Consider the following 72,089-nt stretch of genomic DNA (forward strand, 5'->3'; position numbering starts at 1 on the left):
TGCACCCCAGATAGCTGAGGGGTAGGCAGACAGGGATGCTACTTCGGCGTTGCCACCAAGTTCAATTCATACCAAATTTAGGACCAGTCAAAGTTCACAGGTAACAATTAATAAAGTTGTCCATATTCAATCCAGTCACTTGTGTGGTCTCGTTATTTCGGGGGGTTGGCGGACAAACATACTTTTTGATCTACTGTTTAAGCTCTGTTCAACCTCCCATGGAAGAAAACTGTTTTACTTTGATGTGGGAAAAACTGAGATTCATTAGAGAAGATGTAGTGAGGGAAGGTAAAACTTTTGCTGAGGAGTGTATGGAATTTTCAAAAATTGTAAGAAGACAACAAATCTTTTTAAAGGTAGGTTTTCATTGCTCAACTCTGCATGTCTTTGAATAACCATAAAAACTTAATTTTTTCACAGTTGCGAAGGTTTGCATTAAGTTACAAACTTTTTTTCCCCAAAGCAGCATCTATCAGTAGCATGGCTTAGCTTCCCAGTTCTCCTACAGATGTTAGGGGCTATGATGTGTGTCCCTTGACTGTGTCATAAACAGAGTAAACTCAACACTATGGATGCGTTAATGCAGTGTGACACCACTTTAACTGACTTGGCTCACTGCTATTGAATCATAGATGTTGTAGTTTAATGAGGCACTCTCTGGAAGAGAAGTCTGAAGACCTTGTAAAACTATAACTCCAATGATTCTATAGCATTGAGCCATATCAGTTAAAATGGTATCACACTGATTTATTTATTTATTTATTTATTTATTTATTTATTTGCAGTATTTGTATACTGTCCTTCTCAACCCGAAGGGGACTCAGGGAAGCTCCATCAGGAAAGGGGAGAGCAAGTGGTGTATGCTGCTGCGATGGCAATACAGGAGGCTTCCCGTGTTGCCTTCAGGACAATGGGGGGAAACTGGGTGGTGATGCTTTCCCCATGGGATGGGGGACAGGTATTCATTTATCATGTCAGGAGTGAACCAAAAGAGTTGTATTGCATTACAAAAACAGACAAAGAAACAAACAAAACACAAAATTTGCAGACTTGGTATTCTATTAAATGTCCTTTGACCAGTATCTGGCCACTTGGATTGCCTCTGGTGTTGCTGCAAGGAGGTCCTCCATTGTGTATGTGGCCGGGCTCAGGTAGCATTGCAGTAGGTGGTCTGTGGTTTGCTCTTCTCCACACTCGCATGTTGTGGATTCCACTTGGTAGCCCCATTTCTTAAGGTTGGCTCTGCATCTCGTAGTGCCAGAGAGCAGTCTTTTCAGCGCCTTCCAAGTCACCCAATTTTCTGTGTGCCCAGGAGGGAGTCCTGGGATAAAGGGTGGCAAGTTAAGTTGTGCAATGCAGGACATGGAGTGGTGGCTTCTTGTAGAGAATCCATGGGTCTTTGTGATGAGGTCCTTAGAAAGAGAAAGAAAATTAAGTTACTTAAGCTTCTGAAACTGCTGGGGAAAATGAGAGAATTTTTGAAAATATTTGAAGGAACTGAAGACCAGTCTGTGGTACAGCAAATCACAGATTGTAATTTCAAGATAGTACAAAGTGGCATTTCCCATCCTTGAAGTGGTATGTCAGCAATAGTTAATACTGCAATGTCATAACCACGAGAAAACATTTGTTCAGTGCAATGGGAATTCTCAAGAGCCTTTTGAAAGGTGTGACCTGGAAGGGAAAGGGGAACTTCAGAAGGCTGGAGACACTGAGACCTTTCAATGAAAACTAAGGGCCTGTCCATCTACCGCAATAAAGGAGGGGCTGTCCAGACAATGTTCTGGACAGTCCTGAATTAATTCTCTACAAACCAGAAAAATCCTGGTTTGCAGCGAATTAATTCGATAGTGGTTTTATTCTGCGCCTTCTTGGAAGGCGCGGGATAAATCCCCTATTTCCAGTGTCTGGACTACAGTCCAGACACCATTCCCCCAGTTTACTGGGCTAAATAAGTGTGGTAAACTGTGGGAATGCCCGCCTCCTCCCCCCAAGCCCCCAGACCCCTTAGAAAAGTAATAAAAACTTACTCATCCTACATTACAAGCCTTGGCTGGATCTCCTGGCGCATAAAAATGATGCACCAGGAGAGCGGGGGGGGGGGGGGATTGCTACCCTCCCTGCTCTCGTGGTGCATCATTTCTATGTGCTGAGAGATCTGGTTGAAGCTTGTAATGGAGGATGGGTAAGTTTTTATTATTTTTCTAAGGGGTGTGGGGGCTTGGGGGGAGGGGGATAGGGCCTCCAGACATTCTCTTGGGCTAGTCCCAAGAGAATGTCTGGACACCCATCCCAGAAAATGCGTGTGTGATGAATCTAACCTTTTGCCAGGAACGCCGAAGCCTGGAAAGTCAGTAGCTGACATGTTGAGAGATAGGCAGGAGAGCTAAGAGGCAAGAGGGAGGAGTCAGCCGACTCCTGATTGGCTAGAGCAATCAGGGGAGGAGTTAGCTTTTAGAGGGAAAAAAGGCTGTGTCTTTTGACAAGGGGAGAGAAGAGCTTTAAACATCGAAGAGTGTAGAAGGATAGTTAGGAAGAGGGAGTTATGAAGAATTTAGACAGGGAGAGAGAACTTTTGAAGTGAGCCTTGAGGGTTAGAGCATAGGAAAGGCAAAGGTTCCTGGTTCACTGTACAACGAAGGGTCAGTGAAGGAAAGCCTATTTTGCTCTGTGAGGCAGTCAGTGGACTGTTCTCAGGGACACACTGTGTCAGAGTTAGTGAACAGTGTGAAGCAAGGAACTCACAGGAAACAAAAGTTAAAGTCTTAAGATAAGACTGCTTGTCTAATCAGCTAAACCTCAGTAACCGCATTATGCTTTTGTACCACTCTTATTAAGAGTTGATTTGTTCACCAAGTTTAAATAAACATGTTTCTAGTTTCATCTTAAACCGGTGTCTGCCTCGGTCTGTTACAATCATTAGATCTCAGCTAGCCTAAAGACAACTCAATTTTGGTCCAGTCAGCAAGAGAAACAGACGTTACAGAAGAACCTAGGGCTTGAACACTCTTTACCTATTTCACATTCACACTTATGTTTTCCTCAGACATTAATTGCGGTGGTGGCGGCGAATCTACCTATTACATCGGTCATTAACATCGTTAGCACAGTTGGTCACTCAACAATATTACTGAGGTGGGATAAGAAAGTCTTTCCCCCTTGTCATAGTTGTTTATTGTCGTTAAAGTAGTGTCCAGCTGAACGTTGACCCTTTTCACAGGTGGGCAGTGGTGGGATTGCTTGTCCCCCCTGTCCAGTGTGTCCTTGATCTTTGTTACAGCGTGCTTTCTGGGGTGGATGTGGACAGGCCCCCAGAAAAAACACAGATGCTTCTGAGATAAAGGCCTGTCAGGATCCGGACTAAGGCAATCAAACAGGGGACATTATAAGGGATGGAGTGTCTAAGAGAATGTACCTTCACTTTCTCATGCAAGTACACTATAAGATAGGCATAGTACTATCATTAAGTGGATGGGAATTGGTGTATTTTCTATACAGCCTGGGATAGAGAGGAAATGTAATGGAAGAAGATCAACATGCTGTTGTTATTTCCTCATATGCTTTTGATGCTGTGATAGCATTCATTGGGTACTTTCCGTAGGTGAATGTCTTTAAACGTATTTATGTGCATATATTCTGGATTCCTGGCTAGTTTCATAGCTTTGTACTGCTTTGGACAGTCTTGCCATCCCATATAGTGCCAAGATCCACAGAAGCCTGATGGAGAATACTCTTCAAGTTTATTCTTTAATGGAGCACAACAGTGTTGCTAAGGGTACTGAAAGAGCTCTGGAGTGAGTCATCTTTCAGAGGTGAAAGTGCCCCTGATCTTACCATCTTGACTAAACTCGATGGAAGGATTCAGAGATGTTTGTAACAAAATCATTTACTTCAAGTGGGGATGCATCAGTATTCATTTTCTTTGCTTCTGGATTTATCCATTCTGCTGAATACATGACTTTATAACCAACCTGAGAGCTCCCAAGTTATGGTATTTTCTTTTTAAATCAATTATTGCCCTCCACAAGTTTTAAAAAACAAGCTGGAACCATTTTTCAGTCACTTTTTGCATAATTTCAGCCATGAGTTCATAAAATTCCAATTGGCTTTGGTGGTAAATCTGTGTGAAATAGGTATAGATAACATAAAAATGTTATCTATACCTATTTCACACAGATTTGGCACCAGTGAAATAAATGGAATATGATGCTTAAGCCTGTGTAGAATACTAAATATAATGTCTGAATGACATTAGGGAAATTCAGAGTATATCAACACTGTTGATTTAATGACATTTCATATCACTTTAACTGCCATGGCTGAATGCTATGGGATCCTTGGGATTATAGTTTGATGAGGCACCAGCACTCCTTAGCAGAGAAGTCCAAAGGCCTTGTAAAACTGCAGTTCCCATGATTCCATAATGTTGAGCTGTGGTAATTAAAGTGGTGTTAAACTGAATTCTACTGTGTAGATGTACTCCTAGAGTCAATCAATCAAATCATTTATTTCGGTCATTGACCAACACAGGAAATAGAGTCACATTTTCATACAAACTTGGTATGTTTGATACATTAAAAATATAAATATAACTACTGAAGCACAATATGGGTGAGGGAGCGGAAGGGAAGGGGAAACAGGGTAAAAACATACAATGCACAGACCCATCACCAAACTGTAGATTCAGGGAAGATGATTACTGGACACACAGTTAACTTTTGGGACTAGTCATTCCCTGACGGATTTTGTATGCTGCTGCACAGAACTTTGCAACATTGTAGGTTGTAACTGAATTAATATCTGCAAGTAGCATGGAGGTATAAAATTGTCCTGAATGGCCTGGGTGCTTGTATATCAGAAGTAAGATAAACCTGGCACGGATATCCCTGTAGAACGGGCACTGAAGGAGCACATGTTCTATTGTTTCTACATGACCCGAGTCACAGGGGCAGAGTCTCCCTGGGAAAGGGATCTTCCGGTAGCGGCCTTCGAGTACAGCTGATGGGAGAGTGTGGCATCGAGCCAGGGTGAAAGCCCTTCCATGAAGAGGAACCTCTAAGTTTGTTAAATATGCCATAGGTGAGACAAGATATCTGCTGTCTTCTACTCCTAGAGTCTAATCCCGTGATGGTGAACCTATGACATGCGTGTCAGCACTGACATGCATGGCTATTTTTGATGACATGCGGCCACATGTGGCCGTATACAGAGAAGTACACCTTGTAAGAGCCAATGTAATTCCATCCTTAAATTTGTAAAACACTCTACAAATTTAATATCTGCACATTTGAGCATTGTTCACTCCATAACTCAGCATGGAATATACATTTTTTTTCTTATTTAAACTATAAATATTGCAAAATTATGTTTTTTTTTCTCAAAGTTGACATCCCACCCAAGTTATGCTCAGGTTTTTGGCAAATTTTGACCCACCAAGCTCATCACTGGTCTAATCCCCACTCAGTTCAGAACTTGAAAAATATGAGGGGTTTTTTTTTGTTGGAATAAAACTCCTAAAATCCTCCAGCCCCTGTATAATGTTGAACCAGTCTGTCGCGTTGGTCTCTTGGAAGACATTTATTCCTTTTATAAATTTTGGGTTAAACTAGACATTAAAAGGAATATGCATTCTCAATAAACCTGTTTCCACTAGTCAGAGAACTTTCATATCTCAGCAGAGTTTCAATTAAAGTTAGCATGTCAAGTGCAAGATATTAGGCCTAGGTAACAACGGAAAAAATTGTTTCTAAAATCGATTTGTATTTGGGGGGTTTTTTTGTTTCGATATTTAAAATAATTACAAAATTTTCCCTTAAAAAAGTTCGATATTTACGAAACTTCGTAAATGTGAAAAAATTACAAAACAATAACGAATCGATTCGTTAATGGCGGACTCGACCGCGAAATACGCTAAAAAACCTCCAAAAACTTCTGAAGCTTCCCTCTCCCTCTGTTGTTGACTGTTGGTGTGATATTATAATTTTTTTTCACTAATTAAACAAAAAACTTGCCCCAGACATGCGGAAATAATAACGAAACGACCTCAGAACAATAACGAAACGAATACAATAACGAAATACGAAGCATTTACAAAACGTGTTTAAAAATTAGTTTTTTTAATGATTGCTCCAGAATGGTTCGTTATCGTTTTGTAATTGAAAAAATTAACAAATTATTAACGAATTACGAATTAACGAAACGAAACCGCCCAGCCCTACAAGATATGTTGTGTGCTTCAAGTCATTTCTGATTTATGAAGACCCTAAGGCATCTCAAGCATGGTGTTTCTTTTCAAGATTTGTTCAGAAGGGGTTTATTTTTTTAGTTCTCTGAAAATGAATGACTTGCCTATGGCCACACAATTGCCCATAGGAGTCCAGTAGAACTGAACATGGAACAAGGGTGGACTCTGAACTTCTGATGGCTGTTCATCTTTGTTCTATATATACCACATAGCCTCCACCATTTCACAGATGGAAAAACATGGCAAGGCAACATCAGAGTATAGCTAAGATGGTGACCATTATGGATGAGAAATAACACTTCCCTGAGTCTACTGAGAAGGACATTTTTTGTCCCCTCCCATCCTCCTCCCCACTTATTTTTTCATGTCAGGAGCAACTTGAAAAACTGCAAGACACTTCTGGTGTGGAAGAATTGGCCGTCTACAAGGACGTTACCCAGGGAACGCATGGATATTTTGATGTTTTACCATCCTTGTGGGAGGCTTCTCTCATGTTTCTTCATGGGGAGCTGGAACTGACAGAGGGAGCTCATCCGCGCTCTCCCCAGATTCGAACCTCCGACCTGTCGGTCTTCAGTCCTGCTAGCACAAGGGGTTTAACCCATTTCTCCACCCGGGGCTCCTCCCCACTGAGTTAAGTGAAGATACACTATTTTTCCACTTTCATCTCAGATTGCAGCAATTTAGTTATTTACAGCATTTTACCCCATCTTTCTCTACACTGGAGGGGATTCGAGGCAGCTTAATTAAGGTAAAATGAAGCTGAAGAGGGGAAATGAGAATAAGCAACTGAAAAAGTGACAGAGGACTAGTTGGGACTTCTCTGCCAAATCAGGACAGTTAGAGGGTATCATATTTACATTCAAATTCCATATATCTTGCTTTGAGCTGTTCCATATTACTCAGTTTTTTCATTATGATTCAACCTTAACTTCCATGCTAACATTCTAACATTCTATGGAATAAGACCCCCCCCCCCCGGGGGGGCACAATGGCTTAAACCCTTGTGCAGGCAGGACTGAAGACCGATAGGTCAGAGGTTTGAATGCAGGACGAGCAAGGATGAGCTCCCTCTGTCAGCTCCAGCTCCCCATGCAAGCACATGAGAGAAACCTCCCACAAGGATGGTAAAAAATCAAAATATCCAGGTGTCCCCTGGACAATGTCCTTGCAGATTGCAAATTCTCTCATACCAAAAGTGACTTGCCATTTCTCAAGTTGTTCCTGTCATGAAAAAAAAATCCTATGGTATTCTAGGATTTGTCGTTTATGCAAGAGTGCTTAGAGCTTGCCAAACTACTAAGCCCATGATGTTGCCATGGCAATTAAGGTTGTAGTATCACAGTTATGTAGTGGAGGGGGGGGGGACGGGACGTACCCGTTATTCCTTGCTTTCCAAACCTTTCCACATAAAACCTTTACATTTGGTTAAACACCCCTCCCATTTGTCTCTTGGCTTTGTTGTATTCTTAGATTTTAGGTGATCCAGTTCAGGCAGTGGCTCTTGAACTGGACCCAAGTGGAATAATAAAAAATGAGTCAAGTATATATTTAGAAACTGGAAGTCCCCAATAACCCATGAATTCAAAGAGAAAATGCAGATAACAAAACCAAGCTTCTTATCTGAGTCGCAGCAAGATCGGGATCAGCCACTGCCTTCATTATTATTATTATTTAAATATCTTTAATGAATTTTTTTTGGTATACATAAAAAAGAAAGGGGGTGGTTGGGTTAGGGTGAGGGGTAGGATGGGATGGTGGTAAGGAGAGGTATGGTGGGAAAGGGGAGTAAAGAGAGGTATAGGGTAAGATAAAAAGGGAAGATTATAGGGTAGAAGGAAAAGGGGTAAGTTGTTGGCTTCCCGTCTTCTCATTACTGGGTCCACTCACTTCGTTTTGTCTCTTCTTTTTATATTTAGTCTTCTTTTCCTTCTTAATTTGAAGGATTAGTAGCCCCTTATCTTCTTAGAACTTCTGTCCATATTGCCATTTCTTCTTTTTCCATAAACCTTGCTAATCTGCTCCAATCTGCTTTTGTTTTAGATTGTTTGTTTCTTAATTCTTGGCTGGTTAAGAGCTGCCTGGAAGGATTATTCGATCCTTTGAGCAATATAATCAATGGCTCACTTGAACAAGGGGTTTTCCCGGATAACCTAAAAGAGGCAAGGGTCCATCCCTTGTTGAAGAAGCCCAACCTGGACCCTATGATCCTTGCCAATCATCGTCCTGTCTCTAATCTTCCATTCTTAGGTTAGGTGATAGAGCGGGCTGTATTGGGACAATTGCAGCAATTTTTGTATGACACAGCCGGCCTGGACCCTTTCCAGTCAGGTTTTCGCCCAGGTCATGGGACGGAGATGATCCTGGTTGCTATTACAGATGAACTTTATCGTCAGTCTGATAGCGATGGATCGGCTCTTCTGGTACTTCTCGATCTTACCGCAGCGTTTTACACCATTGACTATGATTTAATGATCCACTGTCTTGCCATGTCCGGAGTTCGCGGTCAGGTTCTCAATTGGTTCAATTCATTCCTCCGAAATTGGAGTCAGTGCGTGGAATATATGGACCAAGTCTCCGAAAGGTCCCCCCTCCTATGCAGGGTACCCCAAGGCGCAATTTTCTCCCCTCTTCTTTTCAACATCTACGTTAGACGCCTTGCCAGTTTGGCTCAGAGATTCGGCTTGGACTGCTATCAATATGCGGACGACACCCAACTCCTGTTGCACTTGGAGCCTGGAGTAACGTGAATACCTGACAATTTCACTTTATGCCTGGAGGCTTTGTCGAGCTGGCTACGTGCTAGCAGACTGAAGGCGAATCCGGCGAGATCCTGTGGCATGGCTTCCCGATAGGTCCGACCCATCCGTTACCTACCTTTGATGGCGCTGCTCTATCTCCATCGCCTACCGTTAAGAGCCTAGGTGTCGTTTTGGATTCACAGCTGACAATGGAAGCTCAGGTTGCTGCTGCCAGCAAACAGGCCTTTTTCCATCTACGACAAGCGAGGCAACTGGCACCTTACCTGTCAGATGAGGCTCTGGCAACGGTCATCCATGCCACGGTCACATCTAGGCAGGACTATTGTAATGCCTTGTATGTTGGCCTTCCTATTTCTACGACCCGAAAGCTCCGTATTGTCCAGAATGCTGCAGCCAGGTTACTCACAAAAACGCCCATGAAATGCCATATAACACCAATGCTGTGGCATCTACACTGGCTCCCAATTGAGTATCATGGTTTGTATAAGATGCTGGTCCTGACCTTTAAAACTTTATATGGCCAGGGTCCATTGTATCTTAGAGATGGTCTGTCCTTCTACCATCATCGGAGGTCGCCACGACCACCCCAACGTGATTTGCTCTATATACCGGCTCCTAGGGAAGTGCACTTGGAAAGCACCAGACGCAGGGCCTTCTCTATTTCTGCCCCTGCCTTATGGAATTCCTTGCCTCCCTATTTGAGAGCCATGCGTGACTTAGGGCATTTCATCCTAGCACTTAAGACCTGGCTTTGTACTAGAGCATTTGATCCATGTTAATTTTAATATTTGTATGTATGTGTTTTATCCTGTATAATTTCTGCTATGTAAATCACCTGGAGCATCTCGGATGGAGGGCGATTAATAAGTAATTAAAAATGATGATGATGATGATGATGATGATGATGATGATGAATTGGTGGGTCATATTATCTATGTTTCTAATTTCCAACAATTTGACTAACCATTGTTTAATACTTGGGATTTCTTTCCCTCTCCAAAAGTGGGCATAGACTATTCTGGCTGCTGATATTATATAGTTGAGTAAGACATCTTCATTATTATTTATGCTCATCATAAAAGTCTACATTTTAGCACTACAGCTAATGTAATAAACTGTGTATGTTTCCAAGTGTCTCCAGGGGCGGTTTTACATTGTATTTTGACACTATCCATCACAGCAGCTATTGTTGTGTCCCACTTTGGCAGAGGTCCAGAATAAAACAAATCTGAACTTGATGTTTGAAAAGGAAATGTAAACTGGCCTTTCATGCTAATGTTGCAATTGTAAATTACACTTCACTTTTCTACGAAAAATTCTACCAGGGCAGTGCTGGTCAATTTCACCAGTTACTGTCACGCTAGATAAATAAGGCCTGCCATGTGTCTGGAGAACTTTACAACTGAGCACCATGAAATGCAGAGTGTGACAATGCATTTCAACTTAGCCTTTCAATTTGTCACTTCTGAATATTTTGCTGAGGGTTTCAACACATCCAGAAAGTCTTTGCAACTTGTAAATTACCAAACTGGACACCATCCGCCACCACTATGGTGTTCTTTCTGCCTACTGCTTGACAACACTATTGTATTTGTGGTAGGGGATCAAGGAAGACTTTGCTGTTGTAGTTTTTTAAAAAACACACAAGTATTAATTAGGCCTGGGCGGTTTCGTTTCGTTAATTCGTAATTCGTTAATAATTCGTTAATTTTTCCAATTACAAAATGATAACGAACCATTCTGGAGCAATTATTTAAAAAAACGAATTTTTAAACACGTTTTGTAAATGCTTCGTATTTCGTTATTGTATTCGTTTTGTTATTGTTCTGAGGTCGTTTCGTTATTATTTCCGCATGTCTGGGCCAGTTTTATGGTTTAATTAGTGAAAAAAAATTATAATATCACACCAACAGTCAACAACAGAGGGAGAGGGAAGCTTCAGAAGTTTTTGGAGGTTTTTTAGCGTATTTCGCGGTCGCGTCCGCCATTAACGAATCGATTCGTTATTGTTTCGGAAATCGATTCGGTAATTTTTTACCATTTACGAAATTTCGTAAATATCGAACTTTTTAAAAGGAAAATTTTGTAATTATTTTAAATATCGAAACAAAAAAAACCCCCAAATACAAATCGATTTTAGAAACAAATTTTTGCGTTGTTACCCAGGCCTAGTATTAATCCATTTACCCTGTTAAATATTTGAGGCCCCTTCTACACTGCCATATAATCCAGATTATCAAAGTAGATCATGCACATTATCTGCTTTGAACTTGATTATATTAATCTGCACTGTCATATAATCCAGTTCAAAGCAGATAATCTGGATTTTTTATGGCAGTGTAGAAGGGGCCTGAGGAAAAAACATAAATCATGTGTGTTTTTATGCATATGCTCCTCTATAATTGTTAGTTCAGGGACAAACCTTATCACATTGGGGCTTTTTGCCCCTTTGCAGCACTTTGGAGACAGTCCCTGCGACACACCATCACATGATGCTCTGCAGGCCCCATCCTATTTACCCTCCAAGTGTCAAGAAAGAGTTGCAAGACCCTTCCTCAGCAACTATGGAAAGATAAGTGTGTTTTGGGTAGCTCCAAGGGAGCTACGCACATGTTTTGCCTTTCCTCCATCTGATGGGGGAAAGGGCAACATGGCAAATGGAAATGATGGGAAATGGAGCAGGGCACCAATGGATCTTGTCCTGTCCTCACCATATGATAGGGGAAAGAAGGAGGATGCTTGGGGTGCCACAAGCCCTGAGACACTATTTATACAACTGCTATTATTTTTACAACCAACTAATCAGTTAGAGGTGGTGTATCCAGTGAAACACACTGTATGGATACCAATTGCAACAAACCAGTCTAGAATAGTAACATGCTTGGTGATCATGGAGAGGTTCAGGAGAAAGTGCTTAGAATCATAGAATTATAGAATCAAAGAGTTGGAAGAGACCTCATGGGCCATCCAGTCCAACCCCCTGCCAAGAAGCATTCGAATCACCCCTGACAGATGGCCATCCAGCCTCTGTTTAAAAGCTTCCAAAGAAGGAGCCTCCACTACACTCCGGGGCAGAGAGTTCCACTGCTGAACGTCTCTCACAGTCAGGAAGTTCTTCCTCATGTTCAGATGGAATCTCCTCTCTTGAAGTTTGAAGCCATTGTTCCGTGTCCTAATCTCCAAGGAAGCAGAAAACAAGCTTGCTCCCTCCTCCCTGTGGCTTCCTCTCACATATTTATACATGGCTATCATATCTCCTCTCAGCCTTCTCTTCTTCAGGCTAAACATGCCCAGCTCTTTAAGCTGCTCCTCATAGAGCTTGTTCTCCAGACCCTTGATCATATTAGTCACCCTCCTCTGCTTGTTGATATCTTTATCCTTTTCTAGCATAGGCTATCCAAGAAAGTAAGAAGACCATTTCCTTGTCAAACTAAGCTGATGAAAAGTGCATTGAATGCATAAGATTGTGATCTCAGTGTATCTAGAACTGCACATTAGACAGCGCGTGGGGCAGTGACGTCAAGGGCACCAGCGGAAGGAAGGGAGAGAGAGAGGAGAGTGAGGCCGGCCTCCCTTCAGGGCCTTCCCCACCACAGCATCCCCCGCGAGGTGCGGATGGCGTCGGCTGTGCCTCCCACCCAGACCCTATGCCTGGAGAATGCGGCCATTTTGTCCGAAGGGGCCTTGCAGGATGGGCACCGCCTCTGGATTGGAAACCTGGACCCCAAGATTACAGAAAGGAAATTAAAAACATGGATATGGGACCAGGCCTTTGGGTAATCTGGCAGACTGACAATGGACAATGACTACTACAGCTTTGGAAATGGACTATGATAAGCGGAATGAATTCATTAATTACGGACTTGGCAAAACGTTGGCCGCCAGGCTGGCTTTTTATTGTATTAATGTAATGTTTTAACTGTTATAATTATTGTTACTATGTATTTTATTGTGTGAATTGTAGGCATCAATGTATGCCAGTTGGAAGCCACCCTGAGTCCCCTTTCAGGGGTTGAGAAGGGCGGGGTAGAAGTACCCAAAACAAACAAACAAACAAACACATTAGGCACTTGCCTTTCCCATCTCCAAACACCCGATCCCATAAATTCAATACTAGTTCATTGCTGAGCTTCATGAAAAGCAGTTCCCCAACAGGAACAGAACTACAACCTTTTTCCTAGGATGCAAAATTAATGCAGTTTGACACCATTTTAACATAGCTCAGTGCTATGGAATTCTGCAAGTTGTAGTTTAACACTCTTTAGCCTGAGTTGATGCCTCAACACACTACATAGCTTTGAGCAAAACTGCATTAATTCTACAGTGTAGATACACCCTTAGAAAGAAAGAGGACCTATGCATTTGTATAGAAGCAAGTTAAAGGATCCCACCCTTTGGTAACTGTGATTGTAAAACTCTAGCTTGAATGTTCACCCATAAATTAGTCCAGAAAAAACACAAATCCTGTTTAGCTGTTACTTTAGAAAGCAAGTGAGCAGTTTCCAGCTGTCTAAAATATTTAAATAACTAGATTGATAATAGAATTTTGTTTTGTAAGAGCTGCAAATGAATGTGCTGGTGATGGGACAGTATTCTTGACTGCTGCAGCAAAGCTAGAAATGTGCACAGATATCATGTTGCACATCATTTCCTACATCTGCCACTTGAGATGATTAACCTAATATCATTTATCAAATGGAACTTCCGTTTACATAATGGAAGACCTGGCCATGAGCATTATTTGGAATTTGCATCAGAGAACAAAGACCTATGAGCATTTCTCATAACCTTATGACTGAGGTTTAATATAACAAAGTACAAAAGATGTGTAGCCAGGATGCTGGAAAGAGAGAATAACCCTAGAAGTTTGGTTACAACATGATGCTTAGTATCTTAGACAGAAATTAGGAAAGTGTTGTTGGACTGCAACTCCTGAAAAGCCCCGCTAGTATGGCTACAAATGGACTAAGAGGTTTTGTCAGCTGTAGTACATAATACTATTTTCCCCAAGCTCCGAGTCTGTACAATCTGTCATTCAAGAAGCCCCACACTGCTCACTTGCCATGTATCAAGTAAATGCTTGATGTCTTTTCTCAAGGTTGTTGCTATTAAAAGAGAGAAAGTAGTCACCAAAACACATTAAATTTGTGAAATAGTTGTAATTTTGTTGTCTTTTGCAATTAATTTACAATTTGCAATAAATTAAATATTACTGTATGACATATCAACGGCGAAAATTATATCATTCACACACTAGCTTACATCTATAGGATACCAATCTATTGGAATTCAAAGAAACATACAGCACTGAGTATTCTGAAGTCACACATTCCTGAATGCATCATAAATCAGATGGATTTACAATTGGTGCCATAATGGCTGTTTTGGTCATTAGTTTTAATTCCTAAATATATTATGTTGGATACTAAGATAAGGTAGATTAAGAAGTTTTACAAGTAATGAAAGTGAACAGGAAAACCTTTCTTCTGTGACTAGCTTCACTTAGGAACAAAACCATGATCAGTTTGAAGGATTGGTTATGTCTCTTGTTATGGAGTAAATTTACCAACTAGAAACTTAAGGGATCCATCCAATTCTCTTGTAAGCACACTAGCACATGGACAAGTTGAACCTGGTAAAGGTGAAATTTTACCATCCGTCAAGGAAACTTGTCCACATTGAGAGCCAATGAGCTTCTCATCAGGCACCAAAAATCAAAGAGTTATACCAGATAGAAGAACCTGATATGTCACAATTTGACTTCCTCTAATTTGACTTTCCTCTAATTTCTTTCAAAAAGCAGCAGGGCCCAGTGGAAATGAGAAAAACCTCATGAGCAAAACCACAATTTGCTTCTCCAGAAGATGGAAAGTGGAAATATGAATGTATCATGTCTGCAGTTCAGGGTCAAACCATACACTCTTGTCTTTCTAGAGAAGCAAATTGTCTTCAATGTCAGCGCACAAAAAAACAGGCAAAGGTCACATATCTTGTGGTCAGACTGAACAAACGGAAGTGCTGTGAGGTGATGCTATCTTCCCATGCTTTGCAGTTGGGATTTGCACATAGCCTCTTAAACAAAAACAGATTTCATCAGCAATGCTTTCCAAGGGAGTCAGCTTGTACACTTAGCTATAAGCTATAAAGTAATAAGGAACTAATGACTGACATAACTGTGACATGAACAACATGGCTCAAAAGCAAGAATATGGGTAGATGCACCATGCCCCCCCCCCTCCATTAGACTGGAGAAATGATACAATAACATAAGAAACAGTCTTTAGCTTAATGGTGCTAAGGGAATAGAGTCTTTCTTCCATGTACTACTTCTTGGAAGAAATTTCCCTGGGCACCCTTGACTTGTCCGCAGAGCTCATGTGGATGAGCCCTGACATTGCCAGTTCCAACTTCTCCTTTTATTCCCAGCTTCAACTGTCCCATTTTGTGTATTATTCTCGCTATACACAAACTGCTTTCAGTGTAAAAAAATCGTCATAGCCCAGCCATGGCTTTCTCCAGGGTCTTCACTTGAGACTGTTGTATTCAACCTTACTGAGCAGGTTACGGTAGAATCTGGATTTGAGGAATCTTGGATATGAATCTCTCTCCATCAATACGAAAACAAGTCTTTGGGCCTCATTGAAGCTTGAAGGTGTTGGATCTTGAGCCTCCTTAGCTATGTCCTTCCTTGTGTGAAAGTCAATGTTGACCTAGGGAGAGTAAATTTAACTTTAGCAAAATACATCCTGTTAACATTCTTCTGCTTTAAAAACTGGATTAGTAATGTAAGGACACAGCCCTTTTCAACACTGATAAGCCATTGCTATGTAGTAAAAATCCTACTGTTTGCTCTCATTCATCTTAAGAATCTCAAACAAACATCTGTCTTCTAAGTATATAATGACTCCACGCTTCATGTGGCAGGTGCACCTGCCACATCCCAGAGGTCCCTGCAGGGTTTTGCTTTGTGTTATGATACATAAAAATTATCAAACATTCTTTAGAATGTACAGTCACCATCCACATTTGTGGTTTTTTTGTTTTTTTATTTTTGTGGATATTAGGCTTGGGCGGTTTCGTTCGTTAATTTCGTAATTCGTTATTAATTCGTATTTAAATTAGCTTACGATCCAATATTGAACCATGCAGGACTACTGTGAGGAGTAATTAAAAATCGAAACAATTTTTCCAATTTATTTTGTATTGTTTCGTAATTGTTTCGTAATTGGTTCAAAATTGTTTCGAAATTGTTTTGTAATTGTTTCGTAATTATTTCCGTATTTCTGGTGCAAGTTGTTGTTTGTTTTATCAGTGATAAAAAAAAATAAATTATCACACCAACAGTCAACAACAGAGGGAGAGGGAAGCTTCAGAAGTTCCCCCTGTCCCATTTGGAGCGTTTTTTAGCATATTGCGCAATTGCGTCCACCATTAACGAATCGATTCATAATTTTGCGAAATTTCGTATATTTCGAACTTTTTTAAAGGAAAATTTCAGAATTCTTTTAAAAAACGAAATGCAAGCCCCCCCCTAAAAACAAAACGAGTTTAGAACAAAATTTTTCCGTGGTTACCCAAGCCTAGTGGATATGCTTTTTCACACATTTAATTAAAATGTACTTTTGAGGAATCTTTTTTTCCTCCTGAATGGATCTATGGTCAACCTCTGCTAGAAATCCTTCAGCCATGCTGGAGAACCTACAGAGTTCTAGAGAGAACATCTTTTTAGGAATCTCCATATCCGTCAATGCAGTTCTTGTGGTCAACATGCACCAGAAATTCACAACAGAGTCATGTTGCAGGACCAAGAGAGGTGCTCTCTAAGGTAAACTCAGTCCTGTATTTTTTTTAATTCACACTTTCCCACTTTTTCTGGGATCTTGCATCTCTAACTCCAGAAAATGTGAAAGCCTGACTGTATTGCACTCAATACTATATAATCTGGACAAAATATTTTTATAGTATTCTTTGGTCATTAGGACTCAAGCTATCTTATTTGGTCATTAGGACTCAAGCTCTCTATCCCATTAGAGATCAGAACTGCCCCCTCCCTCATGACGTTCAAGAAATTAACAAAGACCTGGTTGTGGAATGTGGCATTTGACAACTGATTTAATTATTTGCCCACATGAAAGGAGGATGATGAATGGGATTGTGATGGTGTTGGGCGATTTGGCTCTTTTAACTGTGATGATAATGTTTTAATGTGTATGGTGCTGATATTTTAATCGTGTAATGAAGTGGCATTGTGTTGTTATTGTATATTTTTTGTATGTTGACACATGTTGTGAACCGGTCCGAATCCCTCTTTGAAGGTGAGAGGGTCGGTATATAAAATCTCGAAATAAATAAATAAAAAATAATTATATTATGACAGGAAAAATAAAATGGTACCCTGCTATTGAATAAAGGTGAATGCTTCCAGGTAAATGGCTCCCCATGCAGAGATTAACTGTACTGGATTGTCAAATGTTGTATCACTCCAATTATATACATTGGTCTAGAGCAGCAGTTCTCAAACAATGCTCCGGGGAGCCCTTGGGCCTCTGCAAGAGGTGCTTAGGGGCCCCACAGGCGCCCCACCTCCTCTGAGGTTACTGTTGTTGCTTTTGTTGTTGTCGTCATTATTATTACAAAGGCTGGATGGTCATCTGTTGGAGGTACTTTGATTTGTATTTTTCCTGTATAGCAAAAGGGGATTGTACTGGATGGCCCTGAGGGTCTTCTACTGAAATACTGTTAAGTTTACGGTGGTTAAAATTGTTCTTTTTAAATATTGCATTTTTTAAACTTTGTGAATTAGTTCACACAGACACTCTCCATCCGTCACTGACCCAGCCCATGCCTGATATATATACATTAGGCTTGTTTGATCAAGAAAAAATTTGGTTCTAAACTCGCTTCGTTTCCAGGGGGCGCCAGCGTTTCGAATTTCTGAGGACTTCCGAAATTTAAGATTTCAAAATTTCAAAATTTACGAAATTTCGTTAATTACGAATCGATTTGTTAATGGCGGACGCGATTGCGCAATGCGCTAAAAACACCTCCAAACGGGACAGGGGGAACTTCTGAAGCATCCCTCTCCCTCTGTTGCTGACTGTTGGTGATAAAACTTACAACTAACAGAAACCAAATTAAAATAAATTCAGGATGAAATTTAAATACATTAAGTTACTAAAAATACAAATTAAAATCACTTAAAATGGATTAAATAATAAAATAATAAAATAAATAATAAAATAATAAAATAAAATAATAAAATAAGTAATATGATAATAAAATATCTCCAGGAGAAGGAGGAGGAGGAGGAGGAGGAGGAAGAGGAGGAGGAGGAGGAGGAGGAGGAGGAGGAGGAGGAGGAGGATGGGGAGGAAAGGCAATGCTGGCACCTTTTCTCTCCTTCTTTCCCGTCTTAATAATTACGAAATAATTACGAAAATTTGGAAAAATTGTTTCAATTCTTAATTACTCTTCACACTATTCCTGCATGGCTCAATATTGGATTGTAAGCTAATTTAAATACGAATTAATAACGACTTTAGAAACTAATGAACACGATCAAACAAGCCTAATATACATTATATAAAATATATAATATAATATAATAATATTTTTTGGGTCTCCATGAGAAACTTTTGCTTCAAAAAGAGCTCCACAGCATAAAATGTTTGAGAATCCAGGATCTAGAGAAATTTGAACTTACTTGTTTGATGGCATTAGTTTGAACAAATTCCTTGTAAATCTTCTCTGCTTTGCTATGTAAGTGATCAGCTTGGGTTTTCTTATAGTCCTCACAAGCCAGCCAGAATTCAATGTTTTCATCACTGAACTCAGACTTTAGAAACTCCCTGAATGCATCTTGACCATCTGGGATAAACAGAAAAAGGACAAAAAAAGTTTTAGTCATAATCATAGCCACTGAATGACAAGAGTTTCAGTCTAGCATCTACTGGACGATGAATATATTTCCCATCTCTGCTTTAAAGAAGATGTATGCCCGTGACATCTGATTTAGAAAATGGCCTTTGACATCTGAAGATCTAAATATTCCAAAGGCAAAATAGAGTCAGCTCAAGTTAATATTGGAATGGGAAGCTGCCAATGAATCGCAGGTGCTGAAACCTATATTTCAGAGAAATGAACTGGCAAAACTAATTCTGAAGCCCTTCTACACAGCCTTGTAAAATCCAGATTATCTGCTTCAAAGTGGATTATCTGGCTGTGTAGACTCGGATAATTCAGTTGAAAGCAGGTAATGTGGATTATTAGACTTGATATCCTGGATTATATGACAGTGTAGAAAGGCCCTCAGTATTCTTTGCCTACACAAACCACATAAGTCAACAGGAGACCTCAAGGCACACACACCTTTTGAACTTTGAATCATGGCATGACCACCACAGGAATGTTACTTAACCAAGTTTTGTTGTTTTGTTCAAGACTATCATTTCACAATTACACTGTTCAAGTCGTAACTGTTATAATAAAACTTACATGGAGTTGCTAGAAGCTTTTCCAGAGACTGGGACCACTGTATAACTTCTTCGGCAGGGAATCTGAAACAACATTTGGTATAATTAAACAACATGAAATGCAAACTTGACTGTTGAAAATGTATTGGTCTATTCTGGAAAAGACACAGTAGTTAATTTAACACTAGCATTGAAAAGACAGGGTCATTAATTTGTCCTTTTTATTTCTCCATTAGGCATATTTTTTAAAAAGTGTGTTTTTATGTGTGCATGGCTATTCTTGAAAGGGGAGTCTATATACATTTAGCACAATGTCAGATTAAAGAAATTATCTTTCTGTCTGTCTATCTATCTATCTATTAGGGCTGGGTGGTTTCGTTTCGTTAATTCGTAATTCGTTAAAAATTCGTTATTTTTTTTATAACGAAGCTATAACGAACCATTCTGGAGCAACCTAAAAACGAAACGAATTTTAAAATTCGTTTCGTAAATGCTTCGGATTTATTATGTATTCGTTTCGTTATCGGATTGAGGTCGTTTCGTTATTATTTCCGCATGTCTGGGGCAAGTTTTATAGTTGTTTTTTGTTTAATTAGTGAAAAAAAATTATAATATCACACCAACAGTCAACAACAGAGGGAGAGGGAAGCTTCAGAAGTTCCTCCTGTCCCATTTGGAGGTTTTTTAGCATATTGCGCGGTTGCGTCCGCCATTAACGAATCGATTCGTTATTGTTTCGTATTTGTCTCGTTAATGTTTTGTATTTTTTTTAACATTTACGAAATTTCGTAAATATCGAACTTTTTAAAAGAAAAAATTTCGGAATTCTTTTAAATATCGAAACGCAAAAACCCCCAAAAAACGAATCGATTTTAGAAACAAATTTTTCCATTGTTACCCAGGCCTACTATCTATCTATTTATCTATCTATCTATCTATCTATCTATCTCTATCTATCATCTATCATCTATCAATACATTACATCTGTTCAGTGTGTATGTCACCTTTTTGGGTGGAATTGAACCTATAAAGCTGTCTGATATAATCCAATATAATATATAATATAATATAATAGTGGTTTTATCTAGCCCAGTATTGACTGTGGTATCAAGGAATAGTCCCAACCATTCCAGGAGAATTCTTTCCCACCCCTTCTAATGTATAAGTCAACACATTAGTGTATGCAAGACAAAAAACAAAACCCCATCAACGGTGGGAGGGTGATTTTGCACCAGAGAAATAATGGTGTTGTCAGAAAAGGAAGAAACTCACTTTCCCCAGCACTGGTTCCAATATAATTCACCACTTTAGCAGCCTTTTAGAGATTAAATAATGGATCTCCAGAGAGTTCTCTAATTACATCATAGGATTATATGAAGTGAAGTTGCTCAGGAATTCAGAATATTCTGTATGCAATGCACTGCTCTTTGCTTGCTATCTTGTTGTACCCTACTTTTGACCTTTCTACTTTGTTTTACCCCAGGGTTTCCAATGAATTTCATAGCTGAGTGGGTATCTTACCCCAGGACTCAGGGGAGCTTCAGCCCCCCCCCCCCCCGAAATTCTCAGGGTGGTCTGCGAGAAGTCCTTCCTGGTACATTATTTAAACTGTTATGTTTATTCATATCATGATCTGATCACCATGCTCAATATATCCCATATGCATGAGGGTATTGGGGTAATGATACAAAAGGTTTGCTAGGGCAGACCCTCTTTCACTCAGACTCAGCCCCCCACCCCCCCGAATCAAACTCAGCCCCTCCCGAAACAAAAACCTGGCTACGGGCCTGCCAGGACTCCATAGTCCGAGTTCCATACTTGACTCATTCTTGTGTCATACTGATGACACAAAAGATAATGAATTGAGATGACTCAAATGTGTGTAGGTGTTCGTTAAAAACAAATTAAAAATGTATGTATTGACAAGATGATGAGTCAATATGTGCTACCAGTATATTGGCTGTCTTGTCTTACATCCTTTCAAGCCTGACTCTCCTCTGTGATGATGGAGTAGATTAAGTCTATTTACGAGTCTCAGATAGAGTAAACCCATTGAACCAACTGGATTGAGACAGGTCAATTATCATTCAATATTACTATTTAGCAATTGACTCAAGGAACCTACTCCAGTAATGACTAGCAACTGGATTTATGACTTTATTTACAAAAGCTTATTGCCATTTTCTGTCTCAGCATGAGATACGTGAATGAAACATATAACAACTTGTCAACAGGAGGAATGACTACTGGCCCTTCCAGATAGGCCCTATATCCCAGGATCTGATCCCAAGTTTTCTGTTTTAAACTGGATTATATGAGCCTGCACTACCAGATAACCTGGGATAAACAGAAAACCTGGGATCAGATCCTGGGATATAGGGACTGTCTGGAAGGGCCCTATGCCACCAAACTGAAACTGAAATAAATTTCCAGACAAGTACGTTAAAAGCAGTTGTTAGGGATCTGCTGGGGTTCCTTCACAGTTGCAAGACACACACACACACACACACACACACACACACACACATATAATGGTAGTTTAATTTGTTTTCTCAGCTTGCCAGAAAAAAAGTAACAACAATACAAATATAACTCATATAGCAAAATCTTTTTACATGCACCAAGTCCCAATTTGCCCCCTTGTCTTCTAACTAGAAAGTTTCTTTGCCAGCATCGACATTGAGGAGATGTTGAAGGAAGAGAGAAAAACAGACTTTTTATGATGGGTTGCAGCATTCTGCTTGCAGTAAACAATGTAATAGACCTTGAACTGGGAAAGAATGAGATTCTAGTCTACCAAGGTAGCTGGTAAGGTAAACAATGGCTATACTGACTGAGTATGCATGAAGAGAAAAACAGAAAGAAAAAGAGAAAGCAGATAAGCCTGCCTCACTAATTTCCTAATACATTGAAAAAGCAAATACCTTTTCAATTTTGCCATTAAATGTAGATCATAAGAAAAATGACGTCAAAGAGATGTATTTTTGAAGAAATTTTCAAGTAGAAGGCTCAATAGGTATTTGTTTGCTTATGCAAATTTGGGCCCCTTCTACACTGTTATATAATCCAGATTATCAACATAGATAATACACATTATCTGCTTTGAACAGGACTATATTTCTTTATTTCTTTATTTACTTCACTTGTATACCGCTATTCTCAGCCCTTAGGCGACTCATAGCAGTTAACAACAATAATAGCAAAAATTCAATGCAGCATAACAAGGTATTTAAAAACAATTAACACAATAGCAGACTAAGCAATTAAACAACAATAAGCATTCATTCATTGGCGTCTCACAACTAGAATCATGATCCAAACTCGTCATCTGTAGTTCCATTTCCTAAAATTCATTGCACTGCCTATTCAAACGCCTGTTCAAATAACCAGGTTTTCACTTTTCTCCGAAATACCATCAATGAGGGAGCCGATCTAATGTCCATGGGAAGGGCATTCCACAGCCGAGGGGCTACCACCGAGAAGGCCCTGTCTCTCGTCCCCGCCAGCCATGCCTGTGTTGCAGGCGGGATCGAGAGCAGGGCCTCCCCGGAAGATCTCAAAGTCCTAGTGGGTTCGTAGGCGGAGATGCGATCGGATAGGTAACTTGGGCCAGAACCGTTTAAGGCTTTATAGGCCAAAGCCAGCACTTTGAATTGGGCCCGGTAGCAAATTGGTAGCCAATGGAGTCTACACTGCCATATAATCCAGTCCAAAGCAGATAATCATTTGTTGTGTTTTTAATTGCACTGACATTGTTATGATAATATGTACCTTGTAAACCGCATTGAGTCACCTGTTTGGGCTGAAAAATGCGGTATAGAAGTAAAGCAAATAAATAAATAAATAAATAAATAAATAAATAAATAATCTGGATTTTATATGGCAGTGTAGAAGGGCCTTGGCTATTCCCTTTCATTTGTGCATATTGATAGTTTTGACGAAAAGTATGCTAAGTTGTACTCTTTATTGTGGTATTGGACTCTATTACTATTGTTTCAGAGTTATTTCTAACTTTGGTACCAAAGTTTCTCTTAAATAATAATAATAATAATAATAATAATAATAATAATAATAATAATAATCTTTATTTATATCCCGCCACCATTCCCCAAAGAGGACTTGGGGCATCTAACATGAGGCCAATCCCAAAAATAAGACAGCAAAGTTAGACACAAAATAACAGAAAATTACATCACAACAAAAGACATAAAGTAACAAAACAAAATAAACAGTGCAAAATAACATAATAAAAATCAAACACAAAGGGTGGGCCAAATGTGCATGAGAAAATGTTAAAACGTTAAAACTCTGGGTGAGATAGGAATAGAAAAAAAAGTGTATTTATGAGGAAAAAGCCCAAGAAGGAGTAGTAGTGGGGTTTGGCCCTCATTAAGAACAGGGAAAGTGCATCATGAGGACAATTGTAGATGGAAACAAACAAAATGGTTTAAATGGTCACTCTCTGAAGGCACATTGGAAGAGCCAAGTTTTTAGAGCTTTCTTAAAGGCTGCTAGTGTTGGGGCTTGCCTAATCTCACCAGGTAGTGAGTTCCAAAGCTGGGAGGCCACAGCAGAGAAGGCTCTCTCTCTCGTTCTCACAAGTCGTGCCTGGGATAGAGGAAGGGAAAAAGGAAGGCCTCTCCAGAAGATTGAAGAGATCATGCAGGTTTATGGTAGTCACAAAGGTAGGTGGGTCCCAAACCATTCAGGGCTTTATAGGTGATGACCTGCACTTTGAATTGGGACCGGGAGATGAATGGCAGCCAATGGAGCTCCTTGAACAGGGGGGGTTGACTGCTCCCTGTAATTCGTCCCAGTTAGTAGTCTGGCTGCCAAACGTTGGACCCGTTGGAGTTTCTGGGCCATCTTCAAGGGAAGCCCTACATAGAGTGCATTGCAATAGTCCAGTCTAGAGGTAACTAAGGCGTGGACCACCGTGGTCAAGTCAGACTTCATGAGGTATAGTCGCAGCTGGCGCACAAGTTTTAATTGTGCAAAGGCACTCCCAGCCGCCGCCAACACCTGCGCATCAAGCGTCAAGTAAAGCGCAGAAACATATTTAATTTGTTAATAGAAGTATGCCTGCACTCATTTCTCTGTCACTTTCCCATTTCTCTTTAACTTTGTCTTTCTCTACATATAATGATAAATATTCTACTTCCTGATAAGCTCTCTCTACTAAAGATACATGTGATCAACTGAAAAAGGACTCTTTTATGCATTCACACTGTTTGCCATACCTTGCTACATGTAGACGAGAAGCCAAAATAAATGAAAACAGGACAAATATTCTTAGATTATATGGTATTACTATAACAACATTAATTAGTTCTTACATTAAATCTTTGGAAGTAGAATATTTGATGTCAGTTGATTCTATGTGTGGCACAAGAGACAGCACATAGTTTTTCAGTTCTGCACCCCTGCAACCAAGGATAAAACACAATTAGTAAGTATAGCCATCATAGTTTGGGCTGAAATTTACTATGTTATCTGTTCTATAGCCTTTTGCAAAGCTATGCAAAGAAAGTATATCTTTGCCTGGAAAAATATTGCAAAGTAATGAGAGAGGATTGATGTAGAACTAGGGACTCAGTATAGTATAGTGGTTGAGGTGTTGGACTAGGGACTTTGTTACATGGATGAGGTCCGGCATTGCAATTCAACAGCCTTCATGGCAAATTGGGACAGCAGCGTGGCACACCCGGCACCCTAGCTGGCAGCCGATGCTTCCCCATAACATGTGGTGAAGCATTGCCATGTGGCTTGATGCTGCTGTAGCTCCGTTGTTCCTAATGGAACATGGGGAGGCTACTGTGTTACTGGCACAGTGTCCCACCATGTGGCCTATATCATCTGATGGGCATCATGGACCTCCGTGAGTGAACTGGGGCAGAAGCATCCTAGCACGTTTACTTTTTATCATGTGATGAAGTTCTACGGCACTGGGGGACCAGGATTTGAATTCCTTCTTAGCCATAGACACCCCCTGGATGACTTGTGGTCCTCTCAGCTTGAGAGGAACACAAGAACAAAACTCTTCTAACAAATTCTGCCCCCAAATGCCATGATAGGCTCACTTTAGGGTCACAACAAGTCGGAAATAACTTTTAGGCACACAACAAAAAAGAAAACTATATTGATTTTATGAGCCACATGCTAAAAAATCCCCCCCACATCTTAGAATTTCCTCTTCTGAAGTATGAATCTGACTAAAGTAAATCCTTTGAATCAATTATTGATTAATGAGTCAGTTTGTCAGGAAATCTCACTGCTTTGCCAGATCTATTCTAGTTGGGACCAAGAATAGAATTCAGACCACAGGAATTTTTTTTGTTGTGTCAGGAGCAAGTCGCTTCTGGTGTGAGAGAATTGGCCGTCTGCAAGGATGTTGCCCAGGGGACGCCTGGATGATTTGATGTTTTATAGAATCATAGAATCATAGAATCAAAGAGTTGGAAGAGACCTCATGGGCCATCCAGTCCAACCCCCTGCCAAGAAGCAGGAATATTGCATTCATTTATCATCCTTGTGGGAGGCTTCGCTCATGTCCTCGCATGAAGAGCTGGAGCTGATAGAGGGAGCTCATCCGCCTCTCCCCGGATTCGAACCTGCGACATGTCAGTCTTCAGTCCTGCCGGCACAAGGGTTTAACCCACTGCGCCACCGGGGGCTCCAAGACCATAGGATGCAGACTCCTTAATGGTTATTCTGTAGGGAAAAAGAAGTTTGAACCCATTGCCATATACTACTCTCTGGAGCAAGCTTGCTCCCTTCTCACTTTGACATGCCTAACATTGCCATAGGAATGGATAACACTTACATTGTAACCTTATTGCTGTTTAGTCAAAAAGAAATAGTACTAATGTTGATGGGACACGGGTTCTAGGGTTGCCTGAGCAAAATCCGAAGATAACCTCTATATCTTTAATGTTAAAGGGGGAAAATTTGCAGTTTTGCTTGTCATATAGCCAGGTAAGACACAACTTTTACCAAAATTATTGTTTCTATACAACTAATAGAGGTACAATTTTCATTATGTTAAACCCAATTGGACCACATCCTTAAAATGGAGGATGAATTGCATTATACCAGGTTTTTAATAATAGAATTCTATGATTTCACACTTTTTTCCCCTATTATTTAATACCCTCTGTTTTGTATTCTAGGGTTGCAGTTTGACATTGGTGAACAGGTCTATGTTAAGCTGCTGAGATACATTTTTGTTCCATATCCATTTTAGAGGCCATACTTACAAAACCTTGCTTTTCTTCTTATGATCTTTGCCTTCTGTGACCTCCTGGTTTTTTTCTTTCATTTCCATGGAATGAGGGTGCCACAACAACAGCCAGGATATTTTTTGCATTCTGTCACACTTTGTGTAGCTGTAGCTTCAGCAGGTCTGACCCCAAATTCTCTGCTGATGGGTTTATATATGTCACTTAACTTGTGAAAAAAGATCTGTTTGTCATGTGCCTGTCACCACAAACTGAGGAACTTCCTTTTTTCTTTGTCGCTCTTATGACGTGCACTGATAGTTTTGTTTTTGAAAACAGACAAAACTGTGGTTAAACTGGCTGGGACCAGGTTTCTTTGCAGACAAAAGTACATCGGAAGATCACTTAAAAAAAAAACCCAGTTTCTCCAAGTTTGTCAAACTTAAGTGAACTGAATTGAAACCACCACAAAAATCGAATTAACAGCTCAAGAAAGCAGTTCAAACAAAAATGCAGCTCTATATATTGTGAATCACTCCAAATTTGTGGGTCTCTTTTAATAAAAAGTATAACATCACTATATATTGTATTGTATTATGTATTGTTTGTTTATTGATTTAGGCATCGACTTGTGCCTTCGTTTGAAAGCCGCCCTGAGTCCCCCCTCGGGGGTGAGAGAGGGGCGGGGTAGAAGTAATTGAAATAAATAATAAATAAATCAGATATCACCTCCATGTGGGAGTCTGATAGAATTCTTATAAAGAAGAAGCCATGATAACTTCACTTTAGGATTGGCATGAATCGGAAATAACTTGAAGGCACACTACAACTTCAGTTAATTTTTTTCTATTCATGATTGGCTCTTTTCTTTTTAAATTGTAACTCAGGGTTGCAGATCACATGTTGTTTCAGTGAAGGGTGTCTTATTTACTGTAGAAAAGCAAACATGCATGTTAACATCATCATCATCATCTTCATCATCATCATCATCATCATCATATTTAATTACTTATTAATCGCCCTCCATCTGAGAATGCTCCAGGCGATTTCCAGCTAAATTGTAAAAGATAAAATACATACATACAGAAATTAAAAATTAACAGAGATCGAATGCTCTAGTAAAAAGCCAGGTCTTAAGTGCTAGAGTAAAAGGTCCTAAGTCATGCATGGCTTTCATATAAGGTGGCAAGGAATTCCATAAGGCAGGGGCAGAAATAGAAAAAGCCCTGCGTCTGGTAATTTCCAAGTGTACTTCTCTAGGACCCAGTATATAGAGTAAGTCACGTTGGGCTGGTCGTTGCGACCTCCAATGCTGGAAGAAGGAGAGGTATGATGGACCCTGGCCGTAAAGAATTTTAACATCCAATAGATGCGATGTGGAAATGAGTCAAAATGTAAAGACATTGGGGAAAAAAGATTATTTTATTATTTTAAAAAGCCCAGGATGTTTTGGTTTGGAGTTATTTTCATGGGTTTCCTTGGATGATTGAAACTTTAAAATCAACCTGCAGGGATTGTAGAAAGGTGTCTCCAAAGCTTATGTCAGAGGAACATCATAAAAACATTCCCAGACCAAAACTTCATGGGCTATTTTTAATAATAAAATCAGCATTATTTTTTTGCATGCATAAGACATCTTTGGGGGGGGAAAAGACACACTTAACAGGTCTTGAAATGGTCACTAACCAGTTGAAGCAACAAGGTCCTCTGGTGGATTTTTAGGTTTCAAAATGGTAATGCTCTGTTGTTGTTCATTCGTTCAGTTGTCTCCGACTCTTCGTGACCTCATGGACCATCCCACGCCAGAGCTCCCTGTCGGCTGTCACCACCCCCAGCTCCTTCATGGTCAGTCCAGTCACTTCCAGGATGCCATCCATCCATCTTGCCCTTGGTCGGCCCCTCTTCCTTTTGCCTTCCACTTTCCCCAGCATAATTGTCTTCTCTAGGTTTTGCTATCTCCTCATGATGTGGCCAAAGTACTTCAACTTTGTCTCTAGTATCCTTCCCTCCAATGAGCACTGAAAAATCAGCAAAACAGGAACTCCCTTCCATTTTATTTCACAAGAAAAAAGTAAGACTACTAAATGGAAGAGTGGAAATATTAAAGCTAAGTGCTATGATATGCAGTAGTATTACTATTTGTCTGCTTTTAGAAAACTAAGAACACAGCAAATGCTAATAATTGGACACTCATCATCATTTTGTCACACTAAACACAATGTACTGTCAGCCACCGAGTACAGGCATATTATTGAAACTGCCATTACTGCTATTTGTAGAAGTAGGAAAATGAGCCTATCATTCTATCGAAGAGATTTGTGGATGACAAATTATGACTTTTACTTTATATGTCACATTTGCATCTATGATTTTCTTCACATCATCAGTCTCCAGTTTAGGGACCTGAATGTTTCTGTCAGCAGCAATAATGATGACTACAGTAGTAATTTCAGGGAAAAACCCAGAAAAGTATTAATTGTAGATAAAAAAAAAAACCAGGGAAGGTTAAGGAGAAAGAAAAGAGTGAAAGGAAAATCACAGTGGGTGGTTCTGGACACCACCAACACTTTCCAGGCAACATAGAAATTTCAAATAATTTAAGGACCCATTGAAAAGAAATAAAAAGGTGGAAATGGCCATTAGCCTGCCATGTCAAGCATCTAATCCAAAATGATTTTCTTTGTTAAAGATTTGGAAAACTTTAAAGGGCTTTGAATGCAAAAGTGTCCCCAGGAAGATTGATTAGGATTACATGAAAGGGTACACAACATTGTCTGACATCCATTTCAATGCAAATAACAACCACAGGCCCTGACTTTTGCTACATAATCAGTTTCCATGGTTTTGTAGAGTGATTAAAAAGGAAGTATATTTTGTGCAATTGGCAGGAAGGATCATAGGCTGAATATAGTGCTCTTTGAGTAAAAGGACAATCACAACACTTGGTCACTACATGAACCTTTCCAGCCTATTTTTAGTTTTGTGGTTGCCTGGCAGATATGACCAACCCTAGTGATCCATTCTTTTCTAGTCTATGACAAAGAAAGCAAAATTAGAATATAGCAATAAAAGACTGGTAGTGTTGCTTTGTCTCAGTAGCCATGTTGTTGCTAAGGAGCCAAGAAAGGGAGGAAAGCGGAAACAAATTCCAGTCCACTTTTAGGATATACATTTGCAGAAGGTTGCTCATATTGTAAATTATAATTAATACATGTGGCTGAACAGAGAATAATTTGGGCATGAAGTGTGGTTGCGAATGGAGTGTGCAGTGTTTGTGATTCACTGAAGAGACAAACCGACAACTTAATGCTTTATGAAGACCACATGTTCTGTGTTGGTTGCACATTGCTAAATGCTTGGATTTTGTCATTCTAAACATTCTTACAAAGGTCTGCGGAATTTTGTTTTGGCTATTTGAATGTATTACATGGGGCTTGTTTGGGTAAGTTTGATTAGGTTGGAGGGCTTTCCAACACATACCTAACGGTTGTATCTGCAGTTTGTTTTATTACATGAATGAATCAATGTAAGAATAAACAAAGGAACTTGGGCTGTGATTTGAATTGTTCACAGAATTTTAGTCTCTCTCTTTCTCCCATACACTCATATTCACTTATGTGGAAATCCATAGGATTTTAGATTACAGTTCTTAGTTCATAATATTACCCTCATATCCTCCATATGAGCTCTTCATAGACAACCAATAAGTTGCTTTGGAAAAAGAATGCTAGACTAAAATGAGCCTTTGGTCTTATAGGGCAAGGCTCTTGTTCTGCTACTATAATATGAGTCAGAACATGAACTATGTGAGAATTTCTATAGCTTCATATTCCTGAATTTATATAAAAATTCTTGCAGCTGCAGAGGACATTCTCTGTCTTGTTAATCCTTTCATATCTGTAGAGAGAATGTGCTTGATGTAAATCCTTGCAACATTTGTCTGGTGCTTGAACATAGGGTTATTTCATAGTCCCACACTGAGACCTAGGGATAACCATTCATGATGTGATAACGTAATGCTTCAGGGATCATGCTGCAAAAGGTAGTATCTGGTAGTGCCATTAGGTATGATACATTTAGTGTTGACCTCTGCTGCACAGAATATGCTGCTCATTTTTAAACTAATAAAAATGTTTATCTACTAGGCCAGTGCGATCAAAGAAAAAAAGTTTCAATACTCATTATGAAATTAGGGGGTAGAGTAGGGAAAAAATATTTCTAAAGTGCTTACGAAATTGGACGGGGGTCTGTATCATAACTATAATGAGTTGACTACTTTTCTGTTACTTTTAAAAAGTTATTGTGTCAATGGGGAATGTTCAAGGGCTCCTATCTCCCTCATTGTTAGAGCTATTGGTGGAAAACTTGCTATGATTGCAGAATACATTTACCACTGTTAGACCATCAAGTTTCAGAATATTTCACTCATCCATGGATTTTGGGGAAATTTTCAAACTTTTTGCAAACAACATTTTCTTTTACAAAAACTACAAGAGCTAACTACTTGAATTTTCTATATAATGACACAAGATAACATGGGATCATTCCCCTGCAATTTTCAGAAATATTTATACATCTACTGGTTTTTGGAAAAAATTGACAAAAACGTTTTTTTAAGCCACAATACCTATCTCATTGAATATCTTTATTTATTTACCATATTTATACTTCACCTTTCACACCCCGCACGGGACTCAAGGTGGCTTACATATATAGGTAGCAATTTGATGTCATGCAAACATACATTACAAAATAAACATATACATGAGGAAGAACTTCCTGACTGTGAGAGCCGTTCAGCAGTGAAACTCTCTGACCCGGAGTGTGGTGGAGGCTCCTTCTTTGGAAGCTTTTAACAGAGACTGGATGGCCATCTGTCAGGGGTGATTTGAATGCAATATTCCTGCTTCTTGGCAGGGGGTTGGACTGGATGGCCCATGAGGTCTCTTCCAACTCTTTGATTCTATAATTCTATGATTAAACAATCATTAAAACATACCAAAACCTTAAAACCACTTATTTAAAATAATGTCTTTAATCAATAGTTTAAGGATTTCTTCCCAGCCCAGCACAGATTAACTTAATAGTATTGAAGTATTACTTCTTGGGAGGAGAGCAATGTCCAATCTCGATAAAATAGTGAAGAGTAGAGACATCACACTGGCAATGAAGATCTGCATAGTAAAAGCAATGGTATTCCCCATAGTCACCTACAGATGTGAGAGCTGGACCATAGGGAAGGCTGAGCGAAAGAAAATAGATGCTTTTGAACTGTGGTGTTGGAGGAAAATTCTGAGAGTGCCTTGGACTGCCAGAAGATCCAACCAGTCCATACTTCAGGAAATAAAGTCCGACTGCTCATTGGAGGGAAGGATAGTAGAGGCAAAGATGAAGTACTTTGGCCACATCATGAGGAGACAGGAAAGCTTAGAGAAGACAATGATGCTGGGGAAAATGGAAGGCAAAAGGAAGAGGGGCTGACCAAGGGCAAGATGGATGGATGGCATCCTTGAAGTGACTGGATTGACCTTGAAGGAGCTGGGGGTGGTGATGGCCGACAGGGCGTGGGCTGGCCCATGAGGTCATGAAGAGTCTGAAATGACTGAACGAATTAACAACAACAAATTGAAGTATCAGTCAGTCCTCTTTACAGAATTGTAAACTACTTAGGTGGCTGACAGTTGCTACAGAAAGAAAACATTTCTCATTCTAGTCTCATTGGGATTTTCTGATGCTGAGCAGAATTCTGGAAAATGTAGTTTAGGGCAGAGCCTTTTGAATTCTCTGCCACAGAGCTCCATTGTACAATGGCCAAAAAAGGATAATAGTGTGCATATGCATATGTGTATGAGATCAACAGAATTCTAACCAATGTGTAGGTTGACCACCAAAATATAGGTCAATGCTACCATTAAAAAAATGAGCCTGTGTTAAGGCTTCCTGTGAGGAATGTCCTTTCCATGCATTGAACTAAATCTTTTCTAGAACTTAGATATTTTTTTTGTTTTTGAATGTCTCTCACAGACACTACATTTATTTATTTATTTATTTACCACTTTCTCACCTCAGCCGGGGGGGGGGGGGGGAACGGGACGACTCAAGGCGGTTTCCTTACATTCATACACATATAGGAGAATTTTATAATTGGCACCACTTAATGCACAATGAAGCAGAACAGTATATTCTGTGGTCATCTTTTGTTCTGGCTTTTGGAACAACTCCCAGGTCCTGTCCACACAACTGAATAAAATCCCACATTTTTTGCTTTGAACTGGAATACGTGGCAGTGTGGACTCAGATAACCCAGTCCAAAGCAGATATTGTGGGATTTTCTGCCTTGATATTCTGGTTTATATGTCTGTGTGGAAGGGCCCTCTGAAATGCCATGGCCAAAAGCTCAACTAATCCAAAATAAGTAACTTTACAAAGCTCTGATTTTGATATATGTGCAATAGGGCTGGGCGGTTTCATTTCGTTAATTCGTAATTCGTTAATAATTCGTTAATTTTTTCAATTACAAAACGATAACGAACCATTCTGGAGCAATTATGAAAAAAAACGAATTTTCAAAAACGTTTTGAAATGCTTCGTATTTCGATATTGTATTCGTTTCGTTATTGTTTTGAGGTCGTTTAGTTATTATTTCCGCATGTCTGGGCCAGTTTTATGGTTTAATTAGTGAAATAAAATTATAATATCACACCAACAGTCAACAACAGAGGGAGAGGGAAGCTTCAGAAGGTTTTGGAGGTTTTTTAGCGTATTTCGCGGTCGCGTCCGCCATTAACGAATCGATTCGTTATTGTTTCGGAAATAGATTCGTTAATTTTTTACCATTTACGAAATTTCGTAAATATCGAACTTTTTAAAAGGAAAATTTTGTAATTATTTTAAATATCGAAACAAAAAAACCCCCCAAATACAAATCGATTTTAGAAACAAATTTTTCCGTTGTTACCCAGGCCTAATGTGCAACACTAGACTCTGTTTTTAGGTGGCAGAGATAGCCATTTTAGAAAAGTCACCTGTTTCCTATTATAATGAAACTAGTTTCTATTTCCTTTAAATCGTTTGCTTGGGAGAAGCGACCGCTTACATGCTATCTTTTTAGATCAGATCAAAAGAGAAATGCATTTCTATGAAATCATTTGCTTTCATACTCAGCACTCTATTCTGCAGAGTTGCAAATTTAGGGCATTTCCAGACATACATTGAACCCATTTCAGAGCAGGTTAAGTAAACCAGCTCCTAATTAGGTTAAAGTCCCCACACCCCAGGGGAAAGAATGGTCTTTCCTATTGGTGGGCCACACTGCCATGCCCCCCCCCCCCCCAAACCCTATTAAAATAAAAGGAAAACTTACCGGGTGCCATTAGGCCTCTCTTCAGGCCAGATGGAACATACCAATGGGAAGGAGGTGGGCACCATCTCACATCTTTGACTTCAGGAGCCCAAAAGGTGTGAGATGGGTTTGCAGATAGACCCCCAGGTAGTCCTAGGACTACAGGGCAGTCTGTCCCCACAGGGGCCATAGCCACTAGACTGTGCCTTTCGCAGAGGCACAGGTTTAATGGGCTATCAAATTAATTTGGGACAAAGCAGGGTTTTCCTGCTTTGTCTTGAATTAATCCTCTTTTACTGGATGCATTGTTTGGATACCTCCAGTAAAAGTGTGACAAGGCCTGGGACATGGGCCCTGTGTGGATGGGACCTTAGTTTCAAGAGACCCAAGGCTTTCTAGTTTGAGTCTAGTTGTTGTTGTTGTTGTTCATTTGTTCAGTCGTCTCCGACTCTTCGTGATCTCATGTACCAGTCCACGCCAGAGCTCCCTGTCGGCCGTCACCACCCACAGCTCCTTCAAGGTCAGTCCAATCACTTCAAGGATGCCATCCATCCATCTTGTCCTTGGTCGACCCCTCTTCTTTTTGCCTTCCACTTTCCCCAGCATAATTGTCTTCTCTAGGCTTTGCTGTCTCCTCATGATGTGGCCAAAGTACTTCAACTTTGTTTCTAGTATCCTTCCCTCCAATGAGCAGTCGGGCTTTATTTCCTGGAGGATGGACTAGTTGGATCTTCTCGCAGTCCAAGGCACTCTCAGCACTTTCCTCCAGCACCACAGCTCAAAAGCATCGATCTTCCTTCGCTCAGCCTTCCCTAAGGTCCAGCTCTCACATCCGTAGGTTACTACAGGGAATACCATGGCTTTGACTAGGCGGATCTTTGTTGCCAGTCTGATGTCTCTACTCTTCACTATTTTATCGAGACTGGACATTGCTCTCCTCCCAAGAAGTAAGCGTCTTCTGATTTCCTGGCCACAGTCTGCATCTGCAGTAATCTTTGCACCTAGAAATACAAAGTCTGTCACAGCCTCCACATTTTCTCCCTCTCTTTCCCAGTTGTCAATCATTCTTGTTGCCATAATCTTGTTTTTTTTTATGTTTAGCTGCAACCCAGCTTTTGCGCTTTCTTCTTTCACCTTGATTAGAAGGCTCCTCAGCTCCTCCTCGCTTTCGGCCATCAGAGTGGTGTCATCTGCATATCTGAGGTTGTTAATGTTTCTTCCAGCAATTTTTACCCCAGCTTTGCATTCATCGCATGATGTGTTCTGCATACAAGTTAAAAAGGTTGGGTGAGAGTATGCAGCCTTGCCGTATGCCTTTGCCAATCTTGAACCAGTCTGTTGTTCCGTGGTCAGTTCTTACTGTTGCTACTTGGTCCTTGTACAGATTCCTCAGGAATCTAGTTATGCGTCTAGTTATCTTCAGGGAACTTTGCTTAAATACCAGTGGAAATTCCTACAATCAGATTATTACCTATAAGTGAGTTAAAAAGCAATTCATTCATGAACAAATGAAGGATGTAGGCTCCTTCTACATTGCCATATTAAATACTGGGAGCTGTAGTAAAAAAAAAGTTTGGTGCAGTAGTTCAAATCTGTGATTGGCCATTAATATCCCCTGTGTGACCTTGGGCACGTTACATACTCTGAGCCTTAGAAAATCTCATGATAGTTTTACTTTAGGGCTCTCAAAAGTAAAAATGTACACAACAACAATAGGACCCTGCTATAGGCTACCAAAGAGCATGGAACGTTCTTACTGAGGATTTGAAATTCTAGGAAAACTTAAATTCAGTTCCTGTGTTCCTCCTTCTAAGAAATGTACTTACTTATTTATCTCCAAATATTTATCTATCATCTAAACCAAAGAACTTAAAAGTGTTGATCCTTGTTGTAACAAGCAAAACACACATTTACGCAAAAATAGTCATTGAGGTTGATGAATAAATAATAATAATAAAACTTTATTTGTATACCGCTCTACCTCCTGAAGCAACTCAGGGCAGCTTCCAACATATAGGGCAAAGATACAATTGCCAAGAAGAAAATTATATAGATTAAAATAAAAGCATCATAAAACACAAAAATCCTACAAAAACACAACAATAAAATTTTAAACCAATTGCAATTATAACTCCATCAGACAAGGTTCAACAAAACCGAAACCAATGGCCTTAAAAGGGAGGTTGGGCTGGAATAAACTGTGAAGACATGCTTAAATAAGTATGTTTCCACATGCATCTAAATGTAATTGAAAACTTATATGAAATATATGAATATATGTACATTTTAAAGAATTGTATGTGATCATTACAACTTTATAAAACTGGGGTTGGATCCACACTGCCAGATTATCCAGATTATCTGCTTTGAATTGGATTCTATGAGTCTACACATACTATGAGTCTACACTTTCCTATGGCTGGGTCAACTGGGCAGTGGGGACATCCAGCTGCCTACCCTGGATGGCAAGGCGTGACGCCCGTCATCATTGGTAAAGAGTCTTGGAGTCCTTTTGGACCCTCTGCTGACGATGGAGGCCCAGGTCTCCGTCGTTAGCAGAACCGCCTTTTTTCATCTGCGGCATGCTAGACGGCTGGCCCTCTACCTGTCCAGGGATGACCTAGCTATTGTGATCCAGGTTACGGTCATCTCAAGACTGGACTACTGTAACGCCTTCTATATTGGCCTTCCTCTGTCGGTGATCCAGAAGCTCAAGTTGGTACAAAATGCAGCTGCTCAGCTTCTTGCGGGAATTCCGATGAGATGCCACATAACACCAATCTTACTACAGCTGTATCGGTTACCAATTGAGCACCGGATCACTTTCAAAGTGATGGTACTCACCTTTAAGGCCTTGCATGGTCTGGGGCCGATGTACCTGATGGACCGCCTCACCCCCTATCAACCCCAGAGATCCCTCCATTCTGAGGACCAAGATCTATTGGAAATTCCCAATGTCAAGACCTTGCATCTAACTGCAACCAGACGCAGAACCTTTACAGCAGTGGCACTATCACTCTGGAATACTCTGCCACCTGAAGTCCGTGCCTTGCGGGACTTATCAGCTTTCCGCAGGGCATGTAAGACATATCTGTTTCGACAGGACTTTGGTTTTTAATATTGCTGTTTTTAAACTGTTTTAAATTGTTCTTAAATTGTGTTAGATTTTAGCCATTCTTGTAAGCTTCTCCGAGCCCCAGGGGAGTGGCGGCATATAAGTTTGAATAATAAATAAATAAATAAATAAATAAATATAATCCATCTCAAAGCAGATAATCTGGAATTTATGACAGTGCAGATCCAAGCTAGGCTGAACATGGGGTTAATGCTAGTTTGGCTGTCTCATGTGACAAACAAAGAAAGAATTTATTTTTGAAATATTTCAATTGTTTGGTGTTTTTTTTTACCAATACTTTGGGAACAGCTACTCTGGTGCAATAAGTTCTTCTTAAAAAGTCCATTTGTCTGTGTGGTGTTCTTCATCATCATGCTTCTGCAAGACATATCAGGATGCTTCAGCAGTGAAAAGGAGGTGCTAACTGAGAACACATACCTTGGCTAATTTATACCAGTCAGACTTGTCTCCACCACTGAAACCAACATGTAGAACTGGATATCCTGTTTGGGGCTGCCTTATGAATGGAAATGGCAACTTTGGAGGATTGTGAAACTCTGAACCCACAACACTATGTAAAAAGATATCTTGTGTGCATATCTGCATTTACATGTGCTCAACCACAGGAACGCTGTAGCCCACTGAACAGCTCTAAGGACGTATGTCATTTGTCTGGTGCCTTTCCTGTCGTGCAGTCTCTGCTGATGTTCTCAGGTAAACAATGAACCACAAAGAAGCGAGCTTGTTTATCAGTTTACTCTCAACTTTTCTCCTAGGAAACACAAACATATTTGAAAGATATGAGATTAATTCCATTGACTCTTTTGGGAGGTCAGAATAATTTGGATTTCTGTAATCATATGTAATTATTGTTGCACAAAATGTGAAGGGAAAGATAACACCAAATTATTCTATAAATAACTCCACTGACCAGGAAATCGAAGGAAATGGGAAGCCTATGGATTCAATCTGGATTTAAGATACTTTTCACATGGGGAGAGTGTGGCCTTCAAGCGTCATGAACCCTCCAACCATTCCCGAAGACTTCATTCTGGTTATTAAAGTTTTTTTATTTACTAAAAATGCCTTCTATTTACTTCACTTCCAATTTATTGCCTGCTTGAAAAAAATCACCTATGGCAACTGAGGCTGGATCTACACTGACACCCAAAATCCAGATTATCTTCTTTGGACTGGAGTATATGGCAGTGTATACTCATATAATCCAGTTTAAAGCTCTACGTGGGGCTGCCCTTGAAGACGGCTCGGAAGCTCCAACTGGTCCAACGATCAGCAGCCAGGATGCTAACTGGGGCCCCTTACAGAGAGAGGTCAACCCTCCTGTTCAAGGAGCTCCACTGGCTGCCATTTATTTTCCGAGCCCAATTCAAGGTGCAGGTGCTTACCTACAAAGCCCTGAACGGTTTGGGACCAGCCTACCTGTGTGACCGCATCTCCATCTACGAACCCATGCGTTCTCTTCGGTCGTCTGGAGAGGCCCTACTCGTGATCCCACTGGCGTCGCAAGCGCGCTTGGTGGGGACGCGGGACAGGGCCTTTTCCGTGGTGGCCCCCCGACTCTGGAACACCCTCCCCAAAGACCTACATTGGCTGTCTTCAGAAAGAACTTGAAGACCTGGCTTTTCCGATGCGCCTTCCCAGATAAGGAAATCTCCACCACCAAGTCCCATAAGCTCTTTATCAGAACCAATGACTGCTGCACATCGCACATCGCACTTGCCCTGGAAGCCCTATATACACCTCCTGTCACATCAGCACTTTTAATCTTGTACCCATTGCTCTGGCCCGGCCCAGTTTTATTGTGTTTACTGTATTGTGCCTGTTGTTTATTTTGCTTTATTCTGTTTTTAATTGTTTGATTTGCTTAGATTGTATTGTTGTGTTGTGTGTTGAGGCCTCGGCCTGTGTAAGCCGCATCGAATCCTTCGGGAGATGCTAGCGGGGTACAAATAAAGTTTAATTATTATTATTATTATTATTATTATTATTATTATTTTGTATTTATTTACAACATTTTTACCCTGCCCTTCTCCACCCCCGAGAGGGGACTCAGAGCGGCTAACACTGGCAACAATTCGATGCCGCAAATATCACAGTATAACAACAATATATCTGCTTTGATAATCTCGATTATATGGCAGTGTAGATTCAGCCTGACACAGCCAATGTAAAGCACTTTGGATTTCTGTGGCTGGATCTACACAGCTTTATATCCCAGGATCTGATCCCAGATTATCTGCTTTGAACTGGATTATATGAGTCTACAATTCACCTCTGACACGATAAAAAAAACCCTGCACTCCACTGAATATCGACATTGTTTACCCAATTTGGTATCTACCAATAAACCTATTTATTGTTTCACTGTACAATGGACAGTATGCAGAGTTAGTTTCTGGAGTCCCAGTGGATAAAATGCTATACTGAATTCATACTAGGGAATCCAAGAATGTGCAACTGTACGTCTGGATTCCTGTAATTGCCAGAACTGCCAGAAACGCCATGGTCAACAGCTTAACTAATCCAAAATAGGTAACTTTACAAAGGTCTGATTTTGATGTATTTGCAACACCAGACTCTGTTTTTAGGTGGCAGAGATAGCCATTTTAGAAAAGCCACCTGTTTCCTATTATAATGAAACTAGTTTCTATTTCCTTTAAATCGTTTGCTTGGGAGAAGTGACAGTTTGCATGCTATCTTTTTAGATCAGATCAAAAGAGAAATGCACTTTTATGAAATCATTTGCTTTCACACCCAGCAGTCTATTCTGCAGAGCTGCAGATTTGGTTTCAAAAGACCCAAAGCTTTCTAGTTTGGTTATCTTTGGGGAACTTTGCTAAACACCAGTGGAAAGTCCCACAAATCAGGTTATTACCTACAATTGAGTTAAAAAGCAATTCTAGGACTGTAGTACAAAGAGTGTGCTCTGTTCAGTTCTATGGAATCTGGTGGATCTTGGTCAAGATCTGTTGGGGAGGCCCTCCTCATGGTCCTGCCACTGCCACAAGTGGGACCATGAGGAGGTGGGGATGAGGGAGAGGGCCTTCTCGGTGGTGGCCCCCTGGCTTTGGAACACCTCCCTAGGAAGATTAGGCAGGCCCCCACACAGTCCTCTTTCTGAAAGGAATTGAAGACTTAGATGCTAGGACAAGTCTTTGAGAATGTCTAATCCCAATGGTCTGCAATTTAATACCACAGCACAGCACTTTCATCCCATGCCCATGGAGCCCCCAGTGGCACAGTGGGTTAAACACCTGTGCCGGCAGGACTGAAGACCGACAGGTCGCAGGTTCGAATCCGGGGAGAGGCGGATGAGCTCCCTCTATCAGCTCCAGCTCCTCATGTGGGGACATGAGAGAAGCCTCCCACAAGGATGATAAAACATCAAAATCATCCGGGCGTCCCCTGGGCAACGTTCTTGCAGACGGCCAATTCTCTCACTACAGGACACTCCTGACATGACAAAAAAAATAATCCCATGCCCTAGTTCATAAGCTAAAAATTTCACTATCCTATGCCCTGATCTTGTTTACAGTTGGCTATGTTTTACGAAAATTCAAATCATAGGTTATGAGGCACTGTTTTGAGCTTAAACTTTGTTTTATATGCTTTTGGTTTTATCTTGTATTGTATTGTGTGTTTATTTTATGCATTGTTTTAGGCACATTGTGCCATATGCAAGCTGTCCCAAGTCCCCTTGGAGAGTTGGAGGAGGGGTACAAAAATAAAGGTATTGTTATTATTATTATTATTATTATTATTATTATTATTATTATTTATTGCATTTTAAAATATCCAGATATAACCCCTGCTGCATGTGCATGCAGTATGGTTTCCTTTTATTCATCATAAAGTTAGCTGTACAGGTAGCACTTTCCAATGATTAGCTGTGAAGACTGTAAACCAGAAATTGGATTTTAAAACTGAGTTTTTGTCATATGCCTTCAAGTAGCCCTTATATACAGGCGTGAAAATACAACTCAAAACTGGCTTGAGGTCAGAGTGTCTACAAAAGGCCCACTCCCAATGCGAGCTACAACAAAGCCAGAATTATACAGAATCTTCACAGGATTATAGTGTTAGGTTCTTGTGAGTTTTTTCGGGCTATAGGGCCATGTTCTAGAGGCATTTCTTCTGACGTTTCGCCTACATCTATGGCAAGCATCCTCAGAGGTAGTGAGGATGCTCACCATAGATGCAGGCGAAACGTCAGGAGAAATGCCTCTAGAACATGGCCCTATAGCCCGAAAAAACCCACAAGAACCTAGTGATTCCAGCCATGAAAGCCTTCGACAATAGATTATCGTGTTGTTATTCCAGTCTAACTGTCATGATTCCTTCCTATGGACTAAAAATTTAGGAAGGGGCATCTAAAATTGTCATCCAGGCTACTGTTTCTCCAAATGATAAACCCCAGGATCCCATAGGATGGAAACATAGCAGGTAAAATGGAATTATGAAGTATGAATGTTCTCCTGAATATATTGCTGGAAAAAACTACACACCACTGAACCTCTTGAAGCAAAGGGTCAGATCAAAAATTCTGTAAGTGCCGTTTTGGACTATAACTTCCCATTTTTTTCCAAAACCATGTCCATGCAGGTTGAAAGCTTTGGGGAATGCCAAACTCTCTGACATTCTACATGTATGAGATGGTGATGAGGCACTGGTGAGATAATGTTAACCTCTGAGTTTTGCAAGATAACTACTGCCTGTGTGTCCCAAGATATACATTAAATTGTGGATAAATTTTAGTTTCAATATCTCTACGTACAGAGGAAACTATCTGTTATCAAAGTGACTCACCACCCTGCCACATTTCCTCCAGTCTTACATACATTTAGATACCTCTGCCACATCTCTTCTGAGGGGGAGATTAGATCATTCAGTTGTCATTGCAGCAAGGAAACAATATGCCCCCAAAGAAGGTACACCCAGAACAATGACTCATGCAATAATCTTTAAGAATTCTTGGAGAACAGGAGAAGTCCCAGCAGACTTGGGGGTGGGGGGGGGATATTGTCCTAATGTCAAGAAGGGTGAAAAAAGAGGACCCAAACAATTACCATCCAGGCAACCTGACATCAATACCAGGAAAGATTCTGGAGCAGATCATTAAGGAGGCAGTTTGCTTGTCACTTAGAAAGGAATGCTGTGATTACTAAAAGTCAACTTGAATTTCTCAAAAATAAGTCATGCCAGACTAATCTTATCTCTTTTTTCCAATAAAGTTCCAAGCTTAGTAGATGCAGGGAATGCAGTGGATGTAGCATATCTTGATTTCAGTAAGGCCTTCGACAAAGTCCCCCATGACCTTCTTGTGAATGAACTAGTCAAATGTGGGGCTAGGCAATGCTACTATCAGGTGGATCTGTATGTTGCATCCCAGTTCAAGAAACGAGACCATAAGATTAAATCCACCACACTGGACTGTAGGAAAAGCAATCCTTGTTTATTGATGAAAAATTGGTTACAAAAGATAGGTAAATGCAAAGTCAAAAAGCCACAGAAAAACACAGCAGTCAGTAGAATCTCTGAACTTGAGCAAAATTTCAAAAGCCACAATACCAGAACCAGGAATCTGTTAGCCTTTTACTAACCATGAACTTGATAACTAAGCCTCTGGGATTGCCGGCCATGAAACACAGGAATTCTGCCAAGGCACAGCCACAGTCCCAAACGTTGCTTGATCTAAAGAGGCACCGGACAGGAGGCCTCTTAAACCAAAGAAGCTATTCTTTGAAACGCCCCTTGACTTTGGCGTCTGGGCCTGTCTCTCCTGTAAATGATGTGACCTTCGTAGAAACTGGGAAATATTTCTGTCTTTAACTATCTGTTCTCTTCGGTCCTCATTAAAAAACCCTGGTGGAGAGATATCACGGCTACTGATATCACGACTAACTTCCAAAACATTTTCCTCCAGCCGTTGAGTTTCATTTTCATCCCCACTGACCTCTGCATCAACAACAGATTCCACACTGTCAGGGTCAGGGAGAGCTTGCTCAGTTGGAAAAACTATCAGAGAATCCAGTTCACACAGATCAGGATCAGGCTGAACCCCAACATTGTAATTGGTTAAGTAACCAACCCATACAAAAGTGGTTTTGAATAAGTCACATCCACTATTTCTCAGCCTCAGTCCTCCCAGTTACTTTGATCTGGATAACTCAAGGCAACAAATTCCAAGTGTACCTGGACCAGATGCTTGCAGCCAACAGTGAAGGAGACAGTGAAATTTCTCTTTTTAGCAATGTTACATCCATCAACCACAGTGTTGAAATGAATTTTTCTCATTGTCATTAGTGAATAGGGTATTTTAATGGGGGAAATGAACAAATGATAGGTCCTAGACCAGAAGAGATTTCAATCTAAATTTAGACTTTGGCAACCAAGAAGAAGAGCATTAAAAAGCATAACAGTATCTATAATTATCTCTGGACTCCAAATATGGCCAGATTTGCTAAGACTGTGGACAGAACAATTCAAGGAGGCTAAAGACTGGGAACCTTCAGCATTAATGATGCATGTTAAAAGTCCTGTTCAGAAAGCTAAACAAAAAAGGTTTGCTTGCAGAGGGTTCCGTTGTTTTGCATGCTCCCTGCTCTGAAATTATGTTCTGTCCAGGTGCCTGCAAACGAAATAACTAACAAAAGGATAGCAGGAGAGATGGAGTTGGGATGTGCACCAAGCAGTGCAGTGCAGTCTAGTTTTTAAACAAACCAGGTATTTTTGTACGCAAAGTCTTGTTGGTTTGCTGTAGTACCATTGCCTGGGTTTGAAGTCATCCTCTTCTTTCTTGTTCTTTTTATGCCTGTTGAGCTCTTATTCATGGTACTCTTTCTGTCATCTGTTGAAGCCTTGGCCTCTGTTGCCAGGAGACATTCAAAATATTAGGGAAGTGCAATACAGCAAAACACCAAGGCACGTGGTGTCCCGTCACACAAGAGAGCATCTGGAATAACATCACCAAGGCCAGCTCAGGCTATTTTCCTGACCTAAGTAAATTAATTTTGCTTTTGCCCTCCTTTAGCATCTTTCATGAGATAAGGAATGTTGTAATTTTTCCATTGTCATTTTCATTATTTCAGTTCCCTTTCCTTCTTTCATAGAATTTTTTCTGCATCTTTTCCCTTAAAAATAGACAACTCCACACCCATATAATTGAGTTTTTTTTAAAGTGCATTTTGCTGTATTTGATATTCTAAAATACACATTTTGAACCAAGAACAGTACTGCAAAATCTGGAGAAGGATAAAACTTGGAAGATTAATGTTTCTCACTGCATGTATTCTTCCAGGAAATATGAATTAAAAATGCATCCCCATGGTGTCTACCTCTCCAACTAAGTACATCCAAATGTATACTCATTAATTCAGTGTTACTTTTGCCTTTCTTATTCTTGCTGTAAAAAAGGTAAAGGTAGTCCCCTGACATTAAGTCAAGTCATGTCTGACTCTGGGGTGTTGTGCTCATCTTCATTTCTAAGCCGAAGAGCTGGCGTTGTCCGTAGACACCTCCAAGGTCATGTGGCCGGCATGACTGCATGGAGCGCTGTTACCTTCCCACCGGAGCGGTGCCTATTGATCTACTCACATTTGCATGTTTTCGAACTGCTAGGTTGGCAGAAGCTAGGGCTGATAGCGGAAGCTCACGCCGCTCCCCGGAATCGAACCTGCGACCTTTCGATCAACAAGCTCAGCAGCTCAATGCTTTAACCCACTGCGCCACTGGGGGCTCCCTATTCTTGCTGTATCTGTTGTCTATTGTCCCCTTGCCTTTTATGCTTTCTTTTCCACTAGATATTTCAACAATCTCTGTACAGCCATTTAACCACTTTAGAAGTGTTTATGCTAAAATGGTGTTAACTTTTTTATTTTTCTTTCTTTGTGATAAGTGCGCTCCTCTCCCCAAGCCCAGTTCTTTGTCACTTCCTCAAATTATTATGCATTCGTAATTGCGGTTAAAGGAACGGTGTGTCATAACTGGATTTTGATCTGAATGGTCAATAATATTTTTTGTACTAATAATGGTAAGCACAAAAATGAGATCAGAATCAATTTTGACTAGAAAAGAAGTATTGCTAAGTTTGCAGGTGGCCAAGATGTTTTGCTCTCCAAAGTATTTGATAGACTTCCTCATATGATGTAAATTCCTTATGTAGATGTTGACAGGACTGCAAATGAACTTTGTAACATGGATGATTGGACAACACTCTCTACTGCACCTATCTAGCATAAGGGTGTGTGTGTGTGCACACACACGGGTGCAAGCATGCATGTGTAAAATCTTTGATATCTTGTACCCCCAGCATCCATCATTTAAAGGGTCATTTATTTATTTACTATATTTATATCTCACCTTTCTCAACCCCCAAGGGGACTCAAGGTGGCTTTACATATTTATTTATTTGGTAGTTTTGTATACTGGTCTTCTCACCTCCATTCGAGGGACTCGGGCCGGTTTCCAACATCAATATTACAGACCGTCATTAAAACATCATATTTCTAAATCACAGTAAAACATTAAAACATTGAAACAATTAAAATGGCAAAAGTACAATCATATGATTACAGTGGCCAGTCGTCATCAAAGTCATTATTCGTCATCATCCATCCATATCACAGGATCATGGCTCATTCGTTGAATGCCAATCCCCAAAGCCAGGTTTTCACCTGTTTCCTGAACGTTAAGATCGAAGGGGCAGTTCTGATCTCCAGTGGAAGGGAGTTCCAGAGTCGAGAGGCCACCACCGAGAAGGCCCTGTCTCTCGTCCCCACCAGCCGCGCCTGTGAGACCGGTGGGATCGAGAGCAGGGCCCCTCCAGACGATCTTACTAATCTTGATGGCTCATAGGGGAGGATACGTTCGGACAGGTAAATTGGGCCGGAGCCATTTAGGGCTTTATAGGTTAAGACATATGACAATTTGATGCCTTTAGATAATAGACAATTAAATATATTTGAGTTATGCACGCTAAAACATATAAAATGCACATTAAAACATATAAAAATTATAAACACTATTAAAATCACACTACCCACTATTGTAATCTGGTGCCATTCCAGGCGTCATTGCACATATTTCATAGTTATTATTGCACTGTAGTTAATCTCCAAAGGCTTGCTCTGCCCAGTGGTAGAAGTGGCCTTCTAAGTTGGTGAAGACATTTTTGAAAATAAGGAAATCATACCAGACATTATCCTAACATTTTGAAAATAGTGTCCTTGTCCTCTCCTTCTATTTATGGATTGCAATCTTATATGGAACATGCACAGGCACTCTTCTGTGTGGGCAGGGAGGCAACTTTAATGGGTCTATGATCACTCCCTAAATCCTGGCATGGATTACATATTCTACCAACTCTAGCAGCCACTATACCAAACTTCACCAATGTGATAGCCACCCCAAGTTTCTGAATAAAATATTGGTCAAGACAATGTTTAATATCAGAGGTGTGTAAAGCTCTTATAGCTTATTTATGTGGATGGAGCCAAAGACAAAGATGACAACATGGTTGACATAGAATCACAGAATAATAGAGTTGGAAGAGACCACATGGGCCATCTAGTGCAACTGCCTGGCATGCAGGAAAAGCACAATCAAAGTACTATGACAGATGACCATCCAGCCTCTGCTTAAAGGTTTCCAAGGAAAGAGTTTCCACCACACTCTGACGCAGAGTGTTCTACTGTTGAACAGCTCGTACAGTCAGAAGTTCTTCCTAATGTTTAGGTGGAATCTCCTTTCCTGTAACTTGAACCGTTGCTCCAAGTCCTAATTTCAAGGGCAACAGAAAACAAGTCTGCTTCCTCTTCCTCATGACATCTTTTCACATATTTATACATGGCTATCATGTCTTTTCTCAACCTTTTCTTCTGCATTCTAAATGTACCCAGCTTTTTAAGATGCTCCTCATAGGGCATGGCCTCCAGAGCTTTGATTATGTTAGTTGCCCTTCTCTGAACACCTTCCAGCTTGTCAATATTTCTTTTGAACTGTGGTGTCAAAGACTGGACACAGTATTCCAGGTAAAGAGGTCTAACCAAGGCATAATAGAGAAGCAACATGACTTCCCTTGATCTAGACCAGGGGTCCACAAACTAAGGCCCGGGGGCCGAGTGCGGCCCTCCAAGGTCATTTACCCAGCCCTTGCTCAGGGTCAACCTAAGTCTGAAACGACTTGAAAGCACACAACAACAACAACAATAACAATCCTATCTCATCAGCCAAAAGCAAGCCCACACTTCCCATTGAGATACTAATAAGTTTATATTTGTTTAATTGTTCTTCATTTTAATTAGTGTATTGTTTTTAAGAGTTTTTTGCACTACAAATAAGAGATGTGCCGTGTGCATAGGAATTCATTCATGTTTTTTTCAAATTATAATCCAGCCGTCCAACAGTTTGAGGAACGGTAACCTGGCCCTCTGTTTAAAAAGTTTGAGGACCCCTGATCTAGACACTATCCTCCTTTTGATGCAGCCCAAAATCCCATTGGCCTTTTTAGCCGCTGCACCACACTGTTGGAATTTTTTCACATGGACAGTTGTCGAGCCAGGCATCACATGGGCAGTTGTCAATCTTTGCATTTCATTTTTTTTTCTGCCTGAGCGTAGTATCTTATATTTGTCCTTGATAAAATGCATTTGTTAGTTTTGGCCTGGCTCCCTAATCTGTTTTGGTCATTTTGAATTCTGATCCTGTCCTCTGGAGTATTAGCTATCCCTCCTAATTTGGTGTTATCTGAAAACTTGATAAGCACCTAAACCTTTATCCAAGTCATTAATAAAGATGTTGAACAGTACTGGACCCATTACCGAACCCTGTGGCATTCCACTAGTTATTTCTTTCCAGGATGAAGTGAAACCCTTGGTGAGATCCTTTGGGTTCAGTTGCTTCATCGTTGAGCCTGGATCCCCAGGTTTCAGCGGTGACCAGGGGAGCATTTGCACAGCTTAGGCTCGTGCGCCAGCTGCGCCCGTACCTTGGGAAGTCTGACTTGGCCACGGTGGTACACGCTCTGGTCACATCCTGCCTTGACTACTGCAACGCTCTCTACGTGGGGCTGCCCTTGAAGACGGCCCGGAAGCTTCAGCTAGTCCAGCGCGCGGCAGCCATGTTACTAACAGGAGCAGGACGCAGGGAGCATACAACGCCCTTGTTGTTCCAGCTCCACTGGCTGCCGATCTGCTACCGGGCCCAATTTAAGGTGCTGGTGCTATCCTACAAAGCCCTAAACGGTTCCGGCCCAAAATACCTCTCGGACCGCATCTCGGCCTATGAGCCCACGAGGACCTTGAGATCGTCTGGGGAGGCCCTTCTCTCGATCCCGCCTGTCTCACAGGCACGCTTGGCGGGGACGAGGGATAGGGCCTTCTCAGTGGTGGCCCCCCGGCTGTGGAACACCCTCCCTGTTGACATCAGACAGGCGCCCTCCCTTATGTCCTTCCGGAAGAGCCTGAAGACATGGCTATTCGAGAAGGCATTTAACTAAATGCTACAGTAACTGGAAATGACAACTGGAACGGAATATAGACTACGAGACTGGTTATGATTCTATGATAAGACGAAGCGGATTATTTTAGTGTAATTAGATGATAGTGTATTAGTGATATGTTGTTTTGTCGTTGTAGTTTATTGTAAAATGTGTTTTTATATGTTGTACACCGCCGCGAGTTGCCCTAGGGCTGAGAGCGGCGGTTAACAAATGCAGCAAATAAATAAATAAATTAACCAATTACAGATCCACTGAATAGTAGCAGTGCTGAGCCCACATTTGACTCGTTTGCTTGCAAGAAGGTCATGGGGGACTTTTAGAAGGCCTTACTGTAATCAAGATATGCTACATCCACACCATTTCCACATGGTTAGTACCCTCCCAACTTTTCTGTTTTGTTTTCTGGGTATGTTACAGTGACTGAGGAGCAGCAGAGCAGTATCAATGTATAATGGCACCACAGGTGGCTGCGGAAAAAGCTTGCAGAAGGTGATAATGAATACCAACTTTTGCAAATATGTCAAGACTAGAATAGTGAATTATTCCAGCACAATGGCCTAAGATGATTCTCCAGATTCTGGAGCTATACTGTGTACTATTTCTCTATCATGTTATTTTGAAACTGTTTATTTTATTTTGTTATTGCATGTATTTATTTTGATGGTATTTTTGCTTCTTGTATTTTATTTTGCTGTACTGTAAGTTTGGGCTTAGCCACCTCAAGTCCCCTTTGGGGAGATGGTGGCAGGGTATTAATAAAGATTATTATTATTATTATTATTATTATTATTATTATTATTATTATTATTTTCTAAAAAAAGTATGTTCCAAATGTTGGTTTCCAAGAGTTTTGCACCGCAGTTCCCAGAAACTATGATCATTGGTCAAGGCAGCCAAGGCCTTTGTGAGCTGAAATTCATAACAATTGGAAGACTAGAGTTTGGGAATCATTCATCTAAAATAGTATTGTGTTCTTCATGTACCTTATTTAAATGGAACAAAGTGGACGCTCCTCTCATGGTACTATTGGAGTCCCATATATGGTCAAAGATGAATTCACTTATGAGCCATGTGTTTCTCATCCCAAAAGTACTGTAAGGCTGCAGATCCTCAACATGTGGATGTGAAATGAGGGCTTTCCTAGGCATGAAAATGGATGTGAAGCTTGAAGTGCCAATCTGCTCTTTCTTAATCACAGAAGTGGCTTAGTCACAGAAGTGACATATACACGTGTAACACACAAACAGGGCTCCAAAGATTGACAGAAATATTTTTGTATCCTAAGATTACAATGTTCTGCTTTCCTTGAATCAGTATTTGCATAGTGCTAATATTCTGTGATGTCGGGGCACATATTTTCTTAGTCCTCCAGTCCTTAACACATTCTTCTGAGAGTGGGAGTAAGACTAAACATCTATAAAATTTCATTGTTCATTAAAATTTATAGTATAATAGGAGTACTCTACAGTTTCAGTGATGTTCTTGTACTTAGCACCATTTTATGTGGAAAATTGCTCAAATGTTCTGGAAAAACTTAATAAGTTAGAGTCTAAAATATAAAGATTTCCAACTTTAATTAGTTTTTGCTATGGGATGACTTGATGCTAAAAGTGGGAGTGCTTATAATCTGGTTTCTCAAAAAAAAAAAGAAAAAAGGATTTTGCTTCAAGATGAAGGGGGTTATGTACAGTCGAATGGGTGAGCTTTCTTCACTGTATTGATCAGCAGTTGACAACCTGTAGTCCATCAGAAGCTTTTGAACTAGATTGTCCATTCATGAACATTGACCATGTTGTCAGGGGATGAATTTGAGTTTATAAGTATTTGAGAGGTCATCCTGGCTCATGGTTAAGCTAAAGCAGAGGGAAAGAAATGGATTCTTCCCATGCATATACTTCACTCTTTAATGGATGGGATGATTTCTTAATAATCCCATCCATTTCAGGGATATGTACTGTCACTAGGTGGCTGCTTGAAATTGGGTTGCTCCACAGTCGTTGAGTTGCCGCTTGACATACAATGATGATGATGATGATGATGATGATGATGATGATGATGATGCAGTTATGGCGGTTAAGGCCAGGATCGAAAAATCAGCTAATGACCCAAAACTCAGATTGTGCAAGGAAGCTGATGAAACCATTGATCATATCCTCAGCTGCTGCAAGAAAATCGAACAGACAGATTACAAACAGAGGCACAACTCTGTGGCTCAAATGATTCATTGGAACTTACGTCACAAGTATCACCTGCCAGTAGTAAAAAACTGGCGGGATCATAAACCTGCAAAGATAGTGGAAAATGAACATGCAAAAATATTGTGGGACTTTCGAATCCAAACTGACAAAGTTTTGGAGCACAATACAACAAACATCACGATTGCGGAAAAGAACAAAGTTGATGTCGCATTCCAGGTGACAGTCGAATTGATGAAAAACAACAGGAAAAACTCAACCGTTATCAGTACCTCAAAACTGAACTGCAAAGGGTTGTTGTAGGTTTTTCGGGCTGTATGGCCATGGTCTAGAGGCATTCTCTCCTGACGTTTCGCCTACATCTATGGCAAGCATCCTCAGAGGTGCATCCTCGCCATAGATGCAGGCGAAACATCAGGAGAGAATGCCTCTAGACCATGGCCATACAGCCCGAAAAAACCTACAACAACCCAGTGATTCATGCCATGAAAGCCTTCGACAATACATTGAACTGCAAAGGCTCTGGCATAAACCAGTACAGGTGGTCCCAGTGGTAATCGGCACACTGGGTGCCATGCCAAAATATCTCAGCTGGCATTTGTAAACAATAAACATTGACAAAATCACGATCTGTCAACTGCAAAAGGCTACCTTACTTGGATCTGCATGCATCATTCGAAAATATATCACACAGTCCTAAATGCTTAGGTAGTGTTTGTCTTGTGATTTTGTGATATGAAATCCAGCATATATATCTCATTTGCTGTGTCATACTGTGTTTTTGTGTCAGAATAATAATAATAATAATAATAATAATAATAATACTTTATTTGTATTCCACCCTATCTCCCCAGGGGGACTCAGGGCAGATTCCAACATACAACGGCAAACATTCAATGCTTCTATAACACAAATACCAACATAAAATCCCAGAAAACCCCCACATATGAAAACAATATAAAACCTAACATCAAATTAAACCTAACATCAATAAATTGAACATATGGTTGAAGCTATCCTAACCTACACTTTTGCTGGGGACTTAGCTTTGACCCTCTTCTTATTTTGCCAGTGGCAGTCAATGCTGAATTAATATTAATGAGTGTTACATAGGTGGGTGGATCAACACAAAATGATTTTTTTTTAAAAAAAATACTCAATATAATTTCTCACAACCTTTCTTTTTATCCCTTTACATCATTAGCGGGCAGATGCCAAGGACTGGGGTCTCAATGAAAGTTTGGAACCCCGCATGCTGTATTTTAATCATTAAAATTATTAAAACAAAACCTCTAGGCACAATAGAATGGGGGATGCCTGGCTTGAGAGCAGTACGTGTGAAAAAGATCTTGGAGTCCTTGTGGACAACAAGTTAAACATGAGCCAACAATGTGATGTGGCGGCAAAAAAAGCCAATGGGATTTTGGCCTGCATCAATAGGAGCATAGTGTCTAGGTCCAGGGAAGTAATGCTACCCCTCTATTCTGCTTTGGTTAGACCACACCTGGAATATTGTGTCCAATTCTGGGCACCACAATTCAAGAGAGATATTGACAAGCTGGAATGTGTCCAGAGGAGAGCGACTAAAATGATCAAGGGTCTGAAGAACAAGCCCTATGAGGAGCGGCTTAAGGAGCTGGGCATGTTTAGCCTGAAGAAGAGAAGGCTGAGAGGGGATATGATAGCCATGTATAAATATGTGAGAGGAAGCCACAGGGAGGAGGGAGCAAGCTTGTTTTCTGCTTCTCTGGAGACTAGGACGCGGAACAATGGCTTCAAACGACAAGAGAGGAGATTCCATCTGAACATGAGGAAGAACTTCCTGACTGTGAGAGCCGTTCAGCAGTGGAACTCTCCGCCCTGGAGTGTGGTGCAGGCTCCTTCTTTGGAAGCTTTTAAATAGAGGCTGGAAGCTTTTAAATAGAGGCTTTGTCTCTAGATACTAGAGACAAAGTTGAAGTACTTTGGCCACATCATGAGGAGACAGGAAAGCCTAGAGAAGACAATTATGCTGGGGAAAGTGGAAGGCAAAAGGAAGAGGGGCCGACCAAGGGCAAGATGGATGGATGGCATCCTTGAAGTGACTGGACTGACCTTGAGGGAGCTGGGGGTGGTGACGGCCGACAGGGAGCTCTGGCGTGGGCTGGTCCATGAGGTCACGAAGAGTCGGAGACGACTGAACGAATGAACAAAAAAAAACAAAAACAAATAGAGGCTGGATGGCCATCTGTCAGGCAATATGCAATATTTCTGCTCCTTGGCAGGATGGCCCATGAGGTCTCTTCCAACTCTTTGATTCTATGATAATAGTGGACAATCTCACTACACGTTTGCCTCCGTTAAAGCCCAAATGGCCCCCTTTTCAAAGTGAAATCAATAGTTGGATCATTTTCGTTTTCAAGAAAACATTTCTCTTTGATGTAAAACAGCCCAAAGTAGAGGTAGGTAAAGGTAAAGGTAGTCCCCTGACATTAAGTCCACTCATGTCTGACTCTGGGATGTGGTGCTCATCTCCATTTCTAAGCCGAAGAGCCAGCGTTGTCCGTAGACACCTCCAAGGTCATGTGGCCGACATGACTGCTTGGAGCGCCGTTACCTTCGTGCCGGAGCGGTACCTATTGATCTACTCACATTTGCATGTTTTCAAACTGCTAGGTTGGCAGAAGCTAGGGCTGACAGCGGAAGCTCACGCCACTCCCCGGGATCGAAACTGTGACCTTTCGATCAACAAGCTCAGCAGCTCAGTGCTTTAACCCACAGCGCCACCGGGGGGTCAAAAGTAAAGGTAAGGGATGGGAATGTTTATTTGTGTATTTTTATTCCTGTGGCTGCCTTAAACAAGGTTAGCATATCATGCAAAGAAGAGGACGTCCTTGTCTTGAAATAACCATAGAAATTGTATTAAACCACAGCCCAGGGTACTTCCAAATATTGTCTCAGTCTTCTCTTATGTACTCTCAAAAATGTCACAGATGAAAACTGGGACAAATGTGGCCAAGTGACATCAGAGCGTGGCCAAGATGACCAAGGTTATTAATAAGAAAGAACGCCAAAGCTAGGAGAGGGTTCAGTGGTTTGCTATTGGAAATGACACTTCCCTCTCCCTTGTGCTGTGTTAATTGAGTGCAAAAGTACTTTTGTACTTTAAACTCCAATGAAGCAAGCTGAGAATTAAGTGGGAAAATGGAAGGAGGAGAGAGAAATTGGGTCATTCCAAAAGTAGCTGGAAAAAGTGGGATTAATAGGGCTGTTCCTTAGGCCTGGGTAACAACGGAAAAATTTGTTTCTAAAATCGATTCGTATTTTGGGGGTTTTTGCGTTTCGTTATTTAAAATAATTACAAAATTTTCCTTTTAAAAAGTTCGATATTTACGAAATTTTGTAAATGTGAAAAAAATTACAAAACATTAACGAATCGATTTCCGAAACAATAACGAATCGATTCGTTAATGGCGGACGCGACCGCAAAATACGCTAAAAAACCTCCAAAAACTTCTGAAGCTTCCTTCTCCCTCTGTTGTTGACTGTTGGTGTGATATTATAATTTTTTTCACTAATTAAACAAAAAACAACCATAAAACTTGCCCCAGACATGCGGAAATAATAACGAAACGACCTCAAAACAATAACGAAACAAATACAATAACGAAATATGAAGCATTTACAAAACTTTAAAAATTTGTTTTTTAAAAAATTGCTCCAGAATGGTTCGTTATCGTTTTGTAATTTAAAAAATTAACGAATTATTAACGAATTACGAATTAACGAAACGAAACCGCCCAGCCCTACTGTTCCTGCCTAATCAGAACTATTAGAAAGTATGTTCTTCTCTTATAAACATTTTTTCTGGTGGGCCTTTTACTGCCCTGAACTTACTTTAATCATACTTTAAAATTTTTAACTTTATCGTTTTCACATCATTCATTTAAAACTGCAGTTTTATAAAAACTACTGCCAGTTATTAAGCATGCCCAAAACTATTAATCCAACAAGATACTAAATATGTTTTTTTTTTAAATACAAGGCAACACATTATAATGAATAATCAATCTTTTGGGATACATTAATGTAGGATAATAATCTAAAGAGTTAATCATTTCATGTCTCTCTTATGAAAAATCAGTCATTTCTTTCATTCAGAAGCAGAGGTTTTCTACAGAACTATGTTGCAGACAGTGCCTAACCTACAAACGGAAGTATTGGGCAAACTGTCTCACTAACAAGTCATAGCTCAAAGACCACACAACCACCTGGCCCCAAATCCGGTTTCATATCTCATGTCAGTACATTGTAGGAAGCACCATAAATACACATAAGGGGCCACTCCTCTGTGCAGTGATGGTTTTCAGAGGCACTGTGAAAAATCCTCATAGATAATTTGGTTAAGAATTGTGCAATAATTTCCATTGGAAAGATGTCATGTGGGAGAGTCCTACGGATACCATGGATTACTAAAAAGACAAATAAATGAGTCCTAGAGCAAATCAGGCCTGAACTCTCATTAAAGGCCAAGATGGCAGCTGCCATATTTGTGATGTATTATGAGATTACATAGCCCAAGAAAAGAAATTCTTGGTGTCCCAGTTTTTAGGCCTATTCTTATGTTTATTTAGGGACCTCCGGTGGTTGTTGTTGTTCATTCGTTCAGTCGTCTCCGACTCTTCGTGACCTCATGGACCAGCCCACGCCAGAGCTCCCTGTTGGCCGTTACCACCCCAGCTCCCTCAAGGTCAGTCCAGTCACTTCAAGGATGCCATCCATCCATCTTGCCCTTGGTCGGCCCCTCTTCCTTTTGCCTTCCACTTTCCCCAGCATAATTGTCTTCTCTAGGCTTTCCTGTCTCCTCATGATGTGGCCAAAGTACTTCAACTTTGTCTCTAGTATCTTTCCCTCCAGTGAGCAGTCAGGCTTTATTTCCTGGAGGATGGACTGGTTGGATCTTCTCGCAGTCCAAGGCACTCTCAGCACTTTCCTCCAACACCACAGCTCAAAAGCATCGATCTTCCTTCGCTCAGCCTTCCCTAAGGTCCAGCTCTCACATCCGTAGGTGACTACAGGGAAGACCATGGCTTTGACTAGGCGGATCTTTGTTGCCAGTCTGATGTCTCTACTCTTCACTATTTTATCGAGACTAGACATTGCTCTCCTCCCAAGAGGTAAGCGTCTTCTGATTTCCTGGCCACAGTCTGCATCTGCAGTAATCTTTGCACCTAGAAATACAAAGTCTGTCACAGCCTCCACAACCTCCGGTGGTGCAGTGGGTTAAAGCACTGAACTGCTGAGCTTGTTGATTGAAAGGTCGCAGGTTCGATTCCGGGGAGCGGCGTGAGCTTCCGCTGTCAGCCCTAGCTTCTGCCAACCTAGCAGTTCGAAAACATGCAAATGTGAGTAGGTACCGCTCTGGCGGGAAGGTAACGGCGCTCCATGCAGTCATGCTGGCCACATGACCTTGGAGGTGTCTACGGACAACGCTGGCTCTTCGGCTTAGAAATGGAGATGAGCACCACACCCCAGAGTCAGACATGACTGGACTTAATGTCAGGGGACTACCTTTACCTTTACCTATGTTTATTTAGTGTCCTGACTCAAAAAATTGCATTGAATAGACCATACCAGTTCTAGTTTCTTAGATTTGTTTATTATGATTTTCTATGGCCAAACAGATGACGACTGGTATATGGCATATATTCTGTGTCTCACAAACTGGAGTTTATAGGGAAAAACGGTGCTATTTTTGGAACATTTGAGGCATCGAATGTGTGTTGGTCAGTGTTATAGCACCTAGTAGGCCTGTGCGATCTATTAAAAAAAGTTTCAATGCTCATTACTAAATTAGGGGTCAGTGGCAAATCATTTCTAAAGTGTTTATAAAATATTGTTAGGGGTCCGTAACATAACTATAATGATAGAACAAAATTTTCATTACTTTTTTTGTTAATTGCACAAAGTGGGAAGCTTCCAGGGCTCTTTCCTCTCTCATTTTCAGAACTATCAGAATGAAACTTGCTACAATGGTAGAACATGTTTACCACTGTTATCCCCTCCCAAAGTTTCAGAATGTTTCACTCATTCACTGATTTAAAGGTTTATATGAATTTATTTATTTATTTATTTATATTTTATTTACTTTACTTGTATACCGCAGTTTCTCAGCCCAACAGGCGACTCAACGCGGTTTACAACAAGGATAAGAATCAATCAACGATATACAATTTAAAACCATAAAAGCATAATATACAATATTGACACAACAATAGACAACACAATGCATCTCATAACTAGAGTCGTGATCCAATCCGTTGTCCAAATTTCCATTCCTGTAATCATCACATTCATTGCACTGTTTAACCGAATGCCCGTTCAAACATCCAAGTTTTTAATCTTCTTCGGAACACCATTAGCGAGGGGGCTGATCTTACCTCCATAGGTGAACACCATCTTTTAAAAAATTACAAGAGCTATCTCCTGAATTTCTATTTTCAATTATACAACATAACCAGGACATCATTCCCCCCAAGTTTCAGAAAGATTCGCACATCCACTGATTTTTAGGGAATTTTAACTAACATAACTACTATTTCACTGGAAGGCCCCAATCCAACCCCTTCTGCTATTCAGGAAAAGCATAGTCAAGCTATCCCCAACAGATGCCCACTCAGCCTTTGAAATAATAATACGACGATTACTGCTAAAAATAGGAAAACAGCTAGGTAAACTTTGAAGTTACTGCTTCTCAACTTTGTCTACCTCACTGGATTGAATCAACTCTTGTCAATCCCCCTTTATCTCGAAATCCCTTTAGAGGTTGAACATGGGCTTTCCCCCACCAAAATTTCAGGGATGAGGAGGAGGAAGAGGAGGAGGAGGAGGCACAAGGCAGTAAGCAGAATTCTGGGCAGTGTCATTTAGGAAAGCAAGGACCCCTATGGCAGAGAATTATTAAAAACCCAGCCCTAAACTACTTTTCTCAGAATTCTGCTTGCCTCCCAAGTTAAAGTCTCAATGTGAGTGTGGTCTCTGCCTGTCCCTCTCTGGACCAGCCATGCACTGGAGAGGCTTCTGCCTTGAATTGACATCCAGCCAGGCATACCCCCTCCCTTCTTGCCACCCCCTTTGGGGGAAGACCAGGGCTTATCCCTTAACTCAGGCTTCACAATCATCCCCAAGGTCCTTTAGGGGAACCAAACCCAACCCTTCTGGGAGAGAAGCTGCACCTGCAATGAAGACCTGGAGCCACATAACTCTTCCGAAAGTAATAGGTCAGTGTTTTGAATCTTACGTTTTTGTGGCCACCCATCCCATTTCTATGTATGAATCTTATAAAATAGACATAACAAACAAATTATAAATCTTGTTTTGCACAGCTGTTGTACCTAGTAAGGGGAAGGCCATAAGAAGATAGGAACTTTGTTTCCCAGATGGATTGAATCTAGGGAGCCAAAGTTCCCTAGAATCTAGGGATCTGAGAAGAGCAGTTGTACTCTTGAAGATCTCTCATTCATAGGATAGTCTTAAGACAAGGTTGACTTGATGGCAGCAATAAAATGAAATATTTTAGCTTCTCTCACCTCCTCCCTATGAGGAACTTTAAATTTCACCAAGAATTGTGAGTTTATTTATTTGTCGTGTCAGAACAACCAGTCAAATTTTATTACATTTCTAACGGAACAAAGCAAACAAGCAGATTACAAAATTTGTGAGTATGAGAGTTGATTAAATGTCCCTTGACCAGTATCTGGCCACTTGGAGTGCTTCTGGTGTTGCTGCAAGAAGGTCCTCCCTTGTGCATGTGGCAGGGCTCAGGGTGCATTGCAGCAGGTGGTCAGTGGTTTGCTCCTCTCCGCACTCGCATGTCGAGGATTCCACTTTGTAGCCCCATTTCTGAAGGTTGGCTCTGCATCTCGTGGTGCCAGAGCGCAGTCTGTTCAGTGCCTTCCAGGTTGCCCAGTCCTCTGTGTGCCCAGGAGGGAGTCTCTCATTTGGTATCAGCCATTGGTTGAGGTTCTGGGTTTGAGCCTGCCACTTTTGGACTCTCGCTTGCTGAGGTGTTCTCTTGAAGAGTTCACTTGTGAGTTAAAGGTAGCTTAAACCAATGGTACTCAAAGTGGTGATCCAGGGTCTGTCATGAGTCCACATACCATTGACTGTCAATCTACAATGGGTTTCAAACAAACAAACAAACAAACAAACAATTGTGCAATAGAATACTGCATTGCAGCCTTCTCTGTTCTTTTTTTTTTTTAATGCTCTAGGTACCATAAGTCTGCCTGATGTATTTTATCTCTATTGTATCCAGACCTGAACAAATTTTACTCCATCATAATGTGTTTTGACTTTCTTAAAGCTGGGCTGTTAGCCTAGCCAATAGTCAGGGCCATCTTGATATCCCACTGCTAAGGACACCTGTATTTAAAATTGGATATTTCTGATGGGGAGGAATCCTGTGAGGGCAGTTGATTGGGCAAAAGTCAATGCAGAATTTGGCACTGGGCAAGAATACAAAAATCTGAGAATAGTACATTATTATTCCCTTGGGATATGACTAAAATATCCACTGAACCCCCAATGGGCAGTGTGTGGTTTTCATTTGGATTGAGGTTCAACATCTTGAATAGTTCTTGGACTCACCAAATGACTTCTAAAATGAAAACAAGTTAAATAACCAAAAATTGTTTTTGAAATACAAAATGAAAGTAGATTTGCTTGAGTATCATAATGTGCATGGTCTGTAGGATTAGAGTATGGGTTAATATGTGATTTTGGTTGCCTGTGGTTGGAGTTGTGGACAGGGCAATAATTTCTGACCTTTGATGGTTTTGTTGATTGCTATTGGAACCAAGAGCTTTTGAGGTTTTGACATTTCCAGGAATGCCCTTTCAAGGTGGACATTAATAAACTTATATGATCTCCCCCCACCAACCCAGGTTTATATAAACATCTTGACAAAACATTGGCTGCTGTGCCAGAAGTCTAGAGTTGCTTTTGTATTTGTTGATAGCAACGGCAGCATGTTGCTGAATAAGTGTTCAAGAGCTTGGGGCTCTGTATTTTCTCACTTGCAGTGACAATTTTGCAGGTACGTAATAAACGCCTTTTGAAATTTCACTTGGCCAGAATGATTCATAGGGATAAATACAGCCAATTTTGGACTTGGTGCAAATGCACGAGCATTTTTCAGTCACTGTTCACATGAATATTTCAGTTAATCTCTTTTAAGTTCAGAACTGTTTGTGCAGGTTATTTTATTACAAAATTAGGGCAAGTTGCTGCTCTTTCAAACCCTCTCATTTCTAACAATTGCAAGACATGGGAACTAGAGTTTAACATCACACAGATTCTCCATCTCTTCTTTTATTATCTCTCCATGTAGAATAAAGAGGAGAAACAGAGGGGGACCTTTTTACTCCTTGGAGTGGTAGGGACAAAGAGTTGCTTGTTAACAAGAGTTTTGTTTAATAATCTACTAAGGCCTGTCATGTATTTAGAGCAGTGATTCCCAACCTTTGGTTCTACACTTTTTTTGGACTTCAACTCCCAGAAATCCCAGCCAGCTTACCCGTTGTTAAGAATTGTGGTGGGAGTTGAAGTCCAAACCATCTGGAGAGCCAAAGGTTGGGAACCACTGAATTAGAACATATGCAAGGAGGCAGCCAGCATTGCTTGCCAAACTGAACTACCATATTTCCAGATTGAGATACAAAGAAAGCTATGATTTTTACAGCAACAACTAAAATTCTCTTATCAATTTCCAAATGTATATATATGTGTGTGCGCGTGTGTCTACACTGCCATATAATCCAGTCCTATGTAGATAATCTGGATTTTACACGGCTGTGTGGAAGGGGTGACTTTGGGTGCATCTAAACTGTAGATTTAATAAAGAAGGATGAAGCTGGTGAGGGGAGGAGAAAAAGGAAGGAAAGAAAGGGAGGGAGGAAAGGGAAGGGAAGGGAAGGGAAGAGAAGAGAAGAGAAGAGAAGAGAAGAGAAGAGAAGAGAAGAGAAGAGAAGGGAGGGAGGGAAGGGAAGGAAGGGAGGCAAGGGAAGGGAAGGAAGGAAAGGGAGGGAGGAGGGAGGGAGAAAAGGAAAGGAAGGGAGGAAGGAGGGAAGGGAGGGAGGGAAAGAAGTAAAGGAAGGAGAAGAAACTGAAGTAGAGAAAGGGAGGAAGGGAAGGAAGGAGGGAGGGAAGGAGGGGGTTGGACTGGATGACCTTCAGGGCTCCCTTACAACTGGTTGGCCATCTGTTGTGAGGGCTTTGATGGTGTCTTCTTTTACTGCCAAATGAAGTTGGGCTGGGTGGTATTTGGGGCTCCTTTCCAAGCAATGTCAGTTTCGTGTGTCCCTATTACCCCCATCATGGGTGTGTGTGTGTGTGGGGGGGGGGGGGGGGCGGAGAGTCAGAGTGTGTGCACAGAGTGTGGCCAGCCCCCCTCTTTTTTTCCTTTCCACTCCCCTCTCTCTCCTTCCCCTCCTCTGCCTCTGCCCTTTGACCCCTTGCCTTAGTGTTAAGTAGGGGCCAAGAGACATCGCAGCTTCTGCTGCTTTGGAACCCTCATTCTTTGTCCACAGCACGAGGGGGGATAGGAGAGGTGTGTTGTCTTCTTCTTTTTCTGAATTTAAATATGTTTTTGTGGGTTTATTTTCAGTGATGGTCACTCCTTGGATTGTAAAGAGTTTTGTTGCCAAATTTGGGGTCATTTGGCCCCGTAGTTTTTTTGTTTTTAAGGTACTCATTATGCACAGAGCATTTTTATATATATAGATGTGCATCTTTGGTCAAGACATTTGATCACTTATGGCACAATATAAATATAGACCCTTCCCTCCAAAATTATGATAGATACTATGCAAAATTAGGATAGAAAAAGAGATTGCAGTGGATTTGATATTTGCACTGAAATTATCCTATTTCATTCTTCATGAGATATATTGCAAGAACATGGTACACAAATTTATACATCTGTGATGTTCATTTGCACAAATAAAACTGCATATATTTTATAGTGCCAATGGCAAAAATGGTGTACAACTGAAAAAGTGCATGCAACTTGTGTAAGAGAATGGGTAATATGTGTACAAGAATGTGTTATATATTTTATTTATTTATTTATTATTTGAACTTGTATGCCGCCACTCCCCTGGGGCTCAGAGCGGCTTACAAGAATGACTAAAATCTAACACAATTTAAAACAATTTAAAAACAATTTAAAAACAGCAATATCAAATATCAAAGGCCTGTCGAAACAGGTATGTCTTACATGCCCTGTGGAAAGCTAGTAAGTCCCGCAAGGCACGGACTTCAGGTGGCAGAGTATTCCAGAGTGATGGTGCCACTGTTGTAAAGGCTCTGTGTCTGGTTGCTGTTAGACACAAGGTCTTGACACTGGGAATTTCCAATAGATCTTGGTCCTCAGAATGGAGGGATCTCTGGGGTTGGTAGGGGGTAAGGCGGTCCCTCAGGTGCATCGGCCCCAGACTATGCAAGGCCTTAAAGGTGAGTACCATCACTTTGAAAGTGATCCGGTGCTCAATTGGTAACCAATGCAGGTGTAGTAAGATTGGTGTCATGTGGCATCTCATCAGAATTCCCGCAAGAAGCCAAGCAGCTGCATTTTGTACCAACTTGAGCTTCCGGATCACCGACAGAGGAAGGCCAATGTAGAGGGCATTACAGTAGTCCAGCTTTGAGATGACAGTAGCCTGGATCACTGTAGGTAGGTCATCCCTGGACAGGTAGGGGGCCATATTGTACAAACTTCCCAATCTTTCTTCTCATATATTCTGTGTGGGTAATAGGGCTCATTTACTATAAGGCTATACATGTAGAAATATATTTGTCTGTTTCTTTCCTTTTCTGTCAAATGTCTGATTTTGGCAGAAATTATTTTTTAATCTAGGTCAAAGTAAGTTTGATGGTACTGGAGATGAGATACATGAGAATAAACATCAATGACTCCAGCAATTTTGCTGCTTATGACTTATGTGGCAGATGAGCTGGAGAGCAAGGAGGTAACAACATGCAGCTACTAATAAAATATATAAAGCATAACTGTTTTGTCACTGATAGCTTAAGTTTTCCATATACAAAGGTGGGGATTGGAATCTGTTTATGGCTTGAATTCCTTGATAGCATGCTTTCCATTTACGGAGATCAAGTGGGAGGGAAGGGAATAATCTACCCTCCTATGTTTCAGTCCAGATATATTTGCTTATTCTCGAATGAATCAAACGTAGCCAGTGCATTAGTTCTATACATCCCCATAGCATTAGCGCACTGAGGGTCTCATCACATTGCTAGGGGAAAGCAGGTGCATTCATGGGGCAGTGGGGCAAATTTGGCAAGCAGCAGAGAAGACCATCAATCCACACCACCTACACCACCCCCTTCCCCACCCCATAAGGGAAACCATTGCTGCCCAGCTTCCCCCCATGCTTTACCTGGCTTACCTTATGAGAACACGGGAAGCGTCGTGTGTTCTCAGGGCTCCATGCTACAATGCTTCCAGGATGGAACCAGGATGATCCCCACCAGAAGTAGCTCTGCATCAAGTGATGGGCTTCGGTGTGTTCCGTCCTGGCTCCATCCTGGAAGCGTCCTAGGATAGAACCCAGACTTTGTGAGATGAGGTCCTTCATTATTCCTTTGTCAATTCTTCTCTTCCTGATTGCCTCGAGAAGACTGGAAATGTTTGCTGATATTTCAGATTGACTATAGGACTGAGTCCTTCCTACAGTTTGTGAATTGTGCAGAGATTTTCTTTTACACTCTACTGTTACTGCAATATGACTCTGTTTTAATTGCCATGGTGAAATCTTATGGAATCCTGGAACTTATAGTTTGGGGAGGGTTATTTAGAATTTTTAGCTCACGAAATCTAGCACTTCACTAGACTAAAATTTCATAGAATGCTGCCATGGCAGTTGAAGTGGAACCAAAATGCCATAATTGCTAAGTGTAAAGGGGCCTCTTAGGCTGAACCTACACTGCCCTACATCCCAGGATCTCATCCCAGATTATCTGCTTATCCCAAATTATCTGGCAATGTAGACTCAGGGCTCATCCAGATAGGGCACAAAACTCACTTCTGGCTGGATATTTGTACGGGGGTGGGGGGGGGGGGAGGATGAACACGACACGATGCCCCATGAAAATAATGAATTCCTTCAGCACAAAGCAGAAAAACCCTGTTTTGTGGTGAAGTAATTTGATAGTGGGTCAGATCCGCTCCTTCTTGAAAGGTGCAGATCAAACCCACTATGGTCACTGTCTGGACTGCTCCCTCAGAAATCCTGGATTTCTGAGGGGCAAGTCCAGACAGCCCTCTCATGTTTTCCAGCCTGATTTATCCTGGAGAAACACAAGGGAACGACCCCCCCCCCCCAAAAAAAGCCTTTGAAAATAAAATAACTTACCGGGCTGGCATTTATCTGTTGCCAGCCCTCTTCTGGTGCAAACACCAGTAGAAGGGGGGGGGGGGAGGAGGAAAATTGCCCCTGTTCCCCCTTCTTAGCATGTCATAGCTACACATCAGGAGACAGCTGACAGCAGGGAAATGCCAGCCTGGTAAGTTATTTTACTTTAAAATACTTTTTTTGGGGGGGAGGGGGCGGCGGCTTGGGTGTCTCCCTGTCCTCCTCGAAGGTACTGAGAGGACATCTAGAGGACTTCTGACCAAAAGGTCATGAGTTCGAAGCCAGCTCAGGTCGGAGTGAGCTTCCGACCAATTGTGTAGCTTGTTGTTGAACTTTGCAACCCAAAAGACAGTTGCATCTGTCAAGTAGGAAAATTAGGTACCACCTATGTGTGGGGAGGCTAATTTAACTAATTTACGAGGCCATAAAAAAGACGCCAGCAAAGCACTCCAGCAAAAGCATGGAGGAATGCGGAAGTACTTCATCAGTGTCGCAGATGGACTATTAAAGCATCAGCTCCCCTGGTGGCCAGAAAAGTTAAATAGCCTCTGACTGTCTGTCTATATCTGTTGTGTGTCTTTGGCATTGAATGTTTGCCATATATGTGTGCATTGTAATCTGCCCTGAGTCCCCTGCGGGGTGAGAAGGGCGGAATATAAATACTGTAAATAAATAAATAAATAAATAAATAAGCTCCACAAAAAGTCAGTGCAGACTTTTCCACTGTGTGGAACCACCCTCATATAATCCAGTTCGAAGCAAATAATCTGGGATCAAATCCTGGGATATCTAGCCTTACTTCGCCTGTATCTCCTGAACTGCAACACAGTCTGTGAATTCATTCAGATTTTTATCTTGTCCAAATTTGTAATGTTATTCTTGACTTATAAAACATAATAAGCAAATTTTAAAATGTGCATTTTAAACCCTGTACATGTTAAGGAAGTACATTTAGAAATGACATGTGCATGAAATGTCATCTAAAAGACCCATTTTGTATAAAAACATGTACAAAAATACATTTAATCCTGCATTACTATGAGATTCCTCATGCAGTTTTATTTTCTTTTTGAACATGCAGGGTCAAAAAGAGAAGCATGAGTAAATATTTGCACATATTAAGACACACTAAATCAATGTGGACCAAAATAGACTGACTCATCCACCACTAACTGATCCATCCACCACTAGCTGTTCCTCATCATGTCATTCGAATCTGGATACTTCTATATTTGAGCCTGGAGGTATGTAACTGTCATCCTAAAAATACCACAGTTTCTCTCTCTCTTCCTCCTACTTTCTCCCTTTGTCCTCTGTCACATTTTGGTGGTTATGGGCTTCCCCTTTCATGCAGTGTTCCCTTGAGGAAGCCAGGCAGCCAGCTTTGGACAGTGTTTGGAGACAAAATCAGTGAGAGACATTTTTTTTAATGCATCACCAAACTACAAATTCCAGGATTCAATTGCACCAAGTCATGACAATCAAAGTGGTGTCAAACTACATTAATTTTTCAGTGTATTTATTTATTTATTTATTTACCCCATTCATATCCTGACCTTCTCAACCCCGAAGGGGACTCAGGGCAGCCTCTGGGTAGAAACAAAACTATCAGACAGAGCACTTGCAAGGTTGCAAATGGAGACCCTAGAGAAAATGAGAAGGAGCCCACCACAAAGACAACAATTAAATGCCATATACAAGGGGTATTTTTAAAGTAAGGTCCATTTGAACATAAGTACACAACAAAAGTTTATTTCAAAAAAAGTAAATTTATTTTCAGAAAGTACATACTTCATTCTATTTTTCGACATAGATGCCAAGTTTGTTCAAACACTTATCATACCTCTGAACCAATTTTAAAATACCCTCTTCATAAAAACTTGCCGCCTGCTCCGATAACCAAATTGTCTGTAATCAAAGAAGGGCGACCGGAGAGGTCCTCATCATGGACATTGTCATGGCCATCTTTGTATTGTCGTACGCACTTACGCACTTTGCTTTCACTCATAACAGTATCACCGTACACTTCACAAATCTGTCGATGAATTTCTGCAACAGGCAGGTTCCTTGCTGACAAAAACCGTATCACTGAGCGAACCTCACTTGCGGAGGGTGAGTTGATAGTCTTAAACATTTTTAAAGCATAGAACAGAACCGTACAGGTTAGCTACAGAGCGGAAACTGAGCACAGTTGTTCCCGAGGCATGCCGGTACATGATGCACGCGCTCGTTGCGGTATGCGCGAAAAACTACTAGTATCTACAACAAAACGGATCTTACTTAAAAAATACCCCTCGTATTTATGCATTAGTAAATAAACAAAAATGTTAAAACCAAACTCATTAAAAACATAGCATTAAGACATCGGTTAAAATCACATGATCCAAATCATGTAGATGCAGCATGAGACAGATGTCAATCTCAAGTCCTCTTTATGGGACTCTGTTTTAGTAGTTTTGTTGCTTGTTAGGGTTGCTTTCCCTGTGCTGCACTTCTAAAAGAATTAAACTAAATGGGAAAACCAAGGATCAAACTGCTGTACAGTCTTTGGTCAGTTTTTTATCATGATTGCAATTGCATATTTTACAATATATCTTGACAACAGGCAATATACTAGCCCATGTCAGAGGAAAAGAAAAGAAAGAAAGGGACACTTCATCAGCTCTGCGAGGAAACTAGCAACATTTGGTTTCTCCTTTCTCTCAATGGTGTGCACTGGTAGTTATAAGAATACTGTGTACAGGATCTGTGTTTGCTTTTCTCTTCCCTCTCCTCTAGTTTATGTACCTATACTTCCTCATGGGCTACATGTGACCCCAAAATCACAAACTTCATGCCACAATAATAATCAATTGTGGAATTTGACCATCACTAATTTTATTTATGAGGAAGGCTCCTTAATTTCTCTTCCAGTGATCCTCATAGAGTTTTCTATTTTCTTGCTATTGTGCTAACAGAACCAAGAAATGATAGATAACAAGGCTTTTGGGATTGACATATATCTTTGGGTGCATCTACGCTGTAGTATTAATGCAGTTTGTCACCACTTTAACTGCTATGGCTCAATGCTATGGAATTCTGGGATTTTCAGTGTGGTGAGGCATTAGAACACTTTGGCAAAGAAGACTAAAGGTCTTGTGAAACTTCAACAGCCATGATTCCATGGCATTGAGTTGTAGCAGTTAAGGTGGCATCAATCTACATTAATGTCACAATGTAGATGCGTCCTCTGTGTATAGGTACCTGCACATATGACTCCATATCCCAGAGCCACCGCCGAAGTGATTCTCCAGGTCCTTGAAAATCTTTACAGAATATAGGAATATAAGAATTCATCTTTACATAATATAGGAATGAGCTTAGATTTTGTTTGCTCTGCATTTTTTAAGTCCAAACACTCTAACTTGCATTTTCTGGACTAATATGCATGCAGCATGGAAGACAGATTGGTTGATACAATTCTTCACATTTATTTTGTCTTATAATAGTTGGTTCAAAAAGCTAACTTCAGAAATGAGTGAATTAATTGCATACAAAATTCCATACAAAATATGAATGGAATTATGCAAAAACATAAAAACATATTTTAATGTTTTGTTTTTTAAAATTTCCTTATAGAAATACATTTTAAGAGTGTCTAGGACTGTGTGAATAATCCGAGCAGATCCCAGTAAGGTGGGAGATGGTAATTTTCTCAGCGCCGATTGTATTTAAGTGCAGGCCAAGGTCTTTAGGCACTGCACCCAGTGTGCCGATCACCACTGGAACAAACTTTATTGGCTTGTGCCAAAGTCTTTGCAGTTCGGTCTTTAAATCCTTGTATCGTGTCATCTTTTCCAGTTGTTTCTCTTCAATCCTGCTGACTCCTGGGATTGCAACATTGACGATCCATACTTCGTTTTTCAACACGATCGTGAGGTCAGGAGTATTGTGTTCCAAAACTCTGTCTGTATGAATTTGGAAGTCCCAGAGGAGTTTGATGTGTTCATTTGCTGTAACATTTTCTGGCTTGTGATCCCACCAGTTCTTTGTCACAGGCAGATGGTATTTGTGGCACAGGTTCCTATTATTATTGAAATCCCTGGTGGCACAATGGGTTAAACCCTTGTGCTGGCAGGATTGAAGACTGACAGGTCACAGGTTCGAATCCGGGGAGAATGCAGATGAACTCCCTCTGCCAACTCCAGCTCCCCATGCGGGGACATGAGAGAAGCCTCCCACAAGGATGGTAAAACATCAAAACATCTGGGCATCCCCTGGGCAATGTCCTTGCAGACGGACAATTGTCTCACACCAGAAGTGACTTGCAATTTCTCAAATCATTCCTGACACAAAAAATATTCATCATCATCATCATCATAAATAATAATAATAATAATAATAATTATTATTAATAATAATAATAATAATAATAATAATAATTTTGCAGGACAATGCAGAAGTAGGATGAAAGGGATTTATGACAATATATTAAAAAAAAACAGTTATTGGGAATAAACTGATTCATCCATTCCTAACAAAAGCTGAAACAGGGTGTATATTAATCATTTAAATCTGCGAACTTGAATACTTTTGCTGGAAATTGGAATAAATGACTGAGGAGGTTCCTTCTAAGCATATATTGTAGAACTCTAAATTTGTCATTTCTATGACTTTCTGCTTCACAGCCCATAAAATATTCTCCGCCATATTCAGATGATGTCTTGCTAACTTTGACAGAAATTTTCCTCAAGGAAGCTTCACATGGTTTACAGTGATTGCCTTCCTTCTTAAGTTTATTATTCTGTGCACAGTAATTTGGGAATAAGTCCTTAGAGACTCACCGAGTAATCATGCACAGGAAAAGACTACATTGCACGACAGTTTCAAATCTTATTTTTCTAAGAGACTTATCTCATGCCCATGTCCTACAATTTATGCACATCTAACGTTAGAAGATTAAAACGCATACTTCTCTGGAACAAAAGACATGTCATCTCCGGATTTCTTATATGCACTAAAGTGTGAAATAGACGCTTCCATCATTTTTCTCTGGTACATTTGCTACAAGCTTGTACAGAAAGAGGTGCAGTAAAAAAAACAGTTTTCAGAACAGCCTGTATAATTGTTTTAGGACAGGCATATTTTTGGGTGCATTATTTTTTAAAATACTAGAATGCCCTCTCGTGGTCAGACCACACAAATCTATCTGCAAAAGATTCTTAAAAATCATACAGACTGGGGTGATTCATATGCACTGAAAATTTCTCTTGCTTTTTATTCTTTTCTTTTTGTCATTGAATTTTTTTTTTGTTTCTGCTCTTCAGGTTATTTTCTCATTTTTTTTCTATACAGATGCTCTTAGATTGTTCCACCAATTACAAAGAAAAATTATGGCTCTATTATTTGTAAATCAGATATTACAATGGGTTTTTGCAGGTATATGCTTGGCTTAGCTGATAATGTGTATATGGACATTAGGCCTGTGCACAATTCGATGCCTGTACAAAATACACATAATGTACAAAACCATAAAAAACATAAAAACCATAGTTAAAACAATTATCACAGTTAAAAACAATCAAAGAAGAAAGAGGAAACCCTTTTGTTGCAAATTCCATAGAGTTTTCTTTGGCAATGAATATTCTGAGATGCTTTTTCCAGCTCCTGCCTTTGAAATATAGCCTACAGGACCTCGTATTTGCTGATAGTCTCTCAATCAAGTACTCACCAGAGCTGACCTGCTTAAGATGCTACTCCTCTATTCCGCTTTGGTTAGACCACACCTAGAATATTGTGTCCCATTCTGGGCAGCACAATTCAAGAGAGATATTGACAAGCTGGAATCTGTCCAGAGGAGGGCAACTAAAATGATCAAGGATCTGGAGAACAAGCCCTATGAGGAGCGGCTTAAGGAGCTGGGCATGTTTAGCCTGAAGAAGAGAAGGCTGAGAGGAGATGTGATAGCCATGTATAAATATGTGAGAGGAAGCCACAGGGAGGAGGGAGCCAGCTTGTTTTCTGCTTCCCTGGAGACTAGGACACGAAACAATGGCTTCAAACTACAAGAGAGGAGATTCCATCTGAACATGAGGAAGAACTTCCTGACTGTGAGAGCCGTTCAGCAGTGGAACTCTCTGCCCCGGAGTGTGGTGGAGGCTCCTTCTTTGGAAGCTTTTAAACAGAGGCTGGATGGCCATCTGTCAGGGGTGATTTGAATGCAATATTCCTGCTTCTTGGCAGGGGGTTGGACTGGATGGCCCATGAGGTCTCTTCCAACTCTTTGATTCTATGATTCTAAGATGAAATGGGATCTGATGTCTCTAGGGTATTAAGGTCCATTTTCTTATCAGTCCTAAAAAGAAGTCTTAAAGGAGTTTTGTAAAGTTTATGTGTACAGTTAGTTACAAAATAAATAGTTTTTAAAAGTAAGGTCTCTGGCTCTGCACTTTCTATCCATCCATCCATATCATCTAATGTGTGTCTGCTTAGGCTAAATTCAATATTTAGTAATGTCAAATGCATGATAAAAGTGAAGAAGTGACAGTGACAATATCACTCTTCCCCATGCTAAACTTGTAATCTCACCTTTGTTCTACAGAGAATTTTGACACCTTCATATCTTGTCATGGGGCATCCACAAGGGAGAAGCAGGCAAAGACCAAGTCAATGGGGAATACCTTTACAGTTCTTTTATAGCCTCAAACTGCAAAGCACATGACTTTGATGCCATTTGGTTCCCATGAAGACTGACAATCCTTTGTTGGGATGTTCCCTTGGGGAAAAGGCAAAGCACAGCAGAGGTTGCTCCTAAAAAAAACCTGAGGCATTATTTGCTTTTTTGGAAACCCAGTTTACTCTTCCAAATTAGATCTAAATCATCAACTGGATTCAGAGCTTGATCCTATAGTACTGCTTGACTAGGAGAAAAGGCCAGCATAGAAATGAAAATAGGGCAGACCACAAGCTATGTCTGGCCCTTGACGTCTTCTTTTGTGGCCCTGACTCCCCTTCTACTGGTTTAAAAAAGAAACTGTAACTCAAAGACTTGGGAGTGTGCATTTTGAGTAAACCCCATTCTGTTTTCGGTGTCAGGTTTTCAGGTGCCTCCATTCCGTTTTTTGGGGAACTTCCCAAATTCGGGAGGGCAAAATGTCATTTTTTAATCCAGAAGCCTGAAATCTCTTTTCACTCCGGGAGGAGTGAATGGGGGAACTTCCCACTGGAGGCAATGGGGGAACTTCCCAGGTTCGCCTTTCTGTTATTTTTAGGGCTATCGGGAGAAAAATGGCCACTCTTGGAGGACATTATTGATGTGGTTCCAAATGTCACCATGGTCAACAACATATAAAGATACCCAGAGATCAAAAAAGTTGATCAGATTATACTTAACATGTCCATTTCATTTTATAGGTTATCCTCCACCACAAAAAGAGCAGCTTTAGTTCTCAGGTGATAACCTCAGGTATGCTGAAACTTAAACTTCACTACATACTCCAATACTTTGTCCAAGAATGGCGAATTAAGCACTAGGAAAGAGTCTGTAGGTCTGAAAAAAAGACTCGTTCACTAATTTCTTGTAGATGGTAAGCAGTAGTTATTTAAACAGCCTGGGGCACAACAGAAATCTCTGAGACTAGTCACATATGCCCTGTCCAAGTTGCGGCAGTGGATACCCATGATTTTTACCAGGGCTCCTTTCCCCAGGGAGTCCTGTGCTGTATGCACTTTTCATGTGATCCCCCAGTTTAGCCAATCAGGGACAGGCTTTCCTCCTTTGCCCCAATTGGCTGAGGGAGGTGGATCAGAAGGAAGACTGCTTCTCAGCAATCC

At 40.7% G+C, this 72,089-nt stretch overlaps 1 protein-coding gene across 1 annotated transcript; it reads right to left on the minus strand.

Annotated features, from left to right (window-relative positions):
• Nucleotides 1–14,862: 14,862 nt before the first annotated feature.
• On the minus strand, nt 14,863–26,909 carry RGS1 (regulator of G protein signaling 1). The gene is made up of 5 exons (XM_060771628.2): nt 26,735–26,909; nt 24,815–24,901; nt 19,501–19,562; nt 18,710–18,873; nt 14,863–15,716 (listed from the first exon to the last, which is right to left on the minus strand). Exons 1-5 carry the CDS (start codon nt 26,842–26,844, stop codon nt 15,531–15,533), a joined length of 609 nt encoding a protein of 202 aa, XP_060627611.2. The 5' UTR covers nt 26,845–26,909; the 3' UTR covers nt 14,863–15,530.
• Nucleotides 26,910–72,089: the final 45,180 nt, after the last annotated feature.

Source organism: Anolis sagrei, chromosome 4 (assembly GCF_037176765.1).
Source record: "Anolis sagrei isolate rAnoSag1 chromosome 4, rAnoSag1.mat, whole genome shotgun sequence".
In the NCBI taxonomy this organism is placed as follows: Eukaryota; Metazoa; Chordata; class Lepidosauria; order Squamata; family Dactyloidae; genus Anolis; species Anolis sagrei.

What these genes read in the sequence shown, in the direction of transcription:
- RGS1 (XM_060771628.2), bottom strand. Translation starts at nt 26,844, where the DNA reads ATGCAAAAAATATCCTGGCTGTTGTTGTGGCACCCTCATTCCATGGAA. An exon ending in TCTACTTCCAAAGATTTAAT is followed by an intron (nt 19,563 to 24,814) that starts GTAAGAACTAAT and finishes ATGTTGTTTCAG; the next exon opens with ATTCCCTGCCGAAGAAGTTA. An exon ending in AAACTAATGCCATCAAACAA is followed by an intron (nt 15,717 to 18,709) that starts GTAAGTTCAAAT and finishes TACTCTCCCTAG; the next exon opens with GTCAACATTGACTTTCACAC.